This window comes from Lissotriton helveticus, chromosome 2_1, assembly GCF_964261635.1.
Source record: "Lissotriton helveticus chromosome 2_1, aLisHel1.1, whole genome shotgun sequence".
NCBI lineage: Eukaryota > Metazoa > Chordata > Amphibia > Caudata > Salamandridae > Lissotriton > Lissotriton helveticus.
The window spans coordinates 1,374,754,845-1,374,815,792 of record NC_136059.1 but is presented as its reverse complement, the minus strand read 5'-3'; the positions used below and the strand labels follow the sequence as shown (position 1 = coordinate 1,374,815,792).

At 42.3% G+C, this 60,948-nt stretch overlaps 1 pseudogene; it reads left to right on the top strand.

Annotated features, from left to right (window-relative positions):
• Positions 1-1,114: 1,114 nt before the first annotated feature.
• Positions 1,115-27,440, top strand: LOC144820251 (uncharacterized; annotated as a pseudogene).
• Positions 27,441-60,948: the final 33,508 nt, after the last annotated feature.

Genomic DNA, 60,948 nt, shown 5'->3' with positions numbered 1-60,948 from the left:
TTGCACCAGGTGTGTCTCTTGGGGCGCTATTGACCGCTGTGTTATTCCTGTTCACCCCTTCGCTGTCGGCGCTCGCCTTCTTCTCCCCCAGGGTGCCTCTCCCGGTGCGTTTTCGTGTCTGGCAGCTCGCTCCCCCGCAGCCGCTTGCTTCGGCTATTTCCCCACTGTCTGCCTCCTGTTCGCGCTGGTCTCCTCCGACTGCGCTCCCGCTGTGCGGTCCTTTTTACTTTGTCTTGCGGTGCGCTTGCGGTGCGTCCGCCCCTCGCCCCTCGCCTATTCCCACACCAAGATGGCCGCCTCGGTCTTTGTCTGTAGCGGGGGAGGGGGGGGTGTTGGGGGTTTTTTCCTGCTCGCTGCCGTACTCACGGTGTCGGCGGGTGTCTCTCCCTCCTGCCGGCCTCGGGGGGGGCTCCGCACCTGGGGTCTGGAGCCTCTTGCTTGATGCCGCGGCGGTCCTCTCAGTTCCTCTCCGAGGCGTCCGCCATCTTCCCTCTACTTCCTCTCGTCCTGGCCGGTTCCTTTTTCTTCTTTCTCTCCTGTTTTTGGCGGTGGAAACTCCGCTCGACTCGGCTCAGGTGGTGCCCCTTCCGTTCACACACCTCCTTCCTCGGTTCTTGTGGCACTTCTTTCCAGTTTGCCTACTTTGCTCGCCGTTCTTTAACTCGGGGGGTCGAGAGCTCCGGACTTAGGCTTGCTTCCCCCTTGCCATCCAAGCCACGCCCCCACCCTGCGCTATTTTAAACACAATCTAGTCCCTGTGTCACTGGGTCGAAGGGCACAGAAACATTACTGGCAGGACCAGCCCGCCAAGCACAGGGTCCGAGTCTAGGAGTGCCTGCTCTTGCGAGGGAGACCCGTGCTCAGAATCCGAGTAATAACACTGTGGGCTCTCCAGTAGTTCGGGGTGTGTTGACTGCATGGGACGTGTACGCTCGCTCTGGTACCGTGTCGATATGCACCTACATCTTGAGTGTAAGCTGGACCTCGACTGCAGCATGTCTTACCTGAAAAATGTGGAATCCCTGAAGTTTTCCTGCTTTCAGAAGGTCAAGTTGGAAAATATAAGAGACCGAGGCCGATCCATCGTGCCCCTTTTATGGCCATTGCACCCTCGATGCATTCGTCCTTGCAGCAGAGCAATGATGTCACTTCCGGCGCTCCCGGATGTACGCAGGCTTCGCAACTCTACCTGATTAGTTCAGGTATATGCCTAAAGGTGAGCACAAGCAGGACATGCTGTAAATGTTAAAATTTTGGGTATTTCATTGTTATGTGTGTATTTGCATTCTATAGTTAAGGGAGCGGGGAGCTGCTGTCTATTTAGGACCCCGGTTTGAGTCCCAGCTCGGGCAGGCATTAGGTTTTCAGTGCTGTCTGTAAAAAAGTTATTTGTTTGTGGGGAATGTTGTGTGATGTATTATGTAACTGATACATATGGTGTGAAAGGCCTTGAATTCCTCTTGTTGAGCTAGCTGCTTTCCTTAACGTTGCTTCTGATTGGCTCATGCTGTAAGCTGACTCCACAGCACCCAGTGCCAGGCGTCTCGAGGCACTCGTGGGAAATCAGGTGTTCCGATCTATAGGGTTTCTAAAACTGATTAAGCCCTGAGTACTCTTGAGTTTACTTGAACCATCTGGCCAACTACGATCACTTATCTCGATTGGTGGTTGGACAGCCTATTCTTTTCTTTGATTTCAAAAGTAAGCAGCATGCAATAAATATATCCTCCTAGCCTCTACAGTTTGCACATAGGTAGGAGGCAAAGACTGGCTAATTGGGCAGGGGGAGGCTGAACAGCTTGATGTGGAAATGTTTTTGAAACATAATTTTCTGCACATTTAAAATGTCATTCTTGCTGCGCAACGTTAACATATAATGCCATGAGATTGCGAACATTTTTTATTATTTTTATTATTACATGGGTTCATTCTTTCATAAGGAGTGCGTGATATTATCTCCTTCTAATTTGAATTCTTTTATTCCCCACAATTTTTACAACGCACGTTGTCTTTTTTACATGACTTTCCCAACAAAAATAGGGCTTTAAGTTTTAAACTTGGTAGACAAAAAATTAAAACACTCCTCTTCTAAACTGCTACTATGTTGCAGACAAGATTCTTTGGGGCAGATTTACAAGCCCCTTGCGCCCCTTTTACGCTGCTGTTGTGTCACTTTTGTGAATCAGTGGTGGCGCAAAGCCAGCGCCATGCTGTGGGTTATTTACAACGTGACGCATCTAGGAGATGGAACGCCTCCTAAAAGTGAAATCTACAGGATTTCACTCTGTCACTTTTGAGGCCATGGTGCGTCAAAACCCTGAGCCTGCTTGAAGCAGGCATAAGGATTGACTTAGCACTTTAAAGATAGGGCACACCCGAGCCTTGCTGGAGCTGCTTCGCGCTTGCGACACAACTCCAGCAATGTGCCGCCTTTATGCCAGCAGATGCGTCACGCATCTGTCCATTTTTGCCCCATGGTGCGCCTCAAAATGCGACGCATCTATGGTGGTTGTGCAGCCATGATGCACAATAACTGGCACAATAACTGGCGCATCCCTGCTGATATGCAGGGATGCGCCAGTTATTGTAAATCGGTCCCACTATGCTTAAGATCATAGGTTTAAATTCCCACTGATCACTTTCTGACCCGAGACAATAAATTATACAATTTACATTGTGAAATTGTATTATGTATGGACAGTGCTATACCAACAAGTGCCACTACTACAATTCCACTTTAAAAACCGTCATGTGCAGCTTTGCAACTGCTTAGTGCACATCACTGTCACTGACCTCCCAGAAATTCCAGCTCACACCCTATACACTTCTAAAAAAAAATGTTCATCCTTACATCCAGGCTTTTACCTATTCTCAGCCTTGAATATTGTCCAGGGGCCTTGACTGCTCAAGTACTGTTGTAGTTGGGGAGGGCAGTGATATCCCACCATCAATCGCTGTATTCCATGCAGCAGGTGCATGTATCCACCTGGCTGTCTGCTGAGGATGCACAGCTCCCCTTCTCTCTCCACTTCCCCATTTTCTCTGCATATCATGCAGCAGGTGCCTGAACCTAACAGGCTCTCTCCAAATGATCAGGATGGCTTACCTCTCCCTGACTGACTGACTCTCTCACTGACTGACTGACTCTCTCACTGACTGACTCTCTCACTGACTGACTCTCTCACTCTCTCTCTCACTGACTGACTGACTCTCAATCACTCTCTCACTGACTGACTCTTTCACTCACTGACTGACTGAATCTCACTGACTGTTATACAGGTACTATTTTACAACCTTCACCCTCCTGTTATTTATGCCCCCAATAACAAAAACAAACCTATAGCAGGCAACCATTGGGACAGGCAGATAGAAGTTGCCAGTGTGGAAAGGATTGTTAATACTTTTATAATATGGTTGTTCAGTTGTACATAATGCTTTCTTGGTAATATATAATGTAACAAAAATGCTTCTGGCACTTCTTTATTATAACTTTTCAGTATGCTGCAAACGACTTTAAGGCACAACTTAAAGATATAGGCAAAGTCAATATCTCTGGCTAAATACTCATAAGGTCCCAAAGGCAAGACCTATTGGGTATGCAGGGCTTGTTTAATATCCTCTAGGATCTTTGAGTAACCAGATCTCAAATGTGATTGTTGCAGTTGTACTGGTCGATAATATCTACTGTTGCTCCAGCGGAATCTGTTCAGAGTACACTTCGATCTACAAAACATATTTACTCACAACGGCCAGTAACCTCAGAAGACACTCTCTTTTATAATGACAATTATATTAAAGTCTGCTTTCTACACAATTCACTTTCAACTGAAAAATGTCCTCGAATTGCATAGAGGTTTGTGTTTAGAGATTAGGGTGATATCAATTGTCCAATATACAGAGACACTAAGATCTAGTTAATAGTACTTCAGATGGCTAATTTTTCTTTTTGAGGCAGCAGTGTGAAACAGGCTTTCTTGCTAAGAGAATGATCTGCTCTACATGATTTTTGATGTACCCTGCTGATATCTTTCTTGTGGTTGTTTAGTTAGGCAAGTCCTTAATAGAAGAAACATGTAAGTAAGTAAATAAATGTTGTCTATGCACTTAATATATTACTGTAATCATCTTCAAATTCATGTTCTGCGGAGACAAAGCAATGCGTTTTGAAATTAAATGGCGCAGTAATTTTAACGTGATCACAAAGTTAAATTGTCCAGTTTTGAGAATACATTATTAACCTAACAAGTCACCAAACTAGCTTCTCTGATTTGACTTTTAGAAGTTGCAAAAAGTCCTGTGCTACATGTTACCAAGTGCTAAATTGAATTAATTGGTCTCTTTCTGCATGAGAGTAGGCAGAACATTTCATTAAGGAAGCAGATGACAACATTATACAATATGCAGCACCAAAGAAAGTAAAAGAAGGATCCTTGCAGACTTCAAGCACAGCATATGACATTATCCCCAAAGGTACAGTATGAAATTATATACTCCCTTTTATACCTCTTGCATTAACAATTTGATGCATCAAAGTATATAGTTTGAAAGCACATCACCTGCAAAAATGAAGGTCCTCATCAACCCACATTGAGTTTCTGCCACAGAAAATGTACTTGGCTACTGACACATAATGCATTTACAATCTAATTAAACATAATGTACTTACTAAATGTACAATAACATATTTTCTTTTGTTACAGTTCTTCATACATCACCTTTTGCAGAGCACTGTACATTGGATACAGACAACAGTACAGCATTACCAGATTATACCCCACCAGTATGACACAGATGATTGAAGATCCAATTGACGCTGTTTGGGATACACTTTGTAGCAGCTTAAAAGGTGAAATTGATGCGCAGCTTAAAGATGAACAACTTATGGATCAAGTTGGATATACCATTCAAAATGAGTACGAAGAAATTAAAATGTGTTCTGATCAAACTAATACCACAGATGTATCATCACCTATTTTTGAGGGTGCCAACAAATGTTTAGGGGTGGTCATACTATTGCTTTGTTGCTTTATTATTCGTTTTCGCAGGAGTGATGAGGCAGCTCGCTATATGCTGAATCTCATCGATTTGCTCTTGCCACGTGATAATATAATGTTTAAAACTATGTATCACCTTCACAATTATATCAAAAAAAGTGTTAAGGCCCCAAATATTACTTACTATTGTGCCACTTGCTATACAAATGTTGATAAAAACACTCAGACCTGTCCTAACCAACATTGTTTGAAAGATTTGAATCAAAGTGACTCAGTCTCTTATTTCATTAAGCATAGCCTAATTGCACAGTTACAGACTATGTTTAGGCGAAAACATTTTACAGAAAAGGTAAGGAAACATCGATTTGATCACTATATGGAGAATGAGAAACAAACAATGAAAGATGTATATGATGGGGAAATGTATTTGGATGTATTCAAGAGTGGATTCCTGAAAAACCCTAACAGCCTTTCATTTGCAATGAACACAGATGGTGTTCGTGTTTTTAAAAGTTCTAAAATATCAATGTGGCCAGTGTACTTAATGGTAAATGATCTGCCTGTATCTCAAAGAAAGCTGTGTGAAAATATATTACTGTATGGTATTTGGGTTTCCACAAAAAGGCCAATAATGTGGTCTTTCTTAAAACCATTATATGAGGAACTTGCACAGCTGGAAAGTAGAGTGTCATTTTGTCATGTATTCCTATCGGTTCTGAATCGATCCCCCTATTCCTGACCCTATTCTAGTTAAACAAACCAACAAGTTAACTAGCAGTCAGCCCATGAGGCAGAAAACCCCCATGATGCAGATACCGTTATCTGACGCAGTCACACTACGGCACAGGAACGTGTTATCTGATTAGGTCATAACGCTTGCGATCTAATTAGACAAGCGATATTCCTCCAGCCCCTGATAAGGCATACGGAGTTCTCATAACAAATCAAACCTATGACAACCTGGGCAAAACCCTGCGGCCATTGTTTTGATTTCACCGAGAACTTTAGTAAAAGAATGTGCTAACGAGCAAGTCGTATGACATCTTTATTGACGTATCTATGTCCATCCTTACGTCAATCTCGGCACCTTAAAGGTATAAATATTACCGATCTTGCCCTATGCAAACACACGCGTGGTGACGAGACGGAGCAGCCATACTTGCCGAAGCCGAGAGCAGAGCAGACCCCGCTGGCAGCAGCCCCGCCTTCCTGACGCGCTGAGAGAAGCTGATTTCTCCTGCCGAGAGACCCAGCACCGGCGCTTCCGGGTAGCCCTCGCAGGCAGCCTGGAATATCGAGACCAGAGAAAGAGATACCATTCCTCATTCATCCTAACTTCCAGGTACAGAACTGAATAACCCTTCACAGAGAATTCTTTAGTTATTCACTTAGCAAAAACAAACTTAACTTAAACTGTAACTTTCTATTCCCGCCCACGTATTAGGCTTAGGTCAGGTACACGGGGTAGGCGTATTTAGAAACACCAGTTGAGTACGTTTAGTCAAATGTATATGTGTATGTAAATATATTTTATTCATTTTAAAACATCTTATGGCTTAGAAACCATATCAATGTTTTTACAGTATTACTTTATACTATTGCTTTTAATGTATGCACTTTACTTAGCTATAAGTATTGCAATAATATCGATCCATTTCTCTTGTATGAGAAAAGAGACTGATCAATAAATAACACCTTTTTATTGAACACGCCCGTCTCTTCCTTTTCTCTAGATTCTGATGAGACTAAGAATGCACGTACTGACTGAGTAAAATAATTTGCCTTTTGTTCACACGACTCTCGAGATTGACTCTTGATTAGGTGATAGTAAAGTTGTCATGTTCTATGGTTGTCAGAAACTAAATCCCTTCTTGTCTAATCAGGGAAGTTAATTCCTCCTTGAACATTCGAGAAAGTTTCTAGCGAACTCTGAGCTATGCTGGCAAACCCAAAACTTAAGTCTAGTATCGACAGTAGTAGACCTAGTTAACGTCTGGCCTAGGCCTTTACTGCTGTAGGTATTATTCCAATGCGCAGAGCCTATTGGGAAGATAGGAACTACACTACATGGCGCCCAACGCGTTTGGAAAGGGCGATAAAACTAACGTAAGACATTTAGAGTAACTCAGTCGTGCTTTCTCACTCAGACCCCTTTTCCCATTATACTCCAAAGACGTCTGGAGTGGGTGAAAGGTAATATCCTCCAAAACCTCGCAGGAGGGAACTCCTATGTATGGTTCTTGGTATAGTCAACGTTGAAGGATAAACAGTTCCAAAATATTGTGCATCTAATCTCTGTTTCCATAAGAAACCTGATCTGCAAACAAACAAAATAACCTTTTGGACAATAAAATGTCAGACAATGAGGATGAAAGAGAGGCAATTAGATTAGCAACTGAACTCGCAGCAGCTGATGCTACCATGCAAGCAGCAGACGCGGATATAATACTCATCCCGGTCATCAAAAGGAGATCTATAACTCTAAAACTTATAGAAAATGGACTGACACCTAGAGGTGGCACAGTCATATTCGTAATTGAGGCACACGAATATCGGCAGACAGAGGTATATTATTCATGGATACATTTTCCAGCAGCAAATGCTGTAACAAAGTACTTCCACTATTACAAAATAGAGGTACCACCTGACATTTACACTCCTTTCGAGGAGGTGGAAATACCACTCAAATTCCAAGAGCATTTGCTCTTATTTGATGGCGCCCTAAAACATAATAATTAATCACATCACCAGGCTCGGTCCTTTAGGTAGACCAGGAGCAACGTGGCCGGTCCTAGCCGGATACACACCACATCCAGACATCGACGGGATGTCTACAGCAGAGCTTTTAACAAAGCTAAAACAATTAATAAAAATTCATAGACAATTAGTCCAGTATGTGATGCGGACTTCAACAATTCAGCCAGCAATTAAACTTCCACAGCTGACCCCTCACCAGGGGAACACAAATAAAATTACACCACAGAACATCCAATCCTGCCTAGGTAAAGTACCGGCTAAACGGGAACAAATACCATTCTGGTTGGCACAAAAAATCACCCAAATAGAGGCGGTGTTTCCTGACACCACCCCATTAGAAAAACACAGGATTCTGACTATATGTCTTCCAATGGGAATCGCACCACACATTGAGGACTGTGACACTTGGGGTACAGTCTTTGCTTCCATCTACACAAAAACGCACGGTGTTCCATCCATTTCGGTAATACCAGATGTGCTAAAACAAATTCAAGATGAATACGGTCCAGAACCTGCTTTAACTCTTGGTATGAAATTACTAAAAGACTTCAAGCAGGTCTCGGCTATATTATTAGCCAACATAAAGGGAGAAGCAGCGAACGTGGCGATCCGCCAGAGGTTAAAAGAGACAGATATAGCAGACCAACCAGCTGAAATTGCCAGAATCATAGAAAAATCCTATGAGGAACTAGGTAGAGATAGTTTAGGTGGAATACCAGTAAAACCGCAACTGACTGAAAGTCCTGAAAAAATATTTTTTAATAATAATACACCAAAAAAGAATTGGGATGGAAACAAACAATCCAATCCTAAAGAAAAGAAATTCCAGTCCCGAGGAAGGTCTCCGAGGCGAAGAGAGAAATCTCCGAACCAGAGACACAGGTCACCCCAGAGTGACCCCTCTGGGAAAAGATATAACCTTAGAAATAGGGATAATATTAAAAAACCTGATAGATATCAAGACATTGATACACGTCCCTCTCAATCTTTTCAGACTTCCTCGCAGAAATCGGAAAGAAGAGGACGATCAGAACAAAGAGAAGAGCACGCCAAGTCCAAAGACAAGGAACCTGCTCAACTAAAAAAGAAATTACAATTTCCAAAAAAGAAGGTAGCCAGTATCAAGGTAGTTAACAATGCCGCGAATACTGAGGACACAACTGAAAAACGGAGAGTGGGCTCAGACAATGCTAGACAGCGCAGCAGAAGTGAGCATAGCTCGCAAAGTCCTTATGAATCATCTGGAGACAGTGGACACGAATGAATATCTTCAAGTGGAAACTGCAGACACCAGGGTTAGCAAACCTCATAAGATATACGAGATAACATTACGTATAGAGGGAGATAAGACTAGGAAAATAAGGGGACTATTTTGGGATAACCTCTCCTAGGGTTATGACATCCTTCTAGCTGAAAAAGACTGGCCACCAGAGTTTGTCAGGGAGTGCCCTCATGGCGAAGAAATAATTATGCCTGCCTTCTCGAATCATATCCCGATTCATAAAAAATATACACTTGCTAGAAAGTGGGCAGTGGCTCTAGCTCCTGCTTTATATAAAAATCATGTAGGATGGGATGAGGATTCTCCTCCTCACAAAATCCAGTTAAAATCTCAACCTACTGCACAAAGGCAGTACCCAATTAAGCAAGAAGCTAAAAAACAGGTAAATGAAATACTAGATCAGCTAGAATACCAGGGGGTGATTGAAACTTGCACCTCACAAATGAACAATCCTTTGTTTCCGGTCTCCAAACCAGACAATTCATATCGTCTAGTTTTGGATTACCGACACCTTAACACATGTTGCAAAACTTTTGCAGTGCAAAACTCACACAGTGCTGCACTAATGAATAACATAGTGCGCAAAAAATACAAAACAACCTTGGACATCTCCAATGGATTCTTTTGTCAAAACATAGCACCAGAGAGCAGATATTTAACTGCATTCTCAGTAAATGGCACTCAAAAACAATTCTGTCGGTTAGCCCAGGGGTACAAGAACAGCCCGGGGGTATTCTCAGCGAGAGTAACAGAATTACTACAACTATATGATGATGAAGCATTATCTTATGTCGATGACATTTACTTAACAGATGATGACTTGGAGACTCACTTGAAAAGAGTGAACACCATAATACTTGGGTTCGCTGCAGAGGGGTACAAATTCAACTTTAAAAAGTCCAGAATTGCCCATCTGACAGTCCTGTTCTTAGGATATGAATTATCAAGTGAAGGCAAAAGCCTGGCCGACAATTCCCTAGAGAAATGCGCCGTAATCCAAGCGCCTAGAACACTAAAAAATCTTCAGTCAATTCTAGGCTTCCTAAATTTCGGAAGAACATACATTGCAAATTACCCAGAAAGGGTCAAACCCCTTTATGATCTAATTAAACCAGATTTTAAAAGATCCAGTTGGACTCAAATACACACAGAAATTCTGAGATCCTTACAAACAGACATGCTAATTAAAACAAAGTTAGAAACACGTGACAATACACGCAATCTTGTGATTCGAGTCATCCCAGGGAGATGCGGATTCACATACCTGACCTCTAATGAGGGAGAAAAGGTACCAATTGCATTCAAATCACACTTGTACACAAAAGCTGAACAGAGATTCAGCAACAAAGAAAAAATTGTTCATGCAGTTCAAACCGCAATAGCTAGAGAAAAAGACATAGCTGACGGTAGACATATCACAGTCAGAACAGCTGAATCAGCCTTTGAGGCATTGACAACACCGTGTAATTTACCAACAACAACATTGGATCCAGAATGGTTACAATGGGTAAATTCAATCACAACGGACAAAGTATACTACTACTTTGATCCAGAACTAGAAGAAATGGAAAATCTAGAATATGAAAAAACATATCCTCTGCCGTCCGACATTCTGCCTCTACGACATTACGCCTGTGTAATCTATACAGACGGACATGCTCAACCATCCGTTTGGGGAGAACAAGCGTACAACCCCCCAGGTGAGATTACAAAAGAAGTGTGGCGCGGAGGTAAACTAAAACCTCTATTAACAAAATCACACTCAGTAGAAACTAATTCAGAAAAACAAACTGAAATAATAGCATTGAAGATGGCGCTAGATAATGCGGATCGCGAATTCCCGACACTTATAGTGTCAGATTCGTATTACTGCGTCAAATCATACAACAAGGATTTGCAGACATGGAGTCAAAACGGTTACAAAGATGACAATGATGCACAAATAAAGCAGAAACTGCTCTGGGAACAAATAGCTCTTTTACAAAAAGAACTACCAAAGACTCACGTGACTCACTCACTGAGTCATCAGCGTGATGGCGTTCACGTTGTAGGGAATTCATTGGCTGAAACAGCCGCAACGGCAGCCACTAAATCGGCTCCCGTAGTTCGAAAAAAGCGTACATTAAAACACATTGACGGTGAAACAGTGCTGGCGGTGAAAACGTCATCAAAAGGCGACTGCTCAGCGTTACCGATCAACTATCCACTCAATTATACATACATAATCGATGCAAACTCCGTCCCTTTTGCTCGAATCCCTGGAGTGGGGGATAGAGTGATTCCAAACATGGACAGGAGAAAGTTGTTAATCGCAGACGCACATATGGGCGAGGGTCTCAGACACCTCAAACTGAAAGATTCTCTGGAAGAATTACAATCAAGGTACTGGTGGCCAGGCATGAGCCTGCATCACACCATGTTTGTAAAAAACTGCCCAAACTGCAATAGAGATCGCAGTGGGGAGAGAAACAGTTTGATACCTCGTCGTATTACGGCAGATAATATTACCAGTAAAAAGAATGGCTTGCGATTAACATATCCAGGCTAGTTTCCACTTATAATGTAAATCACCAGCACTCGGCTGACGTCCGGACTGTTATACAAAGATTTGCGAGTCTAAATGGCATATACGCTAAGAGCATGCTACGTTCGACCATTGTTTTCACTCAAGCCCACCAGCCTGGGGGGGAAACATGACCGAATGAGCACAGTCCAGCGGGAATCTTCTCACTTCCTTCGTGAGGGTACGGGATGGTGTGAAGAAAAAAACAAGGCATAAAGCAATCTATAGCAGAAAGGATATTAGGTTCGGGAGCTGGGTGGGTCAAACATCTAATAAGTGTCCAACGTAGTCTAAATAACTTGCCAAGAAATTCTCTGAAGGGATTCAGTGCGTACGAATTATTATTTGGAACTAGGATGATTATCTCTGACATTGATAGTCAGACTTCAGTGGTGAAAGAAAAAAGCTTTGATATCAAAGACCGTTTGGCTATTTTGCAGGACTTAAACAAAACAAGAAAAGACCTGAGCAACATAAAGTTGAAACAACAGCCAACATCCACTGAAGAACCACCACCTGTCCCAGCAAGACCTGTCTGGATTCCAAAAGTCGGGGATCTAGTCAGGGAAAAGATCGCGGTAAAGAAGGAATTTGGGCCTTCTTACAGAAAAGCAGTTCCTGTCTTGTCTGTCAACGGGACAAGATCAGTTGTACTACCGCCACTTGCTGGTAAAAAGGAGAACCGAGTTGTATCCATCGACCTGGTAAAACCACAACATGTGGCCGATAACAAACAGTAGGCCAAGTGGACTCCCAATAAGTAGCAGAACACCAAGGTTTGCTACCAGTACAGAGGTCCTAACGAAGAGGCTCATCACATTCGAAACGCCTACAGAAGAACAACAAGGACTATGCAACAATGCAATAGAACTCAGACCTCTGAAAACCCAAATAAAAACATTTAGCAGAGACACACCAATCTATACTGAAGTACCAAGTGACAATGCAAGAAACAAAAATCCTGAACCAATTGGAACAATTGACAGAACTGCATCCGGCTACTTCATAAACTTCGATGATTCCTCTGAAGGCTTCAGTGAATCAAAGACACAGCCATCATCAAAAACCTTTAAAGATAAAGCTAAAGAACTTTTGAAACAACTGAAAGAAACATATCTAATTTCTCCATGGATTGAATTTTGGGTGGGTTTTGGTGCATTTATCCTCATACTTTGGCTCATCATGGTACTTACTTTGGGACGCTTCATTGAGGGAAAATATGCTAAAATGGACACAGCAAGTCAGAAAATCAACTTGATCCTCAAACCACACACATCTTCACACGTCGAGAAAAGAGAACTTTCTTCAGCCAACTTCACAGCCAATCCTATACCGGGTGGGGTAGCATGGGACAACACTGACTATGAAATTTATGGTCCAGTCGAGATCTTGAAATATCCACACCAAATTAAGATCTCCTTGAGTGACTTTGCAAAACCAAACTCATTTGCTGATGATTGGGACTTCGAAAGCATTAATAATATGATGTCTGATTTAGTAATGTCTGCTAAATTTACCAAACATGATTATTTGCAGGGTTCTACAAATTATGATAGTATGTATTGCTATAACCACTATGGTAACCATTTTCTACATAGATCTGCACAACCTAGAAATGTTTTAAATTATAATCAATGGGAACATTGTGCAACACCTCCAAAAGGGAGCTCTAGAACCGTTTATGACAAATATTCATATTTTTCTGGTTTTAACACAAGTAATGCTGAAACATTTTATTTTAAATTGTCAAACAAAACAGGGACCAAGACCACGATAACCAACACAAAAATGATTTATTCAGACTCATTTTTTGAACAAATGAATACTTTTGGATTTGATTATTGGGACAAAAATGTTGAATTGAAAAGTGTTTGGGGTACAAAAGAATGGCAAGTACAGGGTATAGAAGCTTTGTTTAGAGCCTGCATGATCCCAGAACAAATGATATTTTTAAATGACACTGTTCAACAAACCACCTGTCTTGGCCTAGCCAAAATCAAAGATTTAAATAAACCGTCTATTCCAAAGCCAACATTGTTTAGCAATAGCTCTGATACAGATGAAGAGATAGACGTAAACCATATATTAAACCAAAACAGAACACATCCTGATTGGAAACAGTGGTTGATCTGGCCCACAGATACAAATAACTGTCAAGACAGATTCCTGAACAAAACACAGGGGTTCAAAATGACCAGGCCAGACCCTAGATATCCCCAAAGACATCACCCAGGGATAATTACCACCTACAGTGTGGGCAAATTATGCCTTCAATGGCTACAAACTTCCACACTGCCTGAAATTAAGCAACACCTAACTTTACTTACTGATGGTGCTGACTTGCGTGATTTCATAATGGGACCACGCAAACAGCGTCAAAAGCGTTTCATAGCAGCCTCTGTATATGCAGCATACAATGAGGCCTGGAAGGTTACTCAAATTGAAACAGCAGAGAGAATACGGGAAATTGACCGTATTAATTTGGAAAAATCACTTTCTGTAGTGGACAATGGGTTAATGACTCTGTCCTCCAGAATTTTTTCTTTGGACAGCATTGTGTCTTCAGCAATCGATATATTATCGCAAAACTTACTGTTATTACAACACGGTCAGTCACAATTGCGTTCTATTGTACAGCTTGGCTGGACGTTACAAAATTTGCGTTCAGGCTATGTGCCTTGGCGTTTAATCAACACAACGTCACTATTCCAAATCTTTAACCTTACTGATAGACAAATCGGTATGGCGCAAAAGGGTGCTGATTATACAATCTTGAGCATTGAAAAACTAGAAAGATTACCAATGACAATGTCAGAACGACCTGTCAGTGAATGGATAATACATGGAATCATAAATATTCCAATCTCAACCTTCAGGTTTCAATACTGCCAAAAATATATACAGGCTGGCATGTACGAGAAATTGGGAAAGGGGTACCTTAAAACAACATGGAACCTGCCCTATTCACATGCATGTGTCAGTAATAAAGGACAGAAAGTGTTTCTTAGTGGCAACAATTGTGCGATTCCAAATGAATGAGATGGGCAATGCACAGCGTTGTCGATTGGGAAAGTTAGACTCTTCGTCTTATTTTTAATTGAGTGTAAAGGTGCTCCAACTGGAGGCGTAACCGTCCGTTTACGTCGAAGTATAAACTAAAGATATGTGTGAGCAAATCACTGCGCACATCCCAGTATAGTGGGCACTCCCTCGGGTTCACAAAAAGGACTCCTCTGTTTGGGTTCAAACGTTTATTGGTTTGAATTGAATTTCATATTTTCATTAATGGATTATTTTTCATCCAGGTTTATCCTTTACACAAAAACAACATTGCTCCAATGCATTTCGAGTTGAAAACTCTTTCTCAAGGAGCTCTGTGAAGGAATGAGAACGATCTCAGTTTGTATCAGCATAGCATTAGCAGGTAAATCAAGTAAAAACGACATTCTTCAACGGTGAATGACAGCAAAGTTAAATAAATGTAAACAATCTGTGCATAAAAAGCCAGTAAGACTTTTAAACCAAAAGTGACTTATCACATTGTTTCACATGCGTGATCAAATTATATAGGGGAATGGTCGGTGCACCCAAAAGGGAAACCGGGATATAAAAGCAGATAGTAGAAGTAAGCGATAGGCAAATGGAGATTTGCTCACGTGTATGTCGGGCAGGAAATGCCGTGCTGGATGGGACGGAAAGAAAAAGCAGGTTAGGAGAACGCTCTGCGTGCGGGTACTGGCGCGTTTGAGACACACTCGAAAGTGTTGTCAAAGCTTACCAAAACTGGATTCTTCAAGGGACTGCAAAGGTCTCCGGGTTGGTTAGTAGCGACGTGAAGTCGCCGGCTTGCAATGCGGGGTCTCATGCAAAGCTGACTCTGTTATGAACGCGCGGCGGGCTAACTGATCATAGAGATCAAGGAAGGACTAACTCGGAGCGACTTTGGGCGCCATATTGGAACGGGTGTTTGCCGCGTGGGGAAGGATAGGGAAAAATTAAGAAAGGAATCGTCAAACAGTGAAAAGAAATTAGTGGGGACACAACAAAGAGTAAGACAATAATATCAAAAGGGTTAGTGCAACAAGCCATAAATTAATAATCAAGATAAGTAGTCAAAAAAATGCAACAATAAATTAATGTGTACACAAATATGTGAACTCGCACAATTATTAATGTGTCCTTATATACCCAGCCGGGTATTTATAGAAAGCAACTCAGTTCAATGCGGTCGTTAAGACCGAACGGTTTATAAGATTGCAAACGGTAAATCCATGAAGTCTCTCTTTGGAGGAGGAACTTGCTGTTATCTCTTCCTTCTTTTTTATCCACAATTTCAAGAATCATGAATTTCAACTGTGCCACTGTGTGATGATTTTCCATGAAGTGTACAGCAACACTTGATTTTACTTGCTTTGTCCTGATATTAGATTTATGTTCATTCAATCTGACTTTTATTTTTCGCTCAGTTTTCCCTATGTAAATCTTCCCACAAGGACACTTGAGAAGATAAATTAGGTTAGACGAGTCGCATGTTGCATTGACTTTTACCTTGATTTCTGTGCCTCTCATTGGGTGGTTGATTTTATTACCACTGATGATGTTGTTACAATTGTTGCAGTTTAGGCACGGTTTTGTGCCTTTGTAGGTGGGTTGAACAGGTGTTTCTTTCGATAGGATTTCTTTGAGGTTGTTAGCACGGGTGTATGCAAAAATTGGAGGATCTTTAAACATATCTTTGAAATCTGGTTCCAAAGCCAAAATTCTCCAATGCTGTAAAATAATCTTCTTGTATCTGCCACTTAGTGTGGAATATTTTGAAACAACTACCATCCGGTTTGTTTCTTTTTTGGTTGTCTTTTTAAGAGCGGTTTCACGTGTGATTGCAGATGCTTTTCTTCTTGCTTCCACTGTAGTTTTTGCCGGATAACCTCTGGCAGTGAATCTTAGACTCATTTCGTCAATCCTTTGGATGTATGTATCCGGATTGGATACTATGCGTTTTAGTCGTAACATTTGACTGTATGGGAGATGGCGCTTCAATGATTGTTGGTGAAAACTTGTGAAATGCAACGTATTATTACGATCGGTTGGTTTCCTGTAGAGGTCTGTGATTAAGCCAGTTTCAGATCTGGTGATCAGTACATCCAGGAAGTTGATTTGTGTATCATCCAGATTCCATGTGATTTGAATTCGATGGTCTTTAGTGTTTAGGTTGTTGAGTTCATCTTCCAGCGTGGTTCTGGTGCCTTTCCACACGAAAAATAAATCATCGATGTACCGAACGTACATCAGTAGGTTGTTGGTCCAAATAGGATTTTCATAGATATACTGTTGTTCGAAATCAGCCATGTAAATGTTGGCGTACGCCGGTGCGGCGCAGTTGCCCATAGACATCCCAGATGATTGTTGGAACCAGTTGTTGTTGTGACAAAAATAGCTATGATATAGAGTATAAATCATGAGCTCCATAAGGAATACTTTCAAAGTTTCTGAGATATTGCTGTGTACTAGGCTCTTTTCAATTGCTTCAATTCCACCTCCGTGTGGAATTGAGGTGTACAAACTGTTCACATCTGCTGTGCAGAAGAAGAGCTTGTCATTTTTCTCTATTTTGATTTCCGACAATTTGAGAATGAATTCCGTTGTGTCTTTTACATAACTTTTCAATTCCTTCACGAATGGTTGCAAATGTCGATATAGAAATTTTCCCACAGGCTCGTGGAGGGATCTACCAATAAGAATTTCCTGGTACGATCATCGATAGTTCCTTTGTCATGGGCTGCATTGATGATCACTGTTAATGCGGTTTTATATAGGTTCGTGGGGTTAGAATCTAATGGAATATAAGTATCGGTTTTCCCGATATGTTCATCCATTTTGGCGTTGTGAATTCTAGCATGGTAGATTTTCCAAGAAGTCCCACCATAACCCTGTTACCGAAAATTCACAAAAATCTGATGGACCCACCCATGCGGCCAATAGTGTCCACCAAGGGATCCCTCCACGAGCCTGTGGGAAAATTTCTAGATCGACATTTGCAACCATTCGTGAAGGAATTGAAAAGTTATGTAAAAGACACAACGGAATTCATTCTCAAATTGTCGGAAATCAAAATAGAGAAAAATGACAAGCTCTTCTTCTGCACAGCAGATGTGAACAGTTTGTACACCTCAATTCCACACGGAGGTGGAATTGAAGCAATTGAAAAGAGCCTAGTACACAGCAATATCTCAGAAACTTTGAAAGTATTCCTTATGGAGCTCATGATTTATACTCTATATCATAGCTATTTTTGTCACAACAACAACTGGTTCCAACAATCATCTGGGATGTCTATGGGCAACTGCGCCGCACCGGCGTACGCCAACATTTACATGGCTGATTTCGAACAACAGTATATCTATGAAAATCCTATTTGGACCAACAACCTACTGATGTACGTTCGGTACATCGATGATTTATTTTTCGTGTGGAAAGGCACCAGAACCACGCTGGAAGATGAACTCAACAACCTAAACACTAAAGACCATCGAATTCAAATCACATGGAATCTGGATGATACACAAATCAACTTCCTGGATGTACTGATCACCAGATCTGAAACTGGCTTAATCACAGACCTCTACAGGAAACCAACCGATCGTAATAATACGTTGCATTTCACAAGTTTTCACCAACAATCATTGAAGCGCCATCTCCCATACAGTCAAATGTTACGACTAAAACGCATAGTATCCAATCCGGATACATACATCCAAAGGATTGACGAAATGAGTCTAAGATTCACTGCCAGAGGTTATCCGGCAAAAACTACAGTGGAAGCAAGAAGAAAAGCATCTGCAATCACACGTGAAACCGCTCTTAAAAAGACAACCAAAAAAGAAACAAACCGGATGGTAGTTGTTTCAAAATATTCCACACTAAGTGGCAGATACAAGAAGATTATTTTACAGCATTGGAGAATTTTGGCTTTGGAACCAGATTTCAAAGATATGTTTAAAGATCCTCCAATTTTTGCATACACCCGTGCTAACAACCTCAAAGAAATCCTATCGAAAGAAACACCTGTTCAACCCACCTACAAAGGCACAAAACCGTGCCTAAACTGCAACAATTGTAACAACATCATCAGTGGTAATAAAATCAACCACCCAATGAGAGGCACAGAAATCAAGGTAAAAGTCAATGCAACATGCGACTCGTCTAACCTAATTTATCTTCTCAAGTGTCCTTGTGGGAAGATTTACATAGGGAAAACTGAGCGAAAAATAAAAGTCAGATTGAATGAACATAAATCTAATATCAGGACAAAGCAAGTAAAATCAAGTGTTGCTGTACACTTCATGGAAAATCATCACACAGTGGCACAGTTGAAATTCATGATTCTTGAAATTGTGGATAAAAAAGAAGGAAGAGATAACAGCAAGTTCCTCCTCCAAAGAGAGACTTCATGGATTTACCGTTTGCAATCTTATAAACCGTTCGGTCTTAACGACCGCATTGAACTGAGTTGCTTTCTATAAATACCCGGCTGGGTATATAAGGACACATTAATAATTGTGCGAGTTCACATATTTGTGTACACATTAATTTATTGTTGCATTTTTTTGACTACTTATCTTGATTATTAATTTATGGCTTGTTGCACTAACCCTTTTGATATTATTGTCTTACTCTTTGTTGTGTCCCCACTAATTTCTTTTCACTGTTTGACGATTCCTTTCTTAATTTTTCCCTATCCTTCCCCACGCGGCAAACACCCGTTCCAATATAGCGCCCAAAGTCGCTCCGAGTTAGTCCTTCCTTGATCTCTATGATCAGTTAGCCCGCCGCGCGTTCATAACAGAGTCAGCTTTGCATGAGACCCCGCATTGCAAGCCGGCGACTTCACGTCGCTACTAACCAACCCGGAGACCTTTGCAGTCCCTTGAAGAATCCAGTTTTGGTAAGCTTTGACAACACTTTCGAGTGTGTCTCAAACGCGCCAGTACCCGCACGCAGAGCGTTCTCCTAACCTGCTTTTTCTTTCCGTCCCATCCAGCACGGCATTTCCTGCCCGACATACACGTGAGCAAATCTCCATTTGCCTATCGCTTACTTCTACTATCTGCTTTTATATCCCGGTTTCCCTTTTGGGTGCACCGACCATTCCCCTATATAATTTGATCACGCATGTGAAACAATGTGATAAGTCACTTTTGGTTTAAAAGTCTTACTGGCTTTTTATGCACAGATTGTTTACATTTATTTAACTTTGCTGTCATTCACCGTTGAAGAATGTCGTTTTTACTTGATTTACCTGCTAATGCTATGCTGATACAAACTGAGATCGTTCTCATTCCTTCACAGAGCTCCTTGAGAAAGAGTTTTCAACTCGAAATGCATTGGAGCAATGTTGTTTTTGTGTAAAGGATAAACCTGGATGAAAAATAATCCATTAATGAAAATATGAAATTCAATTCAAACCAATAAACGTTTGAACCCAAACAGAGGAGTCCTTTTTGTGAACCCGAGGGAGTGCCCACTATACTGGGATGTGCGCAGTGATTTGCTCACACATATCTTTAGTAACAATTGTGCGATGTCACTAAGCGGCACGCTTCTGTGTAACGGAATTAGTTTGCATGGAGCCTGCGAAGGGAATTCATACAACCTTTCATGTCACCAGCAAGGCGCACCTGCAACAGAAATAGAACCATTCTTTCAAAGACTCTATAATGGGAGTTACATTCTTATTGTAGACCGCAGATGTTGTAGTCTTATGCCCGGGACTCCTTATCTAGTAACTACGACTGCGAAGGTCAAGTGCTGTGGACGCTCATTGTTCCCCAGCGCCTTTCCAGACAGGGAGACAAGGGCATGGCCCGATTTGAAAATTACTTCTATTCGAATAGATACTTTAAGCAGAATGAAAACAGTGCTTCTTCAGACGCCTACAAGGCTCACGTCATCAAAAGAAACGTATGATCTACAAGTCGCAAGGACGACTGCAGAGATACATACATTATTATCAACTAATTCCCCCGTACATTTCGCGGAAATCCTGGGATCTCAGGGGTATTTAAGACAGTATTTTCGATGGCATTAACACCATTCAAAGCCATACTGGGTATTTTTCCAGATTTCGTCCATTCGATTTTTGGCTGACTTCCCCTGATCCTGGGACTAATTGCAGGAATCCTATTCTTAGTCCTTATTTTTCGTTATGGCAACCCATGTCACAGACAAAACTCTTGCGACAAGGGAAGAAACAATCCTAGCCATTGGATACCGGGACCGGATATCAAAAATCCTGGGACTCTCCCGGCTTAGAGACCTGAACATGACCTGGTTTCTATCATTTCGACCAATGTGGCAAAGATGTGTTTTACCTGTATTGAGGTGTCTGCTATGCGGAGAAGAATGCGTGTTGGACACCTGTCTGACGCTACAATCGGATGCGCCGATGGATGCAGAAACATTGTTGAGCCCGATTAAGGTTCATGCTTTGTGCTGCCCTCAAAGGCTACCAATCCTGATGACGGCATTCGTGGAAGCTTCACCACTACGATTGATGGGTAGTGAAGTTCAAGATGAAAGCAGCATCGAACAGGTACGACCTTCTGTCAGCAATGCAAATCAGAATGTCAATGGAGACAATCATGCGCAAGAATGAAATCTTAAATATTTCTGATACCAATGAATGCATGATTACACCTATTTCCGAGTTAGTGGAACTTTCCCAGGAAGCTGTTGACAGTTTTTTCGAAAGCTTAAATGATATGATGTTCTCACCCGAACAGAAATAGAGACTTTTGAGCAAGCTCGCACACGGCGTTCCCTGAATTCGGCCTTCAACTTTAAAAATAAAGTCACATGAACATTTTCGCTCCAGTTCACGGACAGCAGTTTTTTCAGCAGCCCCAAATATTTTTGCATATTTTTCGGGACACTATCTTCTGCTTAAAGTAAGAACTATTCTTAGAGAACTAAGGTTTCTAAATTTTAGATAGCTTATAGACATTAGCTGCCCGCTGGCATGTTCATAAAGATATTTTATTCTGTGATGAAATGGTCTCGAAACTTTTTTCTGTCAGAAACCATTTCATGTGTAATTCTCATATACCAAATAAGCAATAATGTATACAAATGCAATTACTTTGGCATTTTTCTACAGCGTGAGTGCATACCGTATATATATGTCTGCAATTTTTTTCAGTATATTTGAAAATTTCGAAATGCATTTATGTATTTTGGGGTGGTAAGGTATACACACTACTCTATAGTATGTTGTACTATGTTATACTATGCCTAGATTAGTAAATATGTCCATAGTTAGCGTGGAGTGGGTGTCATGTATTCCTATCGGTTCTGAATCGATCCCCCTATTCCTGACCCTATTCTAGTTAAACAAACCAACAAGTTAACTAGCAGTCAGCCCATGAGGCAGAAAACCCCCATGATGCAGATACCGTTATCTGACGCAGTCACACTACGACACAGGAACGTGTTATCTGATTAGGTCATAACGCTTGCGATCTAATTAGACAAGCGATATTCCTCCAGCCCCTGATAAGGCATACGGAGTTCTCATAACAAATCAAACCTATGACAACCTGGGCAAAACCCTGCGGCCATTGTTTTGATTTCACCGAGAACTTTAGTAAAAGAATGTGCTAACGAGCAAGTCGTATGACATCTTTATTGACGTATCTATGTCCATCCTTACGTCAATCTCGGCACCTTAAAGGTATAAATATTACCGATCTTGCCCTATGCAAACACACGCGTGGTGACGAGACGGAGCAGCCATACTTGCCGAAGCCGAGAGCAGAGCAGACCCCGCTGGCAGCAGCCCCGCCTTCCTGACGCGCTGAGAGAAGCTGATTTCTCCTGCCGAGAGACCCAGCACCGGCGCTTCCGGGTAGCCCTCGCAGGCAGCCTGGAATATCGAGACCAGAGAAAGAGATACCATTCCTCATTCATCCTAACTTCCAGGTACAGAACTGAATAACCCTTCACAGAGAATTCTTTAGTTATTCACTTGGCAAAAACAAACTTTTTTTTTTTTTTTTTTTTTTTTTTTTTTTTTTTTTTTTGGTCCTCATCTCACCTGACAAGCCTCTGCGGGTCTTATGAAGCCGCCTTCGTTACTGGTCGCCCCTACGGCTTACCGCACTCGCTTGGGTCATCCGACCAGTCCCATTGTTTTGTATGGGACCCTGGTGTAATCATAAGACCAATGATGTTACAATAATCTTAAGTCCTTGCCCCAGCTCACCAAGGGGTGCCAGATATTCAAGATTTTATCTTCCGCTCCATCGTACTCTAGTCGCGCCATAGCAAATGCAGCTTTGAGCCATTCCTCCCTTTGCGGGGGTAGGGCATCCTTCCACCTCTTACACACTTCCCTTCTTGCCAGCAGTATCAAATTCAGTAATAGGCCCCTATCTTTCTGCGAAAGATTCTGGCTGAGTTGACCATCGTCTCCAAAAAATACCAGTTGTATATTGATCTCAATGTTGGTATTAAATATGCCCAGTAAGTTGTCCCCTACCTCAGCCCAGTATCTTGTGAGTGCTGAGCACTCATAGAAAATATGTAAGTCATTTGCTAAGGGTTCTGCGCATCTAGGGCATTTAGGAACGGGAAAAGGAGCAAACTTTGCAATTTTTGCCGGGGTGTAGTAGAGTCTATTAATAACAAAAAAGTGATTTTTCTTTAGGCAGGCAGGTTTAACTGATCTGTACAGGGTCTTCAGTGAGGGTTCATACAGAAGGTCTGCTGATGGTCCAAGTGGGGATCCTGTCCACACTGCTACAGAAGCGGGGGTCTTATGGTCTTCGGCATCTAGCAGACTGTTATACCAAATAGATATTTCCTTGTTCAGTGGGCTTGTCTCTTGCAACAAGTCTTCAATCTCCCAGTTTCCGCTTATCTCCCGCTTTTCCGCCTCATACCATGATGTTAACTGTATGTATTTAAATCTTGAGAGCCCGGTGCCAATCTTAGCTCTCAGATAATCCCAGGGGAGTATCCCCCCACTGTCCAACAACTCAGACCAGATTTTGACACTGGCCCTCTTTATCGGCAGTGCCAAGCCATCCTGCAAGCAGCCCGGGGTCCCTGGGCCGTCCCATATAGGGGCATAATCAGAATAGTATCCAATGCCCCATCCATGCCTGAGCCTACACCAAGTCTCCAAAGCTGTCCTTAGAACCTTCAGACGTACCCTCTTGAAGAACCTAGGGGATCCAAATTTATACAGAAATGCTTCTCCGTTACCTCCCCCTTCTACCCGCACCATTTCACCTAATAGCCTCCCCCAAGCTGATTCCCCTGGCTTAACTAACAGCATTCGTATGCTTTTAAACTGGAACGCATCTGCATATAGTCTTACGTCTGGAAGCGCCAGCCCTCCTTTTTTTAATCTACGTCTAAGTTTTTTCCACGCTAGTCGAACCCCTTTATTGCCCCAAATGAAACTGTTGATCTTACTCTGTACTTTACTCAGGCTTTTACTTGAAAATGTCAAAGGAATTGAAGAAAAGAGGTATGACAGTTTAGGAAGGATGACCATCTTTACTAAGTTGGTTTTTCCATATATAGTCAGAGGTAGATTTTTCCATCTGCTGAATAAGCTGTCAATTTCCTTTACCACCCTTTTTAAATTTAACTCAGGGATCTTTTCAATTTCCTTCACTACATAGATCCCCAAGTATCTCATCTCTTCACTTTCTGTCCCTGTCCACTCCAAGTTCCAACACATCACCTCCGTCTTGGTTTTATTTACAAGAAACCCAGAAATTGCTCCAAACTCGCGCATACGCTCTTCCACCCTTATAATAGCTGTATCCGGGTCGCTTATATACAGAACCAGATCGTCAGCGTACAGAGCTATTTTTGAGCTATAATGTTCTGATCTGAATGGATAGATTGACTCATCCAATCTAATCGTCTGTGCCAACGGCTCCATATATAAATTAAACAAAAGGGGTGAAATCGGACACCCTTGCCTCGTTCCTCTCTGAATTTTAAAACTCGCGGTGAGGAACCCGTTCAAGAGTATTCGGGCAGAAGCACCCTGATAACAATTCTGCAGGGTCTGAATAAAAATAGGACCAAAACCCATAGCCCTCAGGACCTCCCATAGGTATGCCCAGCAGACCCTATCGAACGCCTTGGCCGCATCTACTGCGATAACGGCCAAGGGTTCTGTCTTCTTGATAGCCAAATCAATGTTGCCTATAAGAAGCTGTGTTTGTTCCTGTATATGTCTACCTGCGACAAACCCTTTCTGATCTGAATGTATTAACCCAGGTATCAGTTTGGCCAATCTCCCTGCTAAGATGCCCATAAAGATCTTATAATCAGCGTTCAGCAGGGAGATTGGGCGGTAAGAGTCTGCCTTTTTTGGGTCCTTACCTGGTTTCAATATCAGAACTATTATTGCTTCTTTCCAAGTATTAGGGACCTTTCCATCCAGACCATAAATTGAGTTAAAGGTGTTTTCCAAGGGTTTGACGAGCTCCTCTTTAAGATGTTTATATATTTCACTCGGGAGCGCGTCTGATCCTGCAGCCTTTTTATTCTTAGATTTATTTATCTGAGCTATGATCTCATCTGATGTAAAGGGAGCATCTAAGTTGTTTTTACCTTCTTCTGTGAGAACTGGCAAAAACAAACTTAACTTAAACTGTAACTTTCTATTCCCGCCCACGTATTAGGCTTAGGTCAGGTACACGGGGTAGGCGTATTTAGAAACACCAGTTGAGTACGTTTAGTCAAATGTATATGTGTATGTAAATATATTTTATTCATTTTAAAACATCTTATGGCTTAGAAACCATATCAATGTTTTTACAGTATTACTTTATACTATTGCTTTTAATGTATGCACTTTACTTAGCTATAAGTATTGCAATAATATCGATCCATTTCTCTTGTATGAGAAAAGAGACTGATCAATAAATAACACCTTTTTATTGAACACGCCCGTCTCTTCCTTTTCTCTACATTCTGATGAGACTAAGAATGCACGTACTGACTGAGTAAAATAATTTGCCTTTTGTTCACACGACTCTCGAGATTGACTCTTGATTAGGGGAGAGCAAAGTTGTCATGTTCTATGGTTGTCAGAAACTAAATCCCTTCTTGTCTAATCAGGGAAGTTAATTCCTCCTTGAACATTCGAGAAAGTTTCTAGCGAACTCTGAGCTATGCTGGCAAACCCAAAACTTAAGTCTAGTATCGACAGTAGTAGACCTAGTTAACGTCTGGCCTAGGCCTTTACTGCTGTAGGTATTATTCCAATGCGCAGAGCCTATTGGGAAGATAGGAACTACACTACAATTTAAAGATCATAACAATTGTAGTTTTACTTGCCACGCTACACTTCTGACAATCACATGTGATTTACCAGCTCGTTGTCTTGTTTCAAACAGTACTCAGTTTAATGGGAAGTTTGGGTGCTGGCATTGTCTACAAGAGGGTGAAGTGACTGTTTCAGGAAAAGGGCACTGTAGAGTATTTCCTTACAATGCTGAAAACCTAAATGGCCCACCAAGGACACTCAATACTATTAAATCTGATGTAAACAGTGCAATAGCTAATATCGAGAGTGGACTTTCTGATTACAGTGTAAGAGGGATCAAAGGTCCCATGTGGTTCATGTTGTTTTTTAAACATTTTTGTGTAACCAGAGGGTTTGTGATTGATTAAATGCATGGTGTCTGCAGTGGCAGTACGAAATTGTTGATGACCATCTGGTTCACTAAAGAATATAAGCATCATTCATACTCTTTTTATGATAAAGTCAAAATAGTTAATGTCTATTTGAAACAGGTAAAACCCACACTGGACGTTAGTGGAGTTCCAAGGTCTGTTGATGAACTACCATATTGGAAGGCCTCAGAGTTTCGAAACTTTATTTTATTTTATGGAATGCCTCTGTTAAAACATCTTTTAGATAGATCACGCTATTTACACTTTTTTTATACTTATGAAAGCAATTCATAAGCTATTAAATTATGTCATTAGGCAGGAAGACTTAAATATAGCATATCAGTGTTTACTTTTGTTTGTGCAACTGTTTAATGATTTATATGAAAAACGATTTTTAACAATGAATGTTCATCAATTGGTGGACTTAGTAGACAGTGTAAGAGCAACAGGGCCTCTGTTTACTGCTAATTGTTTTGTTTTTGAAGATCTTAATGGTTTTCTTTTACAACATGTGCATGGTACAGTAGGCATAGAAACACAAATTCCAGATGCAGTAAATATGATACAAGTAATACCTGTGTTAATGGAAAATCATTTGCCTCCTGATAGTGTTGAGGCTGAATTTTACCAGAGTGTGATGTGTTCATATAATAGAAAGAGACAGCGATACTTAAAAATAGAAAAAGGCATTTACAGTGTTGGTTCTACATACCCTTACAGCTTAAGAGAGAATGAATATATAGCAGTAACTCAGCTCACTCATATTTTAGACTCGGATGTAGTAGCCTTTAACAAAATATTTTTAGACCAAAGCAATCTTCTTGTTTACAGCTCAAATTACACTCGTATTCAGAGGAGAGACCAAAGTGTCATAAAATATTAAACAGAACCTGGAGTGTTTGCCTATGGCAGAGTCACTAGATTCATTCAGTGTAAGCAGGCAGACGTGTCTGTTAACCTAGCTCCCATGGTTCCACTTAAGTGTGAATCCTATAACATCAGGGAACCAGTTCATCTGGTAGTAGTAGATAACAACATCACAGCTATCAGGATATCAATGATAAAATGTGACTGTTTTTACATTCAGGTAGAAAATGAATCATTTGTAAGTGAAATGCCAAATCGATTTGAAATAGATTAAGGCAAATCAGGATAGAAAGTTCTCCTACATGCACGTCTCTTTTTTAGCACATTTGATTAGAAATCATCTTGATAAGCATTCGTAACCTGTGCTCCAAGGACACCTAGGGGTCCGCGACACCTACGCTGGAGTCCTAGACTGGTCATAAAACATAGAAATGTTGGCCAAATAATAAAGTGTATATCAATATAGGAGCAAAATGTACAACTGAAATATCACAACATTTTTATGAATGTGCAGCTAATAATTCATTTGGTATTCTCACATTGATTTTTGGAAGCAGTTCAAGTACAGCAAATACAATATAGTATGGCCATGGCTGGTCTCAATTTAGTTTAGAAAAGCTTTAACCTTCCCATTAAAATTTAAAAAAAAAGAAATTGCATTTGTTTGTGAATTAAATGAAATGTTTAATAATGTGTGTATTTGTTTGATGGATGCTTGTTTCTGTCACTTTGTGTATTATTTTGCGGTGCAAATCAATAAATATCAGATGGCTAAATAGAGATCCTGCTGCATAATGTGCCTCCAATGATTGCATAATGTGCAACATTTATTTCTGTTACTTTATTAAGTCTATCCTGCCACATATTTTCATTCTTCATTGACCCTTTACTTCAGTGACTATGCATACAATGGCCAATGTTCATCTTTATTAATGTTAGGCATCGATCCTTTTACAGTGGATGCTAATTTTACATGTTTTGTACAAGGAGAAAGTGACAAAAATAAAAAATAAATTGTTAAAAAATAACCTATGACTTAAGCACAGTTTGGTAAAGCACATTGTATGCTCAGTTGTGTATAATAGAATACGTATATGTCGTTTTGCGTTTACTTGCAAAAACTGAAACAAAAGTGGTGGACGTGCTCTCTAAATAGACAAGAAATTCCTGTTAAAATCACCAGAAGCAAAAACATCTCATTGAAAACACAATAGTACCTTTGAAGTCATCAGGAACAATCTCATCTTGTAAAGTTATCGGATAGTCATTTTCAAGTCATCCTTAAATCATCAGGAAAAACGACACCTTCTGAAGTCATCAGATACTCATTTTCAAGTCATCCTTAAATCATTACGAATAATGACACCTATTAAAGTCATCGAGTACTCATTTTCAAGTGATCCTCAAATGATCAGGCAGAGCTTCTTAACTTTGCTGATGACTTCTAGAGCTTGATGATGTCTGATGATGTTAAAATGACTCCTAATGTAGTTGGATGTCCATCAAATGACTCTAGGATGGCTTCTAAAGTAATCCTGTTTGACCTGGGCTTCTGCAACAAGAAGAAATGTTCCAGAAATGTGTGACACCAAAATGATGCGACAAACCAGTGCCTGGGATTATGCGATGTGTTGTCACAGGTCCATCTACCCAGTGACATTGGGCCACTTTTCATTTTGTGCCAGGGATTCTGTAAATCGGGCTCCTGGATTCAAACAGGTCCGACACTTAATATCCTGTTTCTTGCCACCTTTTCTAAAGGGCATTCCGATGTCCATCCTTTGCTATGCCTTACGCTCTCACTCATGAGGAGCGTGGGGTGGATGCTCCTGTTTGCCAAATAACTAGACACCCCTTACTATACACCTGAGTTATATAAGGAATATAAATAATCATCACTAGTGTCAAAAACGCGCCTAGCAGAATCTCAGGAAACTGTGAAGAATAAGGCCCTGGTCTGGCATAATAAGGAAAGAATGACATGTTCTGGTGAGAACTCACGCCAGAACAGCAATCTACAGAACACTGAGAAAAAGTGATGCGTGAACCGAGATCGTGTTGACCCTCTTTGGACTAGCCCTGTAATTTCAATAGATGCTGCATTCGCGACTCTGAGCCACATCTGAATTACGAGATCTGTGGGTCATTGGTATTTCATCCAGACATTTCAGCGGCTCAAAGTAGTCACAGTACCAGGGTGGCACTCAAGGGAGCAATGGGGAATTAATCAGGGAATCAGGTACAGTAATCCCGATACCCATGCAATTTCTAATTTTTTAGGGAGCCCTCGGTGTGCACCTCATAATTTCCGAGATTCCCATGCATCACTAGAGTTGCATTTATTTACTGTGCATCAATACTGGGAAAGTCAGGAAACATGTCTTGTATTGTCCTACTTCTGATGTGTGGAGTTCTGCATTGCAAATAAGTCTTTACAGGGAGAGTAGATCTCCCTGTGCAAATGTACACCCCCCCCCCACCTCCTCGGATTAGAAACATTATCTAATGGAGATAGTACTTCCCATACACCCCACAAATGTCGAGGTGATCCGTTCTCCTTCCTAACCTCGAAAGTGAGTTATTCTCTGACCTTTTTTTATATTAAACCCGTCGAAGTTTGAGACTGCCCGCAAGTGTCCATGTTTGTGTGTTTTCCCAAAAACCTCCAATGCAAAGAACAACTTGGAGTGGCTTTTATGACTGCAGATGTCCCCACATTTGGGGCAGAGAAATCCACAGTAGTACATGCATTTATGCCTGGCAGTAGTGCATTTGTGAATTCCCAGCTGAAGCAAAAAGAGGTACATTAGTGTAAACAAATATGATCAGGGCAAGCCTAACGAGGAATCAAAAGAGAGCTAATCAAAGTAATTAAGGGAGGAAATTCAAGGATCTGCAATTGGTTATGGTGGAAGAGACGTGCTTCTTATGATTCCTTCCAGGGGACAAGAGGAGCCCAGAGATGCCTTGGGGATGGAATGTGAGGCCTTCTTTCATTCGCATTTTCAGCTCTTTTCATTACAGAAGGAAGTTAGTAAATTCTTTTCTTTCGCTTATTGTATTTAGAAGCTTTTAAAATAAAATGCACTTGAATAACAATCAGGAACAAGCACCCAAAGAGCCAAGAAAGCTCTGTGAAAATGAGTTATTGAATTTGAACAATTACTGTAAATTTGCAGGAGGATCTGTAACTTGTCTCAGACATGGAAAGGCCAGCATCACATTAGAAATGCCCAAGATGATGCTTAAAGATCTGCAGCCGTGAAACATAAAGCGAAGTAAAAGATGAAATTACCTTCTGGCACCCTGCTCGGAATGAAAGTAGCGTCGGTAAAAGCATCAACGGTCCTTTCTGGGCTCTTCTGTGGCCTGCACCTTCCCTAATGGGTCTGTAATAACTTCCTGATTGCAGAAATCATTTTAGATGGACCATCAGTTAACACATTATTCCTCATATCCAGTGGCCCAGCGCAATCTAAAGTTTGACTCCTGGAGGTACTTAATTTGTAAAAGAATAGGTGCAGGGGCTCTCGTTGGACGGTCACTGCAGCTTCCACTACACATTGCCCCTGCCAGCTGCCAATCAGTGGCGTAATAAAACTTGAAGGCCCTCCCTAAAAAGAACATAGATGCCCCCCCCCCACACTCCAGACTCAGTCGGGAGCTCTCAGATCAGGGGGCCTGCCGTACATGCACCAGTGGTGGCTGGTGGATCCTAAAAGAGGTGGAGCGAAAAGCTGAGATCCAAGTTGAAGGAGCAAGTGAGTACAGCAAGCTAACCAAAGTGAAAGAGGAGGGTTCAGGGTTGGCCTTCCTGAGAGGAACAGGAGTTTGATTGGTACATTTTACAACACAAGGTACAAGAAAATTATTTAGAAGAAAGTCGAAAGATAAAGAATGGCATAATACTGAATACCCTGGTTTGCAAAATTCTGTCCCGTCATGGCTCAGTACAGAGCTCTTGCTCATAGGACACCATTCTGAATTCAAATCTCCATCCATACTTGTTAGAGTGCAGAGCTCTAGTTAGGATACAGCTCACATCCCCAGATACTCAGTGTAGGACTACTCTGCTAAGATGAATGAATGAAGGGGATTTATAAAGCTCAAAACACCTGCACCAGTAGGAGCGTCCTCGAGCTAATTGAAGTCCTATCTGCTTAGTACATGCTACATGTAGGTTCAGAGCTCTTCACTCAGCAATCAACAGGGCGCATTGCTCATCACAGAGCCCACTGAACAGTATGGGCCCCCCTCTTCTATACAAGACCCCCTACTCACTAAAGGGTTCATTGGTGAGTGCAATGCTTCGAATCAGCTCAGAATGGTCTCCACAGCTCCAGTCTCCATACACAATCCAATCTCTACATTTGCTGGTTGCTTCATGTTAGGCTTGGCGTGGTTTCCCCAGACTTTTTGGCGCTACCTCCTGCATTTGTGACTGTGTACGTGATTTTGTGTTTGCTGGTTTAGATGCCTTGGGCACTTTGCCACTGCTGATCATTGTCAACATGCAAGCACTCCCTGTGTAAATTGTGATTATGATTGGTTATTCATGATTTACATATTTGATTTACTGGTACGTCCATGTTAAAGTGCACAGAGAGTGCTAGGGTCTGTAAATTAAATGCAATTAGTGAGCTCACAGCACTGGTTGTGCCACCCACATGAGCAACCCTGTAAATGTGTCTCAGACATGCCACCACAGTGTCTGCATGCGCAGTTTTAAACTGCCATGTTGAACTGGCAAGTGTACCCACTTGCCAGGCACAATCTTTCTCTTCCCTTACATGTAAGGCACCCCTCAGGTAGGCCCAAGGTACCCCCATGGGCATGGTGCAGTGTAGGTGAAAGGTAGGACATGTGCTGGTGTGTTTTATATGTCCTGATCAAAAATAGTGCGTATTTCGTTTTTCACTGTTGAAAGGCTGTTTATCCAATAGGTTAACATGGGAGCCGCCTTGTAACATTTTACAAGTGTAACTTGCAATTGGGGCAAGATAGAGAAATGGAGTTTAGGCTCCATGAACTCAGAATTGAATAACTCACCTTTTAGTAAAAGTTGTTTTTAAATTGTGTGTTTAAAAGTTCCACTTTTAAAAAATAAGCATCTTCTTGTTTAATCATCCTGTGTGCCCCTGCTTGTTTGTGTATTCACCTTCTGTTTTTTGGAGTGACAGGAGCTTGGGATGTGCATTCACATTAGACAGTCACAAGGAGGTCTGAGGTGTGCCCTGCCTTGCCTGGGTGAATCCCAGCCAGGCTGAATAGACTTTGTCTGCTTTTAGAGTGCTGGGAGGGGTTTCACCAGCACCTGAATAGGTGGTGTCTCCTTTTCACAATGCTGTCTCCACCTTCTGTGGTCCAGCTGGACCAAGGAGACCAGAACTGGTTTGGACTGGGCTCAGAGACCATTGCCACAAAGAGACCAATGAGAAAATGGGGTATAGGTATTGGACCATAAACACCAAGACTTTAGATCACTTCTAGAAACAAGAGGACCTTGCCAAGAAGAAGAGCTTTGTGAGGAGCGCTACTGTTTCGGTGTGAGAGGCGGGTTGGCCTGCAGTTGCTGTTTCTGTCTGTGGCAGAGGAAAAGGTCTGACTATTTTTGCTCTACTGTGGTATCCTACTTGTGAAGAATCTCCAAGGGCTTGTGTGTGCTTGCCTCCTGTTTTGGAAGACTTAGGGACAGCAAAATCTTCTGTGTGCTTTAAGGGAAATTTCCTTGAGCTTTGCTGGAAATTCCCTTGTGCTTTACTGAGAGCTACTCTGTGCTTTACACATTTGGGGAGTTTTTCTTGTTTTTCACTTCGTGGAAACCTCCCTCTGCTTCGCTCCTTGGAAGCTGAGTGAGCGTTTATCTCTCTTAATGTTCTGGGCTGAGCCCCCACCCACTGTGTGCAGAGGCCAAGGCAGGAGAAGATCTGGAAGTGCAAAAGTGGCAGCTCGCAAAGAAAGCCAACGAGAAGGAGTGCTCAGCGTTGCCAGGCAACCAAGTAGCCAACAAGAGTTGCCGGAATTGCCCAGCAACACCCTGAAGGACGAAGAAGACCCGGCGTCATCAGCGGCCGCCCAGCCAGCCAGCACCACTGAGAGGAGGCCCCCGGGAGAGGCAATGCAGGATGCTCTGCGGGTGACCGGAGCTGAGCCCCATCCTTGCTGCACCAGCCGCACGGGGCCAACATGCCGTGCACCGCTACAGTAGCGGTGCCTTCCACCTCTGTGCAAATCCGTTGGGGGCAATTTCTTTATTTGTCTGCATTTTGCTTTGGTGTTCAGGCAGGCGGCTTGATTACCAGACACAGCAACCTCACATCGGAATGGTGTGCTCAAAGATCATTGGTACCACAGTGCTAACAACAACGTGGTAATCCTGGTGTTGTTCCTTCACTGCACATGGTCATTGTAGATGGTAATAAGTGGTATTTCTTTACCCCTCCTGAAGACCATAGAAGAAGTGTCCTGTTTGCAGGACCTTCCTATAATGTGCAGTGGAAGTGATTTTATGAAATAAGCAATCTAAAAGTGTGTATTACAATGTTCTAACTGTTATGCTTATGACAATTGCCTAGTTGGCAAACTGATTGAGATTTATGTGATTGTGATGTAATGTGTTTATATACAACATAGGTGATATATTTATATACTACTGTGTGGAGTATCTTTTGTAGTGTGTGTAAATGTATCAATGGAGTGTGTGTGTTGCACAAAAACACTTTGCACATTGTCTCTGGGATAAGTCTGACTGCTCTGCCAAGCTACCAAGGGGGTGAGCAGGGGTTATCTTGGGCGTGAACCTCCCTTATCCTGACTAGAGTGGTGGTTTCTGCCTGACTTAGGTGCACCCCTTAGCCAACCAGAAACTCAATTTCCAACACTTCATCTCTTGAATGTTTTACCTATTCATTAGGAAGTCTTCCAAGATTTTGGAGAAACAGAAAAAACTATGAAACACTTCAGACACATGACTTCTAACCAGACAAGAGAGACATACATGCACAATGGCATATGCACAGAGAATAGAGCATCTCTCTATGAAGAGAAGCAGCTTCCAAAAGGAAGCAGGAGACTTCAGAGACCACATTTGTAGGGATTCTGGCAAAGGAATATCTGTCTCGAATTCAAGGGACATGTTCAGAAACATCCTAAATGTTTAGGTGACTGAAATGCAGGGGCTACAATTCCTCTGGTACAGGGGCATAGAGAAAGTACCCGTCAAGAAAAAAGAAGCACTCTTTCAAAGAGAGGAAGGAAAAGTGCAAGTTCAAGGGGAGTGATAATGTCAAATCCGAAGGAGGGTGTTCTAGTGAAGAAGACATCCTGTGACATAGGTGAAATATCAAGGAGCATATCCGCAGAAAGTGAGGAAAGATAGGCATAGAGAGAATGCCAGGTCTCAGGGAACATATCAGTAGGGAGGGGATGGTTGCAAGGCAAGTGAGCATATCTAGGGAATCAATCAGTTGAAGAATGTGAAGACAGATGGATCAGGGAGATGCACTTTCAAGTATTAAAGAACATGTCCAAGGCGAGGGAACATGCACAATATATAAAAAGCCTGTGTCTTGACACCTGTGACATCTCTGAAGGCAACAGCGATAGGGTTTGTGTTTAGGCGTATTAGGTATTTGCTCAGAAAATGCATGGATTGCAAAAATGGATTGGGAGGAAAGAGGACCACCAAACTGGATGAGGGCATGGAGAGTAGACAAGATTTCAAGCCCTAGGGCCTAGCTTAAAGTGATAACTGCAATCACACACTGCTCTTTAAATAGGGTGGTTCCACTCGATCAAATAATGCAGCTGGCCGCAAGACATTAGGAACCGCTAGACCCCCCCCTCCTGTTTGGAGCGTTGTAACAATTGTTTTTGGAGTCTGGGTTTTGTCTTACCCCAGATAAATCGATCGATTTCCCTATGTAACAGGTAAAGGTGTGGGGGGGGGGGGCTTCTGAAAAATGAAAAGAGCCCGGGGTAGGAGATTCATTTTTACAGCGGCTACTCTACCCAGTCAGGAGAGTGGTAGGCGCCTCCAGAGATCTAGGTCTTTGCGGAATGTGGTACTGAGTCTGGAGTAATTGTTCTGTGTAGTTTTTATGAGACTCCGATCTAACACTAATCCCAGATAGGGGAGGTTGGAGTCAACCCACTGGAAGTCAAAACAGACGTGAATGGTATGCTCTACATCCGGCGAGTGGTAAAGTTTAGTATTTGTGATTTGGATGGATTTATCTGGATACCTGACAAGGCCTCAAATGTCTCCAGCTCCACAACAACAGCTGTAAGTGAGGAAAAAAATCTAATGATGAAGAATATGATGTTGTCTGCATAGAGACTAATCAAGTGTTTGTCCGCCCCGAATGGGATACCAATGGAGGTGGGGCCGTATCGCAGTCTCTTCGCAAAGGGTTCCATATATAAAGCGAAAAGGAGCGGGGAGAGCAGGCAGCCCTGCCTCGTGTCCTGCTCCACTAAAAATCTGCTAGAGCACACGTCATTGACCTGGACCACTGCACATTGAGTGCTGTAGATGCTATGAATCCAATTCACGAAACACTCCCCCATCCCGAAGAGCCTTAGGGTTGCTAACAGGTAAGGCCAGTACACTCGGTCGAATGCCTTCTCGGCATTGATGGCTAATAATAAAGTTCTTCCTGGGAGCACTGGACTTTATATATGAGGTTGCACATCCGCTTGGTGTTGTTCCCACACTGACAAGAGTGAATAAAGCCCGCCTGGTCAGGATCAACAAGGCCCGGCATCAGGGGATTGAGGCAGTGAGCCAGTATGCTAGAAAAGAGCTTCATATCCACATTAAGCAAGGAGATTGGGCGGTATGAGCTGCACGGCTTGGGGTTCTTAAGGGCTTTTGGGATCACTGAGATGGAGGCTTGTAGCATAGACTCCATCAGAGTACCGGTGACTGCGAAGAAGTTAAAAAGGTGGGTAAACAGGGGGGCCAAGTCATTTCAAAGCGTCTTATAAAAGATTCAGCCTAGCAATCGCAGAGATCACCTCCTCTACTCTAAAAGGGCTGGTCGAGGAACTCAGATTCGGATGGCGGAAGAGGGGTAAACGCCACAGACTGTATATAGTACTGGGGACCCGAGGAGGATGTGTGGTCCCCTGTGTAGATCCTGGCATTAAATGCCCAGAATTCAGCCGCAATGGCTGAGGCTTCAGATACCGCTATGCCTGAGCATGTTTGAATGGTCTTCACTACATTTGAGTGTTGTTTGCTACATAAGCAATGAGCTAGCATATGACCCTCTTTGTTAAACCCTATATAGAATTTATACTTGAGGCGAAGCATTGCGTATTCAGATCTGTCTAGATCAATGTATTTGAGCTGATGCCTCACCTGTTCCAGTTTGCGCCATACTCTAGAAGTCCCAGTGCATTTGTGAATCGATTCTAATTCTAATACTGACTTTACCAACTCCCCCCATTTATCTCTCAGAGTCTTGTTTTCATGGGCAGCTTTCGCTATCAGAGCACCTCGAGCAACCAGTTTGAGGGTTTCTCAAACCATGGAGAGAGGGAGCTCGCACGTGTCGTTGATGGTCAAGTAGTCAGTGATTGTCTATCGGATCGAAGACAACACGTCTAGAGAATGCAACAACATTTAGTGTAGCCGCATAGGTGACCATTGGGAGGAGGGGGTGTGTGTCGTCAGAGTGAGAGTGTTTGCCGCGTGGTCTGATAGGTAGCGGGGCTCGAAAGAATAGGTTGTTAGTCTCTCCCTTACTGAGGGAGAAGCTAGGAAATGATCTAATCAAGCATAGGTGTATGTGCCGCAAAATAGATCATCTAGTCCCGTTCATCGTGGTGTTGTGAACACCATACATCGCATAGCCCACAGTCTGCTAGCCATGCCAACCCCTCAGGTGAGAGAGATCCCAAGTGTCCAGTCCTCTGCCCCGAGCGGTCCAGCTCCCCGTCCATGACTATGTTAAAATCTCCTACCACCAAGATGGCCAAGTTTGGGGACTGAAGGACCCTGGTAACAGCATCAGTGATAAACATCTCCTGTTGTTCATTAAGAGCGTAGAGTGAGGCCATCGTTCAGTGGAATGTGCCTATTTGAACATGGACGGCTAAAAAGCGGCACTTAATCTCCTGACAGGTACCCAGAATCGCCCATTGAAAACATCTGGAGAACAGGATTGCCACTCCCCCTCTCTTCCGCCTCCCCAACGACCGGAATTGGTGAGGGAATCTCTTAGAGTGCATTCTGAAAGTGTCATGTGTGAGCAGGTGCGTCTCCTGAAGCAGACAGATATCTTATTGTGCATGTTCTAAAAAAGACAGAATTGCTCTTAGTAGGGTTGTTAAAGCCTTTTACGTTAAGACTAAGTAAAAACTGGAAACAGTACCCGTCAGCAACCCATCTAAAACTTGTCCGACAGGCCAGAAATGCCTACAATAAGAAAATCCTCAACTTTAAAAAAGAATTCTTCAGAACAGAACTTGGGAATGCCAAGAATAGACCTTGCAAGCAACACCAATTCAACAAGCTAGCAAAAACCTCTAAAGAAACACCCAAACACCTAATATCATGCGAGGAATTTTCATCCTTCTTCTGCGACAAAATCTCTGCCCTGGAAAACGATCTTAAATCCGCAACTCACCACCAAAATCTGTCGGCTCTACCTCTTCTCTCTGCGCTGTCCTCCTAAACCTCACCCAAAAAACAAGCACATTGGTCCAACTTTAAAGTTTATGACTGTGAGAAGTTGGCCTGGCATATGCTGACCACTATTCTAGTGGGCACCTTGCACCAGTCCAAATGACCTTTATTGATGGAAGGTTTAAAGACATCCTATATAGAAAGCTGTGGAGAGCAGCCTTCAGACTAAGTCTTGAAGGAATGTAAAGCAGCTTGTTTTACCAGTCTATAATCTCATAAATGACCAAATGAAAGGAGAACCACACCAGGTAAATATATAATATATATGTATTTATTCTAAACACATCTCTCTAGTCTCTTTATGAGGCTAGAGGCGAAAGTACATTCAGTAAACTTAATTAGCACACAGTAAATTAAAGCAATATACGTTGAGCCCAAGGGGCGTACCAAACCATATATTAAGAAAGTGGTATAAGAACCACGACTGACATAGATACAAGGCCTAGAGCCTTTAAAACTACTGGGGCCACCAGGAACCACCCAAGGTAGTGACATAAGGGGACCCAAGGGGGTTGCGAATCACCATTAAATACTATGGGGAAAGTAGCGTTTGGAAATGTAAAGATTAAGGACACTTAGAAGAGGACTTGGAGCAAACCCCTTTAGAACAAGGACGTTCTAGAGTAAACACCCACGGGAGCACGGGAGTACTCGAGTTACCTCACCAGGGAAGCCGGGTGTATAGGTGTCTTTTCGTGTCGGGTTTCGTCGTCGATTTCAATAGCGAGCTGCTGCTAAGTGCTGCTCGTGACCAAGTGGAAAGTGTCCGGATGGATCCAAGGGTGGATTGAAGATGTGAAGAACCTGAAAGCAGAGGGGACAGACTCTGGGTCACTTGCCAGTGACCAGGAAGACGATGAGCGGATGACCACCGATGTTGGGTGATTTCCAAGAAAGGATGTCGAGTTCTGCGGTGTCAGTTTCCGGATTGGACCCAACAAGCCTTAGCAACAGCAGCCCACGCAGAAAGCAGAGATTGGCTTCGATGCTGACCAGCAAGGTCTGAGGGACTCACCCTCTGGAGAGGAGTCAGGGCACGTCTGGAGCAACCTGGGAAGCTTAAGGAAAAGAAGAGTTACCTTGGTGGAGACCCACCAGTCAATGGATCAATTATCGCAAAGGGGCCTCGAGCAGTTATGCTAGAAGCAGGCTCGCGGAACACTCGTGGAGTATAGGCCCACAATCTTTGGTGCAGATGGTGCTCGGGCATTGGACTACAAGTAGCCCAATGCACAACTGCGGGAAAGCTCATGAAGTGAATGCACTAGCAAATGTACACGCTGTCCAGGTGTTCTGGTCCCACGTCACTCGTGAGGGCTGCGGGTCTCAGCTTTGCTGGGATCTCATGTCGGCCTCTGAGGAGTCGGGAAGTCTATGTCCTGAATTGCAAATACTTCAGGGTCAGGCGGGAGCCTCAGAAATGCAGACAGGCAAGATGCTTGTTTGGTGCCTGCTTGAGCAGGGAAGTCACTCCTTGACCCCAAGGGAGAATCTTCCATCTTCTAGTCGTGTAAAATGTTGAAGTTACAGGATATATGTTGCGGAGTTTCAACCAGGTGTAATCTGAAGTCCTAAGGACTGGGGTCCCCTACTTATACTAAGTTAGGTGGTTGGGCATACTCTGGGGACCCACCTATAGGAGGATCCAGGGAGGGGGGTGGCTACACTCCTTTCCCTTTGTCCAGTTTTGCGCCAGAGCAGGGGCTGAGTGCCCCTGCAACCGGTTTGAACTGAGATATGCACAGGGACACCAAGTGTGCCCCCAGCACTGTCTGAAAAGCATCCTCTGAATGCACCCACCCAGCCCCAATACACTAAAGCCTGTCTGGGAGGTGGTTACACCTCCCTGTGATAGGAAACCTATTGTCCAGACCTCCCCTGCTGGAGTTTCGTACATCAGCAGGAGGCCAGACCCGTGTCTCTGGCTGCAGCATCCATTTTTGGATGCTGGGGCTCTTTTAAACTATTACTGGTTACGTCAGTGTGTACATGTCTCTCCCTCTGGAAGGCTGGAATTCTACCCCCGCCGCAGGGATGGCAGGGGGTAGGATTCCAAAGTGTTTGACACCAAACACGACATGTTTCCATGCAGCCAGTCCAAAGATAGCATTTACAGCAAGGCTATTATGCACTTAAGAGTTTATGGTCTGGCTGCAACACCGAACAGCTTCAGAGAATAGATTTCGAAAGCTGCAGAGGGGTCCTGCTCATGCATGGGCATCCTCTTACACAAAACCAAGCACTCTGCCTTCAGTATTGATAAAACAAATGAAGTATAGACCTAAATAGGTACTATAAATATTATCAATGTCCAGCAGGACAGAGAAATTTTAATATGCAATATATTTTGAATATCTAGTAATACAAAAAGAAAATATATACAACGGGACGCAATCCTGCACCGAATACAGAGGACAAAGGGCAAACAAACAATGAGAAAACAGGTTTCAGGCAAAATTGGAGCTAAGGTAGCTTGTACTAGTCAGAGGATAAAGCAAGCTAACAAAAATAGTTACCACATTATTTATACACATTGGACCATAGTGGTACTTTTTTTAATTGTCGACGACGTTTAGATCCCAAGCTCATTAATTAGGGGGCTCATCATCAGGACTGAACAATTAGAATTGCCTGGTATAGACCACAATGCCGCGCAGGCGGCCTTCTAAGCATATAGCAAGGAAGGTTTGAGCAGCTCCGTGGAGCGGCTTGGTTAGAGGGAGTGGCAGGTTTATGCACGCTTACATTTTGGCCACTCAGGAATTGGAAATTGGTTGAAATAGGCGTCAGCCTTGGCAGGGATGGTGCGACCGCTACCTCATTCTTACGCAGAGGTATGTAAGCGGCGATAGGCGTTGGCATTTGCCTATTTGCGGAGCGGCATCGTTCTGCCTTCAGTTCCAAGGCGCAATGGCTGGGACTTGAATATGGATGCTCTACTCTCGCAGGGCTACCCAAGAAATCTCTGGCCCCATTGAAAGCCTGCCTCAACACTGCAGCCAGACTCCTAACTGGCTCAAAGAGATTCAACCACATCTCTCCCCACCTCAAAGCTATGAACTGGCTTCCCCTTGAGGCCAGACTCCAACTTATACTGGCCTGCATTACTCACAAAGCTCTTTACTCCAATTCCCTTGCATTTCTCGCCCAGAAACTCATGATATCCAGAGGAGCCAGAAACTCCCAATCTGCCAGAGACCTTTTGCTCCAACCAGCACACTTCCAGTGGCAAAAAACCTACAATCGGGCCTTCTCTGTGGCCGCTTCAAGAATCTGGAACTCACTCCCGCCCGCTATCAGAAGACTTCTGTCTTTAAAAAGGAGACCAAACCTTCCCTTATGGGTAAATTCCTCGAATAACAACCACATTACAATCACATGAGCGACATGTTCCACCCACCACTTCGGCATTATCCTTGGCTTTTACGGATGATACCTACCCTGCACTCCTGGGCATCCCACCCAAGAGTTGAGACTGCGTGCCTTCTTTTATAATATATCTACCTGCTTGCTTTTCCTTGTATAATGCATTTACCTATTTTACCCAATTGGTTCCCTCCCCTCCTAATTCTTTTGTATACCACCCTCAATCCTGTAAAGCTCTATGATACCCTCACGGGTCTGGTTGAGACTCTAAAACTATAAAATAAAATCAGTAGTTTTAACTCCATGTTCTGAGGTGCAGAGAGGACTAAGCGAATGTAGTATGGGGGCATAATATATTAAATGTGCTGTGTATAGAGACCAGACAAGTAAGAAAAGGTCTTAGCTGCTTAGTGGAGTGCAGTCTCGCACACATGTAGTCAGTCGGAAGGAGATCCCACTAACAAAACCCCCAAATCACAACATAAAACCAGAAATAAGAGTAAACATATTGTCCAGAAAGTCTTTCGTGACTTGGAAGTAAACAAACTAAATTGGCACTCCCGCCCACACCAATCTGATAATATCCCTTTTGCCACTGCACTGTACATTATGGGGGGGTTGCCATCAGGCTTGTATTCACAGGAAAGGGAACGCAGAACCTCTGACCGTTCCTTAGCCATGGTGGCCGAGTCACTGCGGTGGGGCATAGGTCTCGGGCCCCACCTGAGACCCCGTTTGACCCTGCCCTGGATTTTCTAATTTATTGAGGGATGTTGGGAGTCTGAGTCAGGAATTTCGAGGTTAATATTTTTACAGGCCTCTGGAGGGAACACAACTGGTAGGATTTGCTGTTCAACTGGAAGATGAGGTAAAAAGAATAGCCCCAAAATTATGAAATGTCTTTCGATTGAAGCTGACCAGTGACAAGCCGGGATTCTCTCCGCTTCAGAAGAGTAGAGTCTGCCAGATCCTGGAATAGTTGGAGTGAGTGGCCTGTACCTTTTGCGCCCGTAGGGACCCCCCTTATGCAAACGTTGTTCCTTCTTGATCTGTTTTCCAGGTCCTCTGTGTGGGCCTGGAGATAAAATTGCTGATGAATGATAGCCTGCTGAAGGCCCTCGACTTCTGCGCCCCTGGATAGGGAGCTTTCCTCAGGTGCCACCACTCTCTCTCCCACCTCATTGATGTCTCGGCACACCTACCTGAGCTCTGCCGTAAGATCTTTTTTAACCATCTGTAGATCTTCATGCAGAGAAGCAAACAGTGCCTCCAGAAATTCACAGGTCACTGAGCTCCCAGGATTGTCGCCCCAACAATAAACTTGAAGTCCTCACCGGGCATTCTTTCTAGCTGAGGATCCATCGTGTTTTTAAGTAGCATATCTTTGACAGATCTGTCTTTCTTGCCTTTCGGTGTAGCCATGGCTCCCTCACCTTAGGCTCAGGGGTCTAGAAATGCTGAGTCCCGGAGGGAGCCGCTGTTCTCACAGCCAGAAAGCTCTACTGTTAGGGGGTGTTGGGTGTCAGAGCGCCATTCAATGTCCTGCCCCTGGTCACACCCTAAGTAAGAAGCACAACATCAAAAACCAAGATGGGTCACGAGGGAGGTCCCTAGTGTGTTCCTGCCAGGTGGTGTGAGCGTGGGGGTCCCGGCTGCAGGGATAAACCTGTGTTCCTGTCCGGCAGTGGGTCACAGGTGGTAGGCCAGCAAAATCAATGCTCCCCTACGGCAGGAGGGAATTCAGAGAGATGCCCCAGGGAGTCCGGCACCATTGCAGAATTGCAATAACTGCCAGTTTCTCCCAGAGCCCACCAAGCATTGAAAAGGTCTGGCCGTGGGGGGAGTGGTTTGAGCACGAGGTGTGTAAGCAGGGGAGGCAGGGCGGTCTGCCGCCCAAGACTCACACGGGATGTTCACGACACCCAGAAGCAGGACTCTGCAGAGGAGAGGGCCCTTGTGCTGTGTTCAAACCACCGAGGCTTACCAGAGGGTCGTGCAGGCAAACGGAGGGGCCTCCAGCCAGTGCAGTCCCCCCCCCGGTCAGGGACAAAGTCCAGTGTTGCTGGCACGTGAATCCACCAGCGGGGCCCGGGGGTGCTGTAAAAATTAGAGTTGCAGGGGAGGGAGGACGGCCTGAGAAAAGCAGTTCCAGGGGAGCAGGCACAGGAGTAAATCAAATCTTGAGTAAAGCACACCCACCGCCGGTGACTCTGGGTCAAAAAGGCAGTCCCTCAACAAGGAGCAGGCCCAACGATGCTCCACAGCTATCAGAGGCCCAGAGAAATCCAGTCGGCAATGCAGGGCTTCCAGAGTCGATGATGAGGACCAGATCATGTCCGTCCCCGGACTGCGGTAGTGTTCAAGGCCAGGACGCACAACACGCTCCAGCCGCGCGTAACCACAGCCCTTTCAAGGTGCATCCCTGGCCCAGGGCTCAGCTGAAGTCGGGCCTCAGGTCTCACCAGCAGCTCCAATGCCGGTGCCCTCCAGCCACCAGGAGAGCCGGCTCCCACCTGCGAGAACACGCCATCTCCCTCCGATGCGACCCCACCGTCTCCGCGCCTCACTGTGCCCGCCCGACTGCGGCGCAGCCCTTCCAAGCTGCAGGTCGGGACTCTCAGCCTCGGCAGGCAAATGTCCTTCCAACACCGACCAGCTCCAGAAGTACCAGGCAGTCCCCTGAAGCCCCTGAAGGAGCCCACAACTGAGGATCAAGCCGGGGTGCAGCGATTACGGGTGCTTTTCCGGGCAGGGACGGAGCGCACAGAAAATGCGTCCGCTCACTCCACCATCATGGCCACGCCCCCTGATCCCTCCTTTTTTGATAAATTAGTGTGTGGCATAAAGATACTGGCCTATCCTTTGGAGAGGCAATTTCAATCTCACTTTACACCCCCATCTAGAGGGGATGTGCGATATGCATAGGCCACTCACGAAGGCGGGAACTGCCTTACTGGAGATAATACAGCCATACAGATTGTCAGATATATGAAGGGCTCTTCATCCACTTGAGAAGAAGTTCACTAACTACTACTCTGTTCATGATGGTAGCTAGACATAATATCGAATTCAAAATATAGAATAGCCATAATATCGAAGTTAAAATATAGAATGGACAAAATATCAAATGGACACAACATAGTGGTGAAAAATATCGAATTGAAGGTAAGTAATATAATATCGTTTTTAAATTATAGAAAGTCAAAATATCGAAGTATATAATATAGGTATTAAAATATATCGAATTTTTAATAATATTGAATTGTTTAAAGTGTTTTGTATGTTAGTATATGTGTGAAAAGTGTATGTTATTTTTGTAATTTATTTTAAGTAATGATTTTTATGTTAATGCATAATTTGTTTTGCATAATTTAATTCTGTAGCTGGTTGTGGGTTTATAGGGGAATAGGGTGGGAAGTAATTTAATTATGTTAAATTAAATATTAATATTTAGAAATTACGAATTATTTTTAATTTAATTTTGTGTTTTAGTTCTGTAACGGGTTGTGGGTTTATAGGGAAATAGGGTGGGAAGTAATTTAATTGTATTAATTATTTTTTTTTATTTATTTATTGGTATTAATTTTGAATTTATTGTTATTTAATTTTTAATTGTTAATTAATTTTTATTAATTGATTAATTGATGATTATGTTAATTGTATTAATTTAATATTCTCTAGAGGGTTGTGCATTTATAGAGAATAAGGTGGGAAGTAATTTAATTGTAATTAAGTAAATAATTTTTATTTATTTATTGGTATTGATTTTTAATGTATTGTTTATTAATTTTTAATTGGTAATTATTTTTTATTAATTTGTATTTAATTTGTAAAACTTGATTAATTGATAACTACGATAATTGTATTGATTTATTTTCTGTAGCGGATTGTGGGTTTATATGGGAATAGGATGGGAAGTCATTTAATTGTAATTAATTACATAATAAAAATACTTTTTGTGTATTGATAGTTAATTTACTGTTAATTAATTATTAATTGGTATTAATTTGTATTATTAATTAGTTTTTGTTATTTAAAATTCATTTGTTGTCAATTAATTATGAAAAGGTAATTAATGTGTAATAACTAATATTTATTTGTATGTCGAATTAATTAATTATTACATAATATTAAATTGGTAATTCATTTTAATTAATGTTTTATTGGTATTGATATTTAATTTATTTTTTAGTAATATATTAAATCATTACTTTCCCTACTGTTAAACTCACTGGAGTGGGAATAGTAATTTTTACCCTTCCGCTATCCAACGCTTTCCCTACTGTTGCACTCACTGGAGTGGGAATAGTAATTTTTACCCCTACGCTATCCAACACTTTCCATACCATTGCACTCTCTGCAGTGGGAATAGTAATTTTTACCCTCCCGCTATCCAACGCTTTCCCTACTGTTGCACTCTCTGGAGTGGGAATAGTCATTTTTACCCCTATGCTATCCAACGCTTTCCCTACTTTTGCACTCTCTGGAGTGGGAATAGTAATGTTTACCCTCCCGCTATCCAAGGCTTTCCCTACTGTTGCACTCACAGGAGTGGGAATAGTAATTTGTACCCCAACGCTATCCAACGCTTTCCCTACGGATGCACTCTCTGGAGTGGGAATAGTCATTTTTACCTCTATGCTAGCCAACGTTTTCCCTACTGTTGCACTCTCTGGAGTGGGAATAGTAATTTTTACCCCTACGCTGTCCAACGCTTTCCCTACTGTTGCACTCTCTGGAGTGTGAATAGTAATTTTTACCCTCCGCTATCCAACGCTTTCTCTACTGTTGCACTCACTGGAGTGGGAATAGTAATTTTTACCCCTACGCTATCCAACGCTTTCCCTACTGTTGCACTCACTGGAGTGGTAGTAGTAAATTTTACCCTCCCGATATCCTACAATAAAAAAGATTGTAAATTTTGTATTAATATTACGTTTATATATATATATATATATTAACAAATCAATTTGTATGTTGTTTTTTTTACTTACGTTAATTATTTATTAATTTTTAGGTTATTTAAGTATTTTAAGTATGTTTTAGTTAATTATATTTATTATTTCATTAATTTTAAATTACTTTTAAGACATTTAAAAAAAAATTATATTTTGACTAACTATATTTTTTTAACGATACTTTTGATTTGATATTTTTGTACTTACCTGTTTGTAAATAGGACTTCGATATATTTGCATTCTATATTTTGTCATCGATATTTTGGTAATTCTATATTTTTGTATTCGATATCATGTCAGTGATCCGTTCATGATATGTGGTCCACAGAAATACAGGGATAATATCGACCAAATTGATATCTGGAAAAAAGATCTATACCCCAGAACTTTATCGAATCATTCACTGGTGTAATTGATTCTTGAGGATTCAGAAAAGGGGGTGGTGATGGACAGAGCATCTGAATTAAGCAGAACACTCATACCCAGACAAAAGATCAGGGCTTGATCCATCACCGTTTTTTAGCTCACTGCACCATCCCAGTTCGCGGGTCGGAAGGCGACCGCGGCGGAAAAGCTGCGGACTGAATGCAAGACCCACCAACCATCCTAATATGGCGGTGGGTCTTTCTAGGCTCCGCGGCGGTTTTCCCGCATCCTCCGGGCCGGTGGTGGCTTCCTCAGTCCCGGAGGATGCGGGAAAACTGCAATCATAATAGGCCCCTATGTTTGGCCCAGGGCCCCCATAATCCTTAAGATGTCCCTGACTTGGTGCCCTCTTTTTGAAGATACTCAAGTTATTACATACTAGCCCCGACCTTGCCTCAAAATAAATGGGAATTATTTGGAATCATTTGGAATTGGAGAAGTCATAAAATGTGGTAGAAATATTTCCATTAACAGGCATAACTGTAACAGCAGAACATATTCTTCGTTGAAATGTTGTGCAGACGAAGTTAAATGCATGGAAGTGAAAAACGCAACTTGGCATACCTTTTGGTCAAGACAGTTGCTGGCAAATATCTGTTGCCATCCTCATTATTTATTTATTTATGCGTTTTTATATAGCACAAGCTTTACCCATAGGTATCAGATCACCTTACAATAGAACCATTTACATTACATAAGGACTTCAGAGTACATGAATTACAAAACAGATAAACTGTAAACTCACATAAGAATGGTAGTGAGTATATATGTCTACTATAGATACTAGCGGTTAGGAGCTTAGTATTACATGTCTTTACTCCGCTGCGGGTTACTGGGAACTCAACATTCTAAAGCAATCTTTCATGCCTATGCCACAGCTCTACAGAGTCAGTTAGGATCCAAAAGAGTTCCATGCTAAAATATGGCAAGACGCTACAGTATGCGTCTCATTCCTAAACTTTATTTGAAATAAACACTGTAGACAGCACAGATTCCTGAAAAAAAATGTATGGGCTCCTTCAGCATCTGTGTATCACTTCGAACGGGATAAGGAAGTATAATAAACAATGTAAACCTGTCCATTGACATGATTTGTGTACCTTCTTTGCACACTTGCAACCGCATTGTTATTGGCCCACTTAATAATTTATTTGCGCACCTGCTCTCTTGTGATTAGCACAGGTGGGCTTATTGACATTTTCTCCTGTCATTGCTCCTTCTTGTATGAAGTTTCTCCTAACACAAGCAAACATTGGTGAATAAGATTTGGACTATGGGATCAATAATAAATTAAAAGGTGTGGGAGCATTGTATGAGTGCAGAGAGAATAGTGTGAGTGCTTGCTGTGCAGGGTGAGTGGTGCATAAATGAAGGTTGATAAATGTCTCAGTGCAGGGTGAACGTGCCTCACTGCATGGTGACTGATGAGTGTTCAGTGCAGAATGAACATTGTGTGAATGTACAGAGTGAGAGATGTTACCCTGTACAAGGTAAGAAGTGTGCAAGTATAAAGTGAGAAATGGCAAATGCAATGACAGAAAGAAATTTTCTTCACAGAAACCCAGTATGTTCATTAGTTTGCAGTTTATGGACTGATAAACACATCTATATACATAATTTCTCATCACTATACTTACATGTACTTGAATCTGCTCACAAATCCCAATAGTCAAAATCCAGTATTTCTCGATCCAAAACGAAATACAAATGTATTGATAATGAGTATTGCCCACCAAAAATGCTGTAGCAGATTATTTTGCATATCTGAGCCAGCCGCATCACTGCTTTCACTCCCATTAACATTGTGGTTGAAGGATGAGAAGAGTGCTCCATCAACACAAGCACAACTGACAAGAAAGACATCAATACTTATGTTATCTTCCAATAATATCCAGAAAATTCTGGGCACAAGGAGCATTGAGACAGCTTGCGAAATCCCAAAAATATATCTTCACCAAAAGTACAATTTAATCTACTCAGCATTGACATAGACTACTGGATTCTGTAGCGAAATACAAAAGACAAGTGACCACAAGAAAAACTGTACTCTGCGTTTAAGAAAGATATTTATAGGTACAGTTCTAATTTGATAAACAAAATGGTGAATACCCTTTACATTAAGATATAGTTATCTATATTGTACATGTACTCCTCCTGAGCACGTTACAGAGCTGACACATTTTGATTTTATTGCATTTCCTTGGTTAGGAGGTGCCTGGCTCCTAACATTGCAGGCACCATCTCAGGAAAGTAGCTCCACTGTTTTTTCACTTTATGGGTTCGTTTTCACATCTTTTAAATTGTTTTTAACATTTATTTTACCAGTAGCAATACTCTGTTTGATTTGGTCACCTAATTTTTCTTTTGTGCTCCTGTTCCAAGTCCTGACAAGCCCCCCTCCTCTAAGAGGGTATTAATTAATGACCACATCGCATCCCCACAGCTCCTCATGGGCATGCTAGAATACTGACACATTTTGATTTTCTGTATTCTTCAATTGTTGCTACTGAGCTGTGGTAATAAAGGAGATTTGCATAATATTAGCCTCCGTGTCCTTAATAAAATCCAGATTTTCTGCCCAGCAGGCTGTGAAAAATCTAAATTTCCTTGTATTTCCTTGTTTAGGGGGTGTGCCTGGCTCCTGACATTACTGCCACCATCTCAGGGTAACTGCATTCCTGTTTTATTATTGTTATGGGATGATTTTCGCATCTTTCAATTTGTTTTTAACATTTATTTTACCAGGGGGCTCTAGAGGGCGCACTCCTGAATGGCCGCCTAAGGGTGAGGCTCCTGTAGCCTGGTTCATAATCCAGCCTCTATCCTTTCTAACCGGTGTCCGAGCCTGCTGAAATTGTGGACGATTGTGCATCATGCTATAACCTGCCCTCGGTGAAAGTTTCAAGAAATTCGGACAGCGGGAACTAACACATCGGAGCCTTTGAAGATTCCCCGGGACTGGCGCTGGAGGTCCGTGAGTAGCCACTGCCGGGGAGTGTGGCTAGGAAACACCGAGGCTGTGCACGTGGCCTGTGGGCCGCACCACACTGCGAACGCCCTGTGGGAGACGGTGGTCATCGGCGATTGAGGGCTGATATGCGACCCGGAGGAGAGCTCTGAGCGTTACACCTACCCGGAGCTGGTAAGCTGTGTGCGCTGGGTGGAGGACACGTTTGCTGCCTGTGGGGCTATGCACTCGGACTGCTGCGGTGGACCCGAGGGCACCATCTTGTCCCATATCGCGGTGGTGAGCAGCCGTGCAGGGTGGCGGGACTTTTTCCCACTGTACGGACACTCGATAGGAGGCACATAGGAGATCCTGGTACGGCGGCTTATGTAGCGGAGAGGTGCTGGCTGCGCATGAAGAGGCTGACGACAGTGGCGGTATACTGGTGGATGTGGCACATTTGCGGGAGCACCAATCCTTTGTATGGTCTGCACTGCTGCGGGGCTGGTCTGCTTTCCGTGCACTCGTGGTAATGGGGGGCAAAGAAATCGACATTTGTACCTCCACGTGTGTGGCATGGCAGTGAAAGTACTGACCTGACAGAACTGCACTGGATATCAGAGGGGACTGTAAAGTGGTGTTCGGGCGCAGTGGAGCAGTATTCACGGCCTACCAGACTGAGCCTGGACATGATCACTGTGCAGTAGTGCATTCTAGACTTATTACTGTACATGTGCACGCTGCTCCTCGTGAATTTATAACCTAGTAGGCAAATTCGAATTGCATAACGCTGCACAGGACGGTACTCACATCGGGGCACCAGGATTTACAGCGGTGTCGCTCTTTCATCGTTCTTCCTCCCCCTCAGTTTGTGTTGCTGGCCCTGGCATTGCGATAACGCAGGTAGGGTTCTGTGCCGTGCTGCCCACTTTCCAATAGAGGTCCTGGAGTGACTGTGGTGCGCGGACATTGCTGATTGCACGAGGAGCCAATTGCGTGAATACCACGTGTCAGTTTGCAGACATGGGACGCCCGGACTCCCGACAACCGAAACTCACATTTGATAACTCTAAAAAAGGTTCAACTTCTAGTCAGGACAATGCACAATCACAGAAGGTTGACCAGGCGCCACATGGGTCCTCGACTGCGGAGATGAATAACCAGCAACTCTTACATGAAATCAGGCAAGGCTTTGCCACGGTGGTGGACAAAGTGGATAGAATGTCATCCTGAATGGACGCCATAGTACATAAAATGGACCAACATGAAGAACGCATTGTCGAGATGAAACGTCGGATATCTGATAATACTGATATCACTACGGGACACACAGCACGCTACAGAGGATGGAGAACCTACTGCGGGTCATAGCGGCGAAGAACGAGGATTTGGAGGCCCGCAGTAGACGTAATAATATACGCATAACGGGTGTACCGGAGTCCACAAATACTGGGCGTATGGAAGATTATGTGGAGAAACTACTGATGTCCGCGATTGGTGCTGATGCTTTCTCTACTCAATTTATAGTGGAGCGGGCCCACCGCTCTCTCGGCCCGGTGCCAAAGCCTGGCGCGCCGTCTAGGCCGATCATTGCACGCCTACTGAACTATAGAGATCGAGATATAGCACTGCGGGCGGCCCGTACTAAACAAACACTGAACTATGATGGAGTATCCTTTTCCATATACCCAGACTTCACTCCGATAGTCCAGGAGGAACGGCGCAAATTCCTAGAAGTGAAGAGAAAGTTAAGGACTGCACAAACAGACTATGCTTTGTTATACCCTGCCAAGCTTAGGATTACCCATCAAGGGAAACAGAGATTCTTCAATAATCCGCAACAGGTGGAGGATTATCTGCGCTCCCTGAAGCTGGCGAAGCGTGGGCCGACGGGTTGAGGTACAGCAGGACAGGCGCAATCTCCCGAGGACAATGACGAATCTTGAGATCCCGCTGACTGACCGGGGGGAGGCCCCCCGTGGGGGCTGCATGCCGCTGTCGGGCGAAGGTTTGACTATGTTGCCGAGAAACGGATGATTGGAAGACTATTCAGGCTTGCAGGCTCCGGCTATGCCGGTGATAATGTAAACCAGGCCTCCACCTTCCCCTCTCTTATAGAGCCCGGAGGTATCTCGGGTCGTAGGGCTTGAAGAGGGGAGGTGGTTGTGTTGCCAACTAGTTCTGTCCCCCAACGGGTGATCCCCCTTACTACGAACAGTTGACTGTAAGTTGCTGAAATTGTGTATGGAGTTGTGGACTGGGGGAGGGATACAGTATTTTGGAAAGTTGGGGTTGTCTGAGTGGAAGGGGAGGGGAAGGGGGCGGGAGAGCTTACAGTATGGTGGATTTCCACTGAGTTGTGGTTTCTGTTGTTTGCTGAATGGGAATGACTCAAGGACATTTGGGGATGGGGTGCGATAACTGGGGGGGCGGTCTGACAAGGTTGGGGTTTGTCAGTGGGAGGAGGGTGGGGACGGGGTTGGCCGTTATGAAGTTGAGTGGATGAAAATGCGGGTACACATCTCTATGCAGCTACTTGATGCTAGAAGCGACTATGGCTAGGTCTTAGGCGATTATTTTACTTTGCTGTGCTCACCAACAATAATGAATGATGAAGTTGCGGGGAGGGTATCGGTGATGTCCTGGAATGTGCGGGGCTTGAATGACGCTAGAAAATGTCAAAATGTGTTGGCATATCTGGACAGGCATGGTGTGCACATAGCCATGCTACAGGAGAAGCATTTACACCCACGCTCCAGTCACACTTTCGCAGCTAGGTGGGCCTCGGTTAGGAGATTTTCCTCATACTCTTCATATGCCAGAGGTACGGGTGTGTTAATTAAGAACTCAGTCCATTTTCAGGTCCTTGGGGATATGTTAGATCCTGATGGTCGTTATGTGGTGCTGTGGGGCAGACTTGAAACGATACGATTACTATTGTTAATTGCTATGCTCCAAATGTAGATACACCTGACTTTTGCACTGCACTGTGGGGAAGGGTTGTCAGCATTGGCTCGATGCATGTCATCTGGGCGGGTGATTTTAATGTGGCATGGACAGATCGGATGGAAGTGCGCAATATAACAGGAGAGCCAGGGAGGCGTTGAATGGAATTGTAGACGAGGGTGGACTGATAGATGACTGGCGTTTTGCGCACCCCACGCACCAAGAAGGCACACATTTTACGACATATGCCAATACATGGGCTCGTCTTGATTACGGTCTACTGTCTCAAGGCTTGGTTGTGGATTTGGGTAAAATTGCACATCTGGCTAGAACTTATTCGGATCACTGTCCGGTTTTGCTACAGGTTGCTGTGCCTGGATATGGCAGAACACGACCCCAGTGGCGGCTTATACCTACGGCACTGCTAGATCAGGTTTTTAAGACTGAGCTCGGTGAGGAGATTGAGGCAATCTTTCCCAGGAACAAGGGCTCTGTTGATAGTGTGGAAATGATTTGGGAGACATTTAAGGTCACGGTGAGGGGGTACTCTATATCTAAGAGTTTTGGAGTACTGAGAGACATACAGACTGCCATCAGGAAACTGGAGCTGGACTTGAAAGGGCTGGAACTGCAGATGGCGCACAGTGCTGATACAGGGCTACATAAAATGTTTAGAGATAAATTGTCACGGTATGAAGAGGAGGCTGCCAGGGAAGCAAAGTTTAGGGGAAAGAACTGGACTGCGAGAAAGTATTGTGAGGGGAGAAGGCCGGGTAAGGTGTTAGCGACACTCACGAGGCACCCACGATGTAATACACACATTCTGGAGATACACACCGCTGACGGTGGGGGGTGTCAGGATACTAAAGGGATACAGGATCTTTTTCTGGCGCACTATGGCCACTTGTACACCACTCAACAAATGAGAGAGGAGAGCTACGGGGGTTTCTTAGATGACATAGCATTGTGCTGGCTGAGTGATCACCACAGATCATTCCTCAGTGCTCCACTAGAAGTGGATGAGATAAGGGACGCGATCATGTCCTTAAGTAATGGTAAAACAACCGGACTCGACGGTCTTCCTGTCGAGTTCTATAAATGCTACATTGACATCATGGCACCTGTATCGAAGGAAGTATTTGAAGAATCATTAGAGATAGGCGTGTTGCCTCGCTCAATGCGGGAGGTGGTGATAACATCGCTTTTGAAACCTGGTAAGGACCCAGCGGAGTGCGATTCCTATCGGCCACTCTCGCTTATTAATTGTGATGCTAAAATACTGGCAAAAGTCCTTGCGACACGCTTAACCCTTATAATGCAGAAAATTGTTTTGCCGGACCAAGCCGGATTTGTCCCTGGCCGGTCCACCAATCATAACCATTCTCCTTAGTCCACACTATAGCTCCAGAGTTACCGGTAGCTGCAATATTCCTCGACGCTACTAAAGCATTTGACTCGAATTGAACTACCTCTTCGCCATATTACATAGGATGGGATTCCCTAAAATGTTTATAGCGTGGATAAAGTTGCTTTATACTGAACCTGTGGCGAGGGTGGTTATTAACGGAGGTTTATCTACGCAGATGCCCATCACAAGGGGCACTAGGCAGGGATGCCCTCTATCCCCATTGCTCTTTGCGATAGCGATTGAGCCTTTGGCATGTCGTATTCGGCAATTACATAAGGAGAGTGCCTTTAGATGTCTTCAACGACAAATAGGAGTGTCACTATATGCGGATGATGTGACCCTGTATGTCGTGAACCCACAAACAAACCTTAACCCTATCTTGCGGGAATTTTGGTGTTTGGGCGCCTCTCGGGTATACATATCAATTGGAAAAAGTCGTTGTTCTGTCCACTCACGCCAGCGGTCACACGATTTCCGCTGGATTACCCGATTGAGTGGTGTGGCTCAGACCTGCGCTACCTGGGTATCATGGTGTCTGTGGACCAGGAGGAGACTCTTCGATTGAATTATGGCACTGCTATTACCAAATTGGCAGATAATGTTACACGTTGGATGACGATGCCACTGTCTTTGGCGGGTAGAGCATCCCTCATCAAGATGGTCATACTGCCGCGTTTTTTATATCTATTTCAGAACATTCCTTATTTTCCAGGTGCATATTTTTTTAAAAGATTGCGATCGGAACTCCTTCGCTTGTTCTGGGGTGGCAAACAGCCGCGTTTGATATGGCCCGTCATTACGCAGCCTTATAGCAAAGGAGGGTTTGATGTCCCAGATTTTGAGATATATTATATGAGTGCACAAGCACAGTACGCCTATCACTGGACGCCGTTCATGCCGCAATTAGCGGTTGAGGACTGGATAGCAAAGCCTCTTCCGCTCCATGGCCTGATTCATGGCTCTATAGATGTACTGGAGACTCTGTACACTACGGTGACTTGCACTATGGATGCCTGGAGGAGGGTGGCAAGGGTATTAAACGTTGTCCTGTTGTATTCGCCACGCATGCCGCTCGCCTATCACCCCTGGATAGCACTTTTACAGGGAACAGGCTTCAGCTTACTGTGCAGGCGCCTCTAGATTACCACGTGGGGAGACCTGTTTTTAAATGGGCGATTTTGCACACGAGAGCAGCAGTTTCAGGAGGTGCACCCTACGCCTTTAGAGGTTTTTTATTATGTACGATTAAGGCAAGCACTGAAACAGATATTGCCGCACTATCCGGATGAGCCGGAAATAGTGATGCCACTTCATACTATGCTAACGCCGTCGGGCGGTAGTCATCTAGTTTCTAGACTATACAATGCTATCAGACTGCAACAAAATAGTGTTGAGAACAATGCTTGCCAGTTATGGAGCGCCGATTTGGGTAGTGAAATCTCTGACGAGCAGTGGACCAACTGTTGTGGCATTACTGCCAACATCTCATCTAGTTGTAGACTTAAGATAATTCATTATAAGTTCTTGCAGAGGTTCTATTACACGCCTGCCAGGAAACTACGATTCCAACTTTATGATAATGACAGATGCGAAAGATGCCACGCAGAGGGGGCAGGTTTCTTTCACTTGGCTTGGGAGTGTCCAGGGGTATATGAGTATTGGACCCAGGTACACGCTGCACTGCAAATCATGCTGGAGGGGCACTTGGATAAGGACCCCCTCATTATGCTCCTGGGTTACACTCTGCATACTCCCCGGCCCACTAGAAAATTTCTTGATATTGCTTTACTGCTTGCGAAACGAAGGATTGCATGTCGATGGGGGAGGGGGAGGGCTCTGAAATTTAAAGACTGGCTGAAAGACGTTATATACTGTCAAGATCAGAATGCTGTCTATGCTGAGCTACAACCAGTTCGTAGTAGGCCCAAAGATATTTGGGGCCCGTTACAGGGTTATCTACAAGAATGTGCCGGAGGACAAGAAAATGCAGAACTTGATGACGATGAGGAGGGGATGCATATATAGTTTTACTTGTATTAAGCCCGTCACCCAGAGGTTTTTGCACACTGGTTTTGTTTCCTTAATTACTGTGTTTTATGTCGGGTACGGAAGGGTTACACCGTAGGTGTATACTAGGGATTGGCCCCACTGGCTTCATGATGCTCTATGTACAATACCTTTGAATTGTTCATTGCTTCTTTTTTTTTTTTTTTTTTATGATGTACCGTGAATGACCGACTCCGGACTCACGTATTACCTCCCTGATGTATTGCACTACATATATTATTGTAGACCTGATTATGTCGTTTTCTTCCAGGTGGATGTCATTTCTGAGACTGTACCGTACATCTGTAGTTGGATGATGAGATAATGTATATGTTCATGTTTCTTATACCATAAAAGCAATAAAGAAATAAAAAAAAACATTTATTTTACCAGCAGCAACATCCACAGGGGAGCCTGTAGGTGCTTCGGGGGTTGCTGGGACCCAGTTTAAAAGCCCTGTTTGTTTTGGCCACCAACTTTTTCTTTCGAGCTCCGGCATTGAGTCTTAACAGCCCCCCTCCACTAAGAGGGTATTAAATCGTGGCTGCATCATGTCCGCACAGTAGACGCATGCAGCGGGAATCACTGATGCAACATCGACTCCTATAACATCAAACTACAAAACTATTGAGTCAACAATATAGTATACCAAAATATCCACACCCAATGCACAAAACAAAAATAATAGAAACATCGATAAAAAAATTGTTTAAAAAAATGTAGATGACAAAAATATAGACAACAAAAATAAAGAACACAAAAATATTGATAACATTAAAATAAAATATAACACAACAAAAACATCAAAATAAATAACAATGACAACACAAACATCAATAAAATACATAGAAATTATACCGAAAATAACATTTAAACATAAAAATTATTATTTTCAATAGCATAGGGAAATATAATATTCCAAACAGTAGAAACAACCAGGAATAAACATTGCAAAATGAATACAAAATAAATAAAACAAATACACTGAAAATCCCAAAACAAATAAATAACCAAACAATATAACATAAGAAAAATATCACAAGTACCAAAAATAAACAAACATGAATATATATCATATATAAAAAATATACCATTTATCTACATATACATTTTAATAATAAATCAAATAAAAACAAACATTAAAAAACATATTAAATATTAAATACATTAAATGGAAACTTCCCAAAAAACTAAAAAAACTACCTCGACCAATACATTTAAACTACACCAACATAAACCAATTAAAAACTCTAACTAATTAAATAGGCACATTAAAACCAATCAATGAATTAACACAAATTTACCGTATAACGGACAAACACGGAGGAAGCACAAACCTTTGCAGAAAACAAAACAAAAAAGAACTACGCAATCAACTATTTAGAAAAACTCTCATTAAAGGTACGATCGAAACTTTGTAACTAAATAAATAAAATTAGCTTAAAATGCTTTTTAACTAAAACTATACCATGTTTTCCTTTATAATAATTTTGTTCTCTTTAAAAAAGCTCTGAAAACTAATCTGTTCAAACTTGCTTTCTAGGATGTTCTTTTCTTTTGTTATGGCCCTTTGCATTTATCCGTGCCAGGATACTCTGGTAGTAATTGAGCGCGCTATAAAACTGCATATAACATATATGTCACAGATTAAACTTCACTAAAACATCACCTCGAAAATTTAAAACAAAGATTTACATCCAAAACAATAATAAAATACACTTTAAAAAATACATAACAAAGTAAGTATATTACTTATACTACAAATAAAGTAAACAAATTAAAACTAATCATTGTTATAAAAAAGCAAAACATACCTAACAAATACTTTTCTTTTTTTGTTCAAATCATTTTTATTAAGAAAATGCAGGGTCAAACAATACAAGAAAGAAATAAAAAAAATCTAAGAAATACAAGGTGGAGACAATCGTAGGTAAAATTGTAAAAAATAGTAAAATTGTAACCTGGGTAACATTGCCTAAAAATAATAATGCAAAATCATGCAAATACTTTTCTTTTAACAGCTTCTACAGAAGTCAACAAAGCAGCAACATCACAAAAAAAACTTCAACTTAAAATAATAAGTATATATTTTTTACAACTAAATAAAAATAGTAACTAAATAATAGAAATAATCAAATTAACTAAAACTATAACGTTTTCATTTGTTTCACAGATACCACTTCACTAAAACTCCACCTAAAAAACTCAAAATAATGATTAACTTTAAAAACAAGTACAAGACAACATTAAAGAAAAATATACAACAAAGGGAACTATTCCGATGTCGGACGGACCTGAGTCTGTCCGACATCTGTCAGGAGCCATAACCGACCGACCTGCTATCGTCTGTTACACTGTCACCCACAAAGATGAGAAATTAATTCTTTATGACAATAACTGTCATGAAAAATGAATAATTATCTTTGCCACCACCAACATACAAAAAATGTAAAACAGTGAAACATGGATGATGGATAGTACGTTCAAAGTTTGCCCCAAGCCATTTCAACAATTATAGATCATCCATGGTGAATATGAAGACACTAGCATCCCCTTCATATACGCACAACTCCATAATAAACAAAATACCAACTACATATGGAGCTCCCTACAATAATAAAACAATACACCAACAACTACTTCCCACAAAAATAATCAATGACTTTGAACAAACAGTCATTCAGTCAATTTTAAAAATATACCCACACACTGCAATACAAGGTTGCTATTATCACTTCAAACAAGTATCTGGAGACACCTACAATAATCTACTATAAGTATAGATTACACCACCAATAGCAACTTTGCCTATCAAATCAAAAAAGTAATAGCCCTGGCCTATATACCAACAACTGAAGTAGACAACCACTATAACATACTTCTTGAAAGCCCTTTCTACCAAGCAAACAAAACAAAACAAAACTAACCCCCTTCCTAAAACAACTTTGAGGGAAGGCTACATAGGTCAGGGTACAGTAGGCAAACAAAGTTCCAAATCCCCTGGTGGAACGTCTATGATAGCACCCTTGATCAAAAAGCTAAAACTAATAACGCAGTGGAAGGATGGTACAATGCCTTTTAAGCCACAATAGGAATAGGGCAACCAACCTTACACAAAATATTAGAAGCCATCAAAAAAGAACAGAGCTATCAAGATCTAAGGCTAGAGCAATCCCTAACTATAATTGGCCCTAAACTCAGTAAGTAAACAAAAACAATGTATGCATACCTACAACACTAAACTCGACTATTTCCAAACACCAAAGGGCTAGTATACCTAGATATTTTTGCTAAATTCATACTTTAAAAAAACCCAATGCTAAATGAAATCAGCATTTTAAAATCACAAAACACTTAAACAACACAATTCTACTCTTTTTTAAATTAATAATTATAATTATGTCATTTAATAAATAAAAAGGTATATGTAAATATATGACATAATATAATTATTAAAATAAAAAAGAAACAAACAAACCAAATGCAACCAAAACATTTCCCACCCATAATACTAAAAAATAACGTACAATTATATTGCAGTAGACGGTCATCGAAAACAAACAAATCCTTAGTAGATAAATTAAAAAACAAATCCATCTGAAACGAAAGCCCAAAAAAAATGCAAAAATACAACTGTAGAAAAAAGGCTCCAACGACTCAATCCTCTCAATAACGAAACCCTCAAAACCCAAAAATTTGGTTAAAAAACGCTCTAACAAACCCGAAAAATAAATAGAATGGAAAAAAGTAACTTGTTTCCAAGAAGCAAAATACATTTTCATTTTTTTTTAAAAACAGAAACACATCGTCAGCACCATGAGTTCACGAAATGGTAAACCTGTAAAGAAAAATAAAGAACACCTTCCCACAATAACATGCAAAAACCCACACGCATAAATATCAACATTAAATACAACATAACATAATTAACCATCACATAACTAACACTACCTATCACTCTACTTCTCCTCAACACTATGTCATACACATAAAACACTAAACTACCAAAACAACACCTAACTACATTAAAAATAAACAATTAAGGACCTAACAAATATAACTACACTACTACGACCTTGCCCCTACCCTAAAACTACTTTAAGAGTAAATTAAATCAAACTTACCTTAACAGACGAAACACAGCTCCCAACCGCAAGGTTCCATCTTTCAAAATGACCCAAAAATGAAACAGATGGACAGAAAAGTGAGGAAAAGGGAAAATAAATGGCTGCGTGATAAAAAATTTAAAAAGACTGACTACCCATAGACAAGAATGTAGAAATAAAAAAAGAAATACCAAAAATGTAATGTATACTTTTATTTATTCTAATAAAAAAATTAAATCTTAAAACAAATATATATATATATAAAATGCATATTAAATATTAAATTTTATATTATCCCATTATAAAATATTTAATGTACATTAAAATGTATATATTTTTATGTACTCCCCTTCAAAATATAAAATTACAATAAAGACTTTTGTAAATGTGCAACCAATATAGCAATGCTAAATAAAAAAATATATGACACAAAAATATATTTGTCATTTTTTTTAAATTATTTAATATATTAAATATTCTTTTTTAATAATGTTTAACATACTAAATATTAAAAACAAAATGTACAGAAAATAACTTTGTAAAATACTTATATAATTTTACAACAAAAATATAATTAAATAAAATGCATTAAAAAAATGTAGAAAGTAATGTACCCAACACAGAAGACCGCATGCCTTTCCATGGCAGCATCACCGCCATGGAAAGGCCAATTGCCGCCATCATCATAATATGGATGGCGATGTCTTGCAGACAGAAAATCGGAGGACGGTCTTTCGTCTGCCGCGGACCCCCCAGCCATCCTAATATGGGGGGGGTCTTTTGGGAATGGATGGCGGGCGTTTCGCCCCGCCGTACCAGCGGTGGCTATTGCTGGCCTGGTGGAGGCGATCCGCCCGCCATCCTACTGGGGCCCTAAATTAAAACT